Here is a 72,089-nt window from a genome sequence, read left to right as displayed (position 1 = left end):
CCTTTCACACAGTGTTTATGAAACAAGTTTGTTTAGTCTCCACCTCGCACTTTCAGTGCATTTTTATTATTATTCTCCTTTAACCTCACAACAATATCAGGGGTATAAAAATAGAAACTAGAGTTAGCGCAGTGTCACTGTTTCTACTCGCTCCGTACCGGAAATACGATTTGTTTTGCACATGCATAAAAATGCATTAGCCGCTAACCAAGAAGTTGCTAATGCTGGCGCTATGGATTCTTTAGCATGTTCATGTCCAACTTCAACAATTTCACAACAACAAGAAGAAAATCCTGACAATTCTGCATATTGAGAGAGTGAAAGAAGGATGGAAGGAATGAAGACGTTAGTTAAATTTTTTATCCTGTATTACTAACATACAGAGGTGGGAAGTAACGGAGTACAAATACTGTACTTAAGTAGATTTTTTTAGTATCAGTATTTTACTCCACTATTTATTTTTTTAGACAACTTTTTACTTTTACTCATTACATTTTTACACAAATATCTGTACTTTTTACTTCTTACATTTTCAAAACAGACTCGTTACTTTAGTTTTAATCCACTGATTTGGTGAAATATTTTTTTTTTATTTTCACTGTGCGCTGATTTCAGCCGAACAACCGATTTCCTGTTACTGCGCGTCTTTTTCAATCCGCTGCTGTATAAAGTCCTGACCCTCACTCACCACAGATGTAGACTAGTTTATGGAGATAAGATTCAGCAGGCAGAAGGCAGTAAGAAGTTTGGGGATAATGTGGATGAGACAGAGGGAGTCAGTGATGAGAACATGACTGAGAACAGACACATTCATGATCATCATCTTTTCTCTGCTTGTGTTCTATATGTGGATCTTCAACCTGGACACATTCATTAGGTAACAACATTTTTAATTCGTTTCATATATATATATATATATATATATATATATATATATATATATATATATATATATATATATATATATATATATATATATACACATACATATATATACACATACATATATATACACATACATATATATACACATACATATATATACACACACACACACACACACACACACACACACACACACACATGTGTATATGTATGTACAGTGGTGCTCCGCTTATCGACTTTAATCCGTTCCTTAAAACCGGTCGAAATGCGAAAAGGTCGAAGAGCGAATGTAATTATCCCATAAGAAATAATGGAAAACCCATTAATCCGTTCCCGACCTCCACCGATACCCATTTATTAACAGCTTTTCCCCTGTTTTTAGCAGCATTAATACTAAATAATACAGGTACATAAATAATACTCGATATAATTGTTATGCAGCGTTATGCAGGCAAAGCCGGAGCACAGTTCACTTTGGTTTACCGAGAACACGGAGAATTTAACAAAAACAAACACACACGCACACACACGCGCACACATACACACACACGCGCACACGCACGCACGCGCGGCAGTCCATAGAATCCCGACAAAAGAGAGTGATATCCGTGGTACGCCCTGGAGGGTCGCGGTCCACAGGCGAACGCACGGGAGGAAAAAGGTAATCCGGGGTGCCGTGGAGAGCGCGTGGAGTCCGGAAAGGAAGAAACGCATAGGAATCTGTGTGACAGGGAACCCACAGACAAACATGCCCCAAACACCTTCACATACCAACAATAACCTACAAGGAGTGTGGCTGAATGAGGGGTTTATATAGGAGCTGGGGATGAGTGAATATTGAGCCCCAGGTGTGCATTGTTAAAGCCGGGGGTCTTCAGGGAAAGCGGAGGTTTTGACAGCGGCCGAAGGGGCGTGGCAGGTGGATTTCTGACAATAATACAGTAAAAAGTATAAATTAAAAACATTACAAAAGTAACAAAAAAAAAAATGCTCCACGTGGATCGGGGTAAAAAAAGGTCGATAAGCGGGGGACCACTGTATATGTATATTTGGCTGAAAATAAAAAAAAATTTTAACGGCACGAAATTTTATTAACGCTATCAATTCAGCGCGCATTTCTGTTTCACCATTTTTATAAAAAATTTAAATACATGAATAAATAACTAAATAAAAAAGAAGCGAAATTTAAACCTTTGGTAAAAAATACATTTATCCACGACGTCCTTTCTTTACTTAGATCTAAAATAAATAAATAAACTCCAGATAAAAATATTTTAAATCAGTAAACTTTTGTTTTATTTCTGCGCCAAGTCTCAAATCAAACACCAAAATCGCCATGTTTTACACAATTTACCCTCTAGGTGGCGTTTTGTGGGTTTTTCCCTCATAACGGCGACACAAACTTAAATTACTGTCTTTATTGATCGTACAGATAAAAACAATACATCATTCAAATCTGTAAAATGTCTATAATTTTCTATATATAAGCTTCCTGACTTGACTTGAAGAGGTGCAGTCTCTCCGGTGTCACCTCATTAACTGTCCGTGTGGAAACATAGCAAAGGCTGTTAATGATGTCCACACGTCTCTGCACTGATACAGCCTTTATATTTAATCACTGTACATATGCTTACATACATATCACATGCTGTAAATATGATACATGTTTAACACCTCCAAGCTGCCAGTTTTGGGCACCTGAGCAAGCCCTTAACTCACTACTGCTCATTTAGTAAATGAGATCATTAAGAATCGCTGAGGATAAACACTTCCAACAGGAAGTCTTTGTCTCTCTATTTTCTCTAACCCTAACCCTATTTGTCTCTGTATCTCTTTTAGTAAATGTCTCTGTCTTACTGTATATGTCTCGCTCTTGCTGTTTCTCTATTTGTTTCTCAATCTTTCTAAAGCTGTGTCTGTGTCTCTTTGTCTTTGTCTCTGTCTCTGTCTTTCCCGCTTATTTACATCTAACAAAGTTTTGAGTTTTGAAGTAATGCCATTAGCAATCTATGATGAAAGACTTTCCTGGTTTGATTCTTACCTCTAGTTTCATATTGAACATTAAAAGAAGTTTTTAAAAACAGAACAATGAAAGGTCATTAAAATTGGTTGCTGGTAAATCATGGTATATCAGTGGTGCAGGTGTTGGAGATGTGGTTCTTGTACCTGAGTCACTTCTCATAGACTTCCGGTTACTGAGAGAATGTACAGGAAGGAGAAGTTTTGACCCTCTACCATCATGATCTAAGAGAAAACAGTGGTCTCTTAACTATAGAAAAGCCAAGAGTCCAATAAGCAAAGGCTTGTTTACCTCTTCTGTGGTAGTGTAGTGGTTATTGATGCGGTCTCTGCTATCTGACTCACCTGGTTCAATTCTTACCGCTTAGTTTTCCTTTAAATTGTTTAAAAACTTTTAACAAAGAACCAAAAAAGGTCCTAAAAATCCAGTTCTTGCAGGAGATCCTGTGGCTCAATTGGTGGAGCTTTGCCTCTGGGTTGAGAGGTTGCTGGTTCAAACCCCGGCCAGGGCTCAAAGTTAAGATCGTGGAAGGTTCTGGTGGCCGTAGTAAGGAAGATGTCAGAAATGGCTGCGTGGAAGGTTTCGGAGGGTGTATCCTAAAGCAGGGGGGCAATATCCGGGCATCTGCGCCCCCAGTGTCTGAGAAGCTGAAAACAGGAGGTTATAAAGCAAAAACGTCTAAAAAAGTATCGACTTAGTTTTGCATATATAGGAAAAACAAAAACCTATCACCCGCACTTTTTCTGAGGCTGTGAAGCAGCACAACCTTTGTTTACAGTCAACCACTCCATTGCTCACCACACACTACTTTCCACACAGCTTGGGGTAAAGCCAGATTTGAACCAGCAACCTCTGAGCTCAGAGGCAAGGCTTTTATCACAAAGCCATCAAGTCCCACAGCACAACTTTTTTTTGGGGGGGGGGGGGGGGGGGGGGTTATCCCTCGTTTTATGCTTCAAAGCAAGAAATTCAGACCAGAAAGAAACACAGAAAGCAGGATTCGAACCCTGAACCCAACCAAAATCGAAATACCAGTCTTAACCGACTGAACCATCGGGATGGACCTGCTATGACGATTGTTTAGAGCAGGTCTATCTTTTCTTTCAAACCATCAACACAAGAATATAATGCTAAAGACAGACGTAGGAAGCAAACCCATATCGTGACTAGCAGGGACAAAGCAGGATTCGAACCCTGATTCACACCATTAGCGAGGCACCAGCATTAACCCACTGAACCATCAGGAAGGACAAGCTAGAAAGCTTGTTTAGAGCAAGTCTATCTTTCTCTTTGACCCATCAAACCAAGAATATGAAGATGTAGGTATCAGGAATTTAACCAACCTCATGACTAGCAGACAGAAAGCCAGGTTTGAACCCTGACCACCAACATTAGCAAAGTACCAGCCTTAACCCACTAAGCCATCAGGGAAAAACAGGACGGGAAGCTTGATTAGAGCAGGTCTATCTTTCTTTTCGAACCATCAACACAAGAATTTAACGCTAAAGAAAGATGTAGGAAGCAAATACAGATGTAAGTAGCACAAGTTGAAGCAGGATTCGAACCATGATCCCCACCACCAGCGAGATACCAACATTAACCCATTGAACCATTGGTGAGGACAGGATGGGAAGCTTGTTTAGAGCAGGTCTATCTTTCTTTTCAACCCATTAAAAACAAGAATATATCGCTAAAGAAAGATGTAGGAAGTGAATCCTGATCGTGACTGGCAGGCAGAAAGCAGGATTCGAACCCTGAACCCCACCAAAAGCAAGACACCTGATTCAACCCACTGAACCATCAGGGAAGACAGGCCAGGAAGTTTGTTTAGAGCAGGTCTATCTACCTTTAAACCATCAACACAAGAATATAAAGCTAAAAAAAGATTTAGGAAGCAGGAACATAACCTACATCGCAACTAGCAGACAGAAAGCAGGATCCAAACCCTGATCCTCAATATCAAGTCAAGTCAAGTCAAGAGGCTTTTATTGTCATTTCTACTATACACAGTGGTACACAGTACACAGTAAAAACGAGACAACGTTCCTCCGGAACCCTGGTGCTACACTAAACAACAACATAAAGTGCATCAAGTGCAACCGAGTGCAAACAGTGCAGACAAAAAACAATACAGACAGACAGTGCAGACAGAAACAGTAAAGGTGCAAAAAACAGCATGTAAACAGTGTAGTACGGTAGAGTATAAATAATAATAGTGGAATGGGCTGAGATGAGTAATGAGTGTGTGTCGAGTGTTAAGTCTAGGACTTCAGCGAGGCACCAGCCTTTAACCCACTGAACCATGGAAGAGATCAGACTGGGAAGCATGTTTAGATGAGACACAAGCCTTAAACCACTGAGCAACCACTGCTGAAAAGCATGTGTTCTTTTTTGGAGGGTTCATACTTTGTTTCATGCCAGTGCAGTAAGAAAGAAGGCATGTAGGACTGGCTTTGAAACCTTATCATACTATATAGGACTATATTAAGGACCATGTTCAGGCACAAGCCTTAACCCACTGAGCTACCACAGAAGTGCTTTTTTTTTTTTTTGGTGAAGTTATCTTTCATTAAAGAGCAGGAAATCAAGAAATTAATCTAACACAGAATTTAAATGTTTTCAGAGTGGACAAGGTCCAGAAGTTTTATTTCCCAACACAGCAACCACCAGCTCGAGCAGGAATCAAAGTCTCAAACTTATCCTCGTGGGGACCCTGACATTAACAGACAGACAGTCCGTCCGTCCGTCCGTCCGTCCGTCCATCCATCCATCTATCTATCTATCTATCTATCTATCTATCTATCTATCTATCTATCTATCTATCTATCTATCTATCTATCTATCTATCTATCTATCTATGATGTGAGGTCCAGTTAACAGCTAAAACAGGTAGAAGTAATAACTACTTTTTACTTAAGTACATGTCTGAGCCAAAACTGTGCATCAAAAATGGCATAATTTTGTGCCATTTGAACTGGTTGCTTGATGTAATCAACATAATAAAAAATGTATTGCATCCATTTGATTGATTCTATTTTGTTTTTATTATTTATCCAAGCAGAGTTTTATTAAAAAATTGTTTGAAAAATGTAAACTCAGTTTTCGCAAATGATAATAATAATAAACTGCGTTAAAAAAAAAAAACGACAAGAAATTTTATGTTTAGCATTTATTCCTCTGTAACTGTATCACAATGTAACTGAACCGTGACTTAGAAACCGAAGTACGTACCAAACCGTGAATTTTGTGTTCCCCTAATATATATATATATATATATATATATATATATATATATATATATATATATATATATATATATATATATATATATATATATATAATGTGTCTGAATAAATAAATGCAAGAGTCAAATAAGCTGGAACGGTAAGTGGACGGTATTTATTAAAGAAATATATGAGTGTATTTGCAAAACCTTGCCTCAATTACCAGAGGAAGAAAAAGCAAAAAAAACACAACAGGTCCCCTTTGGTATACTTGTGAGATCCGACGAGGCTCTTTATGACCTTAGAAAGTGTTAGTATCTTTACTTCTCCGAGACTCTGTGGGTAAACACGGGGACTCTGAGGGCAGAGTTACGTAATTACAGCTGCCGTCATCAGTGAGTAATGGCTACAGGCAACAAGGCACTCTTTGTGCGTCACATTAGCTCTGGCTCTGAAGCCAGGGCAAAACAATCGCCCCCTAACGAGCGCTTCGGCGGCAAGTGGCGAGCCTGATCGGTGATTGGTGGAAGATTTGTGGCTGAGTGGTGTGTGTGTGTGTGTGTGTGTGTGTGTGTGTGTGCAGATAATTGTGATATTGCTCTCATCCTGAGAGACCATGCAGGTGGCTCTTTGTTTGCTGCACACAATTGCTTTGTTCCTGGAAGTTATGACAGAAACCAAAATTCGCATTCATCTTTTAATAAAATGGAACTCAAACACACCGAAGTATCGCGTTCTTCGCTACGTGTGTATTTGCACTGTGTATTTGTTCAATCCTGTGTTAAAACATGGCTTTTGTGCATACACCATGGCAGGCTGGAAATCCCACGGTGTCTCCAGAGCAGCGAGTTTGCGACTTGGAGCACACGGGTCGTCACTTACCCATTAGCACAGCTGCACATTTCCTGTCCCCCATCGTCTACTTGCTAAAAAGACACCACTGTGAATTTTTTTTATTCTTTTACAGCATTTCAGCTCCTTTTTAAGTCTTAAGGCTCAGGGATATTTTCTTTGCCATTTTCACCATTTGTTCATTAGGGATAAATGATCTATTTAATAGTGTGAAGCTGCCATGGGACAATGTCGATTGTAAAAAGATAATAAAAAGTCAGGGTTCGGATCGATTTCAGCAAAACATAAAATTGCTTGTTTTTTTTTAGTAACACAGTTTGTTATGAATTTTTTTTTTTAACTATTTGAAATAAAATGCCTGCTTGGTTAAATAAAATCTAAAATAATATTTTATAAAAAATAAAATATATACGAATGAAATATAATAAAATAATGCAAGACACTTTTTAAAATTATATTTATTAAATTGAGTAATCATACACATGCATACATGCATTAAATAAAATGTAATAAATGGGAAATATTTATTTTAAATTAATTAAATAGTTTGCATCTTTTAGAACCCATTTGGGTAATACAGATGTGTATATAAGTGTGTTTTACATTTAATATAGAATTTTCTAAAAATATGATGTTCTACTTATTTCAGTATACTTTAACAAATGTCTTTATTCTTTCCATCATTCATTCATTAATCCCCTGGATATGCGGAATTGTCAGGATTTTCTCCTTTTAAGAGAAATTCTTGATGCTGTACATAAAACGCTAAAGAATCCAGAATAGCACTAACATTGGAAGCAGGAAGTGAGAGCGATTTTACACATGTGCAAAACAAAATCTGAGATTCACAACATGCTACATATCGTATTTTGGGTACGGTGTGTGTAGCCACAGTGACACTGCGCTAACTCTAGTTCCATACGTTTCTGAGGGTGTGTGTACCATTACACCTCTAAGCGTTATACAAATAAAACTATTGAAATGTGTGTTATTTAATCTTTTTAATAAAGACGGAATTTTTTTTAATGTTTATATGTTCCATCAATACAACACCAATCTGATGTTAATCAGATCCTGGATATTCTTGAGAGCTTTAGAATAATTACATTCCAATCAAGGGACCTGGTAAATATACTAATAATTATTATAACTGAATAATAAATCTAAGAACTCAGATAGCGGGTTGTCGTTTCCAGCGCGGTAACTGAATTAAAAAAGCAAGCGCCCTCTGGCTATGCTTCACAGAGTCCACTTTGGGAACCACCGCCTTAGAAGACTTTCATTTTATGACACAAAAAACTTGCCCATGCAAGCTGATTCGTGAATGGAATGTAAAGGCAGTGACACTTTTTATGAGCTCCACAGAACACAATTAAATAAACTGACTTTCCGATCATTAACCCAGCACCTTAACCACTGAGCTACCATAAACCCTTATCCTAAGATACTTAATTTAGTGACAGTTACACACCTGAGGGTTGGTGGTGCTGCGATTTAAACTCACAACCTTCTGAGCCAGGGCCTTAACCAATGAAATACTGTTGGCTCTTTCTCAAACTGTCACTACAATTTTCATTTAATAAAAACTGGAGCTGAAGTACTCAAGAGTCAGATCCCTGACCTCCTCAACCCCAGTGAACACCATTTTGGATGAACTTGGACACCAAAGAAACTCTTCTCCCCACCCCATAATCAATATTCAATCTTCTTAATGCCCTTGTACCTATTCCCACAATCGAGTGTAAAAGCTTCATGGAAAAGTGGACGTTATTACAAAAGCAAGGAGGGGAATAAATCTTGAATGGGACATCATTTTTATGATGGTACACAAACATTTGAATAAATCATGCATTATCAGGACATGCCTGGAGGAGATTTAGGTAATAATATTTTTCAATTTGCAAACTGTGCCCAGCATTAAAGTTCCATGGAAAGTTTGTCCTTCTCATCTCATTATTTCATACTGCTGTTACCTGAACCAGTCCCCTGGGATCTGTCTCTACTGTAGCTCCCCAGGCAGAAGAACCAAACAAACAAGAACATTGAAAACCTGGAGCAGGTGTGTCAGATTTATTGATGCAGATCAAGAAGGAATCTTCACTATAATGTGAAACTACAATGCAAACGCAGTTAGAATGTTTTGAGGACTCAATTGAGCATTAAAGGATTAAGGATCTTGTTCAAGGACCCAACAGTGGCCATTTTGGCAGTGCTTGGATTCGATCTCACATTGTTCCAATCATCAGCCCACCATTTTTTTCACCACTTCTTCACTCATTAAACATTCTTCTGAACTTATTACAACCCATAATCTCCCTTACAGCCATTAGACAGTATGAGAGCGAGCAATTATTTTGGCTGGTTAATTGGTTTTTATTTGCATAAACACATCACACGTTCTTTTTTTTCCCGCCACGACATCTGGCTGCCGTCCTGCCTCAGTAGCTCCAGGTTCCAACAAGTGTCAGACCTTTAGTCCTGCTCTGCCTGCATTGTTGACATGTCTGGAAATACCTTAATTTGTTCTGGATGAGCTCACGATCACCAAACTTTTTTTTTTGAAGCTGCTGTAATTTTTTTTTAATTGCAGTCTATCAATGTGCAACATTAAAGACGAATCCATTAGGGCTCTCAGAATGGCAGATTTTTTGTTTCCCCTTTTAAACGCCATTCAAAAGACGAATCCCTGCTTTATATTCTTTATAATATAGAAAGCATTCCTAATCAGAAGCATGAAAGCTATCGTTGAGGAGCACAGCACCACTGCTGAGCGCAAAACTCGCAAGATATTTTTTCCTAAAAGGCATATATTCATAGAGGGAGACTGAATATCCCTGAACCCTGTCTAAGCCAATAAAGAACACAAAAGAGAGCTGGTGTGTGTAGATAAGCCACTAATGAGATAAGCCACCGGCGTTGACATTTAAAATGTGTAATAATAAAATTGCTGAAAGTGATAAAATAAAAAATAAACATACGCCCCAGTGTAGTGACTGGAAGATTCGGGAGTTTAAAAACGACGATTGCTTGTTTGCCGTACTTGCGAGCGCAAAATGGATGAAATGTAAATGTGGTGTGGGAACACATTTCCTGACCTCCTGCTTCATTTGCATTCTTCGCATTTGTAGAAGCAATGCGCTTGTACCGGGCATATTTTGATCACTCGAAGCTTTAGTGCCTGCCAGGTCAGTCACAGCGATGAAAATTCCAGCTCTGAGAGGACTGATTACAACGCTGGGCTGCCGCAATAATAAACACAATGGAAAGGCACTGCGTGGGGTGGCAGAAGACTGAAAGCCTTATTCTAACTTGATTAACTCAGGAGGGGGGACGAATTATAAACCGACGAGTGCTGCATACGAGTGCTGAAATATGCAAGGGGGGGGGGTTGACCATGGGAGTCAAGTTTGGAGGGCTTGAGTACCAAACAATCGCCCTCTACTATCAGTTATCTAAACAGCAGTGATGGCTAGTGGTGCAGTTACCATACACTCAGTGAATTTTAGAGAAAGAAATCCTCTCTCTCACTCACTTTCTACAGGTTGTCACGGTTATAACTATAGAAAGTAATATCAGTTGAGCCAATTTATTTACTTTTTTCCTTTAAGTTTTTTTTTTGCTGGATCCCGAATCCAGGATTCCTTTCTGGAGGAGTTTTCTCTTTTCCCAGGATCGCTGGGGTTTCTTTTGGTTTCTCCGGGTCCTCCCACCTCCCAAAAACATGTTGCTAAACTATTTAAAAAGAACAGATCTACTGAAAACTGACCTGACTTCGAGGACGTACAGCAACCTAACGATTAAAACTGATCTTGTGAGCAAAATCTAGCCAAGAACAACTCTATCAAACGATCAAGGGTACCTCAGTACATAGCAAGTGATAGCGAGCAAACGTTAACCTAACAAAAGAAAACTTACCTAGTTAATAAAACATCTGATCTAGAAGATAATTGCTATCCTATCAATGCATTAAGGGTACCTCAGTAGGTTATATAAATGACCTAGCAAGAGATAACAATATAACAAGCAAATGCTAAACTAACAAAAGAAAACTAGCCTAGCGAGTGAAAGCTCATATGCTGAACAGTAACTAGCAAAGGAATGCGAAGCAAACCTAAATAGTGCAAATCACTCACAAGAAATCTATAAACAAATGAATGCATATAATATTACAGAAGCAGACTTGCATATGCTTATGTGTTGATGTGTTTTAATGTTAGCATGTTTGCTAGCCAGTGAAAGCTCATTTGCGGAGCAATAATCTGTAAGCTGATCTAGCAAAGGAAAGCTAAGCAAACCTCAATAGTACAAATCACTCTCATAAAGGTATATATAAATAGAATCATTACAGAAGTAGACTAGCATATGCTTATGTGTGCTCATGTGTTTTAGCATGACTGTTAGCCTAATAAAACCTATTTTGATAATTTATAGCAGTAGTATCCCAGAGCTATTTTAGGCGGTGTAGTATCCATCGCTATCACTCAAGAGCTATTGAACCATCCCCCAGCATCACATTTCATGGAACTGGCCATCATAGATGTAAAAAAAAAAAAAAACATAATTCCTAATGTTAAATGGATCACAGTCAGTTATGAAATGCATTAGTTTAAGCTCCAAGCAATCGTAAAAGTGGAAGGGAGGAAGGATTTAATAGAAAATAGCCGATTTCAGTGTTTATCCGTCTGTGTGTTAGCGTGCCCAGGCAGCACAGCAAGCGCATGCAGGGTGCAGAGAGCAGACATAAAAGAGCAGAGGAAGACTTGAGCACGATGATAATCACAGCAGCCGAGAAGCGTGCACTCTGCATGACAATATCGTGAGATATCATATTCACACACACACACACACACACACACACACACACACACACACACACACACACACACACACACACACACACACACACACACACACACTATATGGACAAATATGATAGCTTCTCTTTGAGCATCCCATTACACATTTGGTCCCCATCTGCTCATAATAAGCTCCACTCTTTTGGGAAGATGTTCCACTAGATGTTTGGAGGATTGACACTTGTTCTCATTTAGCCAGTTAGTAAACTTAGAAGGTGAGAAGGTGAGGAGGCCTGGGTTGAAGTCAGCGTTCACATTCATTCCTGTAGGGTTGAAGGTCAGAGCTCTATAACAGAAGCTCTTCCAATCCAACCCATTTGAAGCAATGATCTTCATTTCACATTAAGTACCTGTTTGCTCTTATAATAAATTCCACTAGATTTTTGTGCTAATTCTGCCATTTTGGTCACGTAGTGAGGTAGGTGAGGAGCTGGCTTTGTGTCATGCTGGAAAATGTTTGGGTCTCCTGGTTACAATGAAGGGAAAATTAGAAATTAATTTATTAGAGGGACAGCGCATGTAGGACGTTTTGGAGACAAGGTGAGGGAGGTGAGATTGAGATGGTTTGAATGTTCAGAGGAGGGACATGGGGTATAGTAGAAGGAGAATGCTGAGGATGGAGCCACCAGGAAGGAGGAAAAGAGGAAGCCCAAGGAGGAGGTTTATGGATGTGGTGAGGAAAGACATGCAGGTAGTTGGTGTGAAAGAGGCAGATGTGGAGGACAGGGGGGTATGGAGACAGATGATCTGCTGTGGCGCCCCCTAATGGGAGAAGCCGAAAGAAGAAAGTTTAAATGAAGGCTCACACACCCAAAGATGATGTATACAAGTGTATGACTCCGACAGTTTGGGGAAGAAATAACTGCACTGGGAGTCCCAGTCGGGTGTCCCAATACTTTTGAAAGTCCAGTGTGGTTAAGTCTATTATATTATTTTGCATTGATTAATGTACAGTTTATACTACACACAGTGAGGAGTTTAAATACCAAATACAGCCCATTTTATTATTTTGCATTGATGCATTTACAGGTCATAACCAGAAGATATGCATTTCAGTAAATCCTGTAAGACTGACGAGATCTTTCGACCATGCTGTACCTCGCTTTCCCACCGATTCCGCCAAACCCAATAAGGATTAATTTGACCTTGGGAATGAAGCGTCAAGTACTCACGACTCAGAATTCAGTTGAGGCAGTCACTGGCGGGCAGGCAGCATGGAAACTTTACAAATGAATCATTCATCTCATCCAGGGAAAGTTGGAGTGACGTGCGAAGTCTTCGTTTCTGTCACCTGTAGCGAGCACAATGGGCCGTGGAGGCAGTGATTTTTTTTTTGTTTGGTATAATTGGAACCAATATGATTGGTTGCTTGGTATTCGACAGGGTTGCTCTTGCGTACGAGACGAGCTCTGGCTCTCTGGAGGGAAACTGGCCTGCAGGAGGTCCAAAATACTTCACACTGAATTCTGACATGACTGCATGAATAATGGGACGAGAGAATAAAACGAGGGAGAGACCTGTCGGTTTTCAGTGAATGAGGAAAATAGGCAGAGGGGATGCATAAATGACTGATTTGATGAAACAAATCACACATAAATATAAAAATTTTCCAATATTTGAATTTGAAATTGGGCTCATAAACTGTGACTAAACTTTGGATTCATCTTATTATAAGGACTAGAACACAATGGAGTGTGTTGTTAAAAAACTAAATAATCAACGACAACCGATTGTGTGTAGCCACCTCCCCCCCCCCCCAATATTGTCCCATCAAGGAGCAATTTATTTTTCTTCTACAGCAAATTGTACGTTTTCTCAGTCTGGACGTTGTAGAACAACGTCATAACCTTCACGTATCAATTATTAGCTCTTGAAACATCTGTTCAATCGCTAAAAAAACAATATTCCAATAACGACTTGAGAATAAACGGAGATGGAACTACATTGTCAGGCGCTGAAAAGCGCTGTGGTGTGAGCGCTGGAAATGCTTTCCATTTTTTATAATTCATTCCTCCTCACTAAGAACTTTATTCTGGTCAGGTTTGTGGTTGATCTGTTGCCTATTCTAGGAACACTGCATATAAAACAGTAGAGCAGCCCATCACAGGGCATCCATCTCTCTCTCTATCTCTCTCTCTCTCTCTCTCTCTCTCACTCTCTCTCTCTCTCTCTCTCTCTCTCTCTCTCTCTCTCGCTCACACACACATACCTAGGGGAAATTTAGAATAGCCAATCCACCTACTGGCATGTTTTTGAGAGGTGAGATGAAAGACGGAGAAAAACCCATGCTGACACGATGATAACTTGAAAATCCACACGAACAGTAAGCAAGGCTCAGGATGGTGTACACACCCAAAAGCAATGTTTCACACCACCTTATCTTTTTTATCTTGTTTGTTCTCCATTCTCCCGTTCCCATCACATAATACATCATATTGATGCTTCTCTGAAGAGGATCTCTCAATTATGAGCCGAGTGCAAATTTCCCATCACCTGAACCACTGTAGGGGATCCAAACCTGTTCCAGCATGACGCGAGGTGGAAGATCTCCTGCTATAGAACTCTATTGAACACCCGAATCAAGACACCAGGCTCCATCATTGTTTTTTTTTTCTGTTTTACGGTTTTCGTACAAACGTTTCGCAAAGTTCACAAACTTGAAGGCTACCTCTTCCAGCGTGACAATGCCTTCATACACAATGCTAGCTCCATGAAGATATACTTTACATGGGTTGGAGTGGAAGATCTCGAATGATCTGGAGCAGTGATCTGAGAGAATGTGAACATTCTGACTGCACCCCAGGCCCACTCAACTTCTCCCCTACATCAGTATCTGAGTTACAAAAATCTGTACAAGCACACTCTAAAAATCCAGTGGAACATCTTCCTAGACGAGTGAAGGTAAGCGCTAATGGGGAGTAAAAGTGGAATGAAATGCTCAAAAAGCACAAATCATGCACAAATTATGTTCAGGTGTCCACGAAATGTTGTATATTTTATATATCATGCATTGAAATGCACTTTTTTGAGTTGTTGAATGAGTTTTGACCTGCATTAACACCTGCTCATGGTTTGAAGGATAAGTTGACCCTGCACTCAATATTCCTAATTGTAATTTGCATAAATAATAAGGAAAACTGGTCCAACCAAGGTTTTGGATGAAGATGCAGCGTCCTCCATGTGAAAAAAAAAAGCCAGTTGATTATCGTCATAGTTACAACTGATTTTCAGACCAGAATGGTGCTGGAGTTGCACAAAATCAGTTTCCAATGACGAACGTTATCACGTGTATGTGAGACGTGATACTGAAGCTCCGTGGCTAACATCTGAATAGTGCATAAGTCTGGAGTTTTGTCTGAAGATCATATATGTGTCTCTCCACTCAATTCCAATACAACCCCAAATGGAGTTATATACAAAACCAGACGTCACTTCGGCATAATTCCTTCAAAATCACATTTATTTGTGGAAATCCAGAAATCTGTGTATATTTGACTTTATTTAGATAAAATATTCGCTTGATATGCACGCTGTGCTTCCAGCTCCCAATGCAGCATTCCGTACATTGTTCTGCAGAACGTCATCTAAACCCAGATGAACAGATGAAAGCAAGAAAATCCTCTTGTTTTTCAGCATCATAGGGCCTTTTATATTTACGGCTTCTGAAAGCCAGGGGATCTACTCAAAGCTGTGTAAGTTGTTTGAAATCCTGCCGGTCAGCCTGTGTGGGGGGTCGGGGGGAGGGAATGACCTTCATCCAGCACAGGTGAAGGTCACTGTGTGTGTGTGTGGGGGTGGGGGGTGGGGGTGGCTTTGGTTAGACATGAGTGAACACCTGCTGTTTGCTTCAGCTGAAAACCAGCGTGTATTCCGAGCGAAAACTAAAACAAACGCTTTGATTTGGGTTTTTTTTGTTTTTTTTCGCTCAGCGGTATAAAGAATATTTTGTATCAGCGACGCGTGATGCCATTGTGCACCTCAGAATAACGGCATTGTTGTCATGCCTTCTGGGAGACACAGCATTTCCATTCATATGTGGATTTTTTCATGAAAATGTCAACAGGTTTGGGTCGGAACAGTTCACGAAAGATTCGCACGTGGCAAAAGTATTGGGACGGCGCAGGAGGTCGGTAGGTGCGTAACGACGTTAGGTTTCCGTTCGAAAGAAGGTGTTTTACTGAGCGATAATGCGATAAGGCTTGTGTTAAAGTGCGGGCCTAAAATTTATGATGTTCTCTGATGATTGCGTCTAATCTCTGATGTACCCTTTGTTTAATTCGGGATGTTTACATGAACCGATGAATGTGAATTATTCGCTAAAATGAACCTCGATAATGTCACATCATGGTTTTATTGGTGGAACCTGAGGCCCACTGTCCTCTCATTATGTACCGCTGTAGTCACGAAACATTATGCATTCTGTACAGCGCTTATCTGTGAGTCAGACAATCATAAAGTGAAATGGTCTGAATAATCTCACTCCTGGTGAAAATCAATTCGGAGCCGGCGGAAAGCGGTTAACTTATACAGGGCCGAACATCTATTGTCTTTGTCGTTGTCGTCGTCCTGTTTCACGCTCGGACACAGACGCTATCGATTCATGACCCTTGTCTCGAATGAGTCATGGCATAAAAACAACTAAAACAATGAAACAGTCTAGAGTCTAGTCTAGAAGACTGTTAAAAGCTCTTTGTGCTTTGATTATAAGTGCAACTCAACAGCTCACTGAAGGTCTAATTATGTCACTGATGATTAGATCTTTGGCCTATGACTTAAAAGCAGGTCTGCTAATATTAAAGTGGCTGTGAATTCACTCGAGAGCTGTCATTAGTATTGTGGGGTGACGTGTTAAAACGACGAGTCGACGTGTCAAAAAGCTCGAAACCAGTCTGACGATGGCGTCTGAATGGTTAAATAAGGTGCAGGGTTACTGTGCAGGGTTTTGCAGCGTCATTTTGATTGGTACGAGACCATGTGTGATTTATTTTATTTCTGTTTTAATCCTTGTATACACCGCAATTAACAAATTAATTTAATGATCACAATTTCTAATTAATTAATTAATAGGTTTAGGCAGGCTGGATTTTATTTTCTATTTTTATGTTTGGAAAGCACCAAATAAAAATAAATAAATAAATAAAATAAAATAATAATAATAATAATAATAATAATATTAATAATAATTATTATTATTATATTTTTTTTATTTGATGTCCTATTTGAATGCTTGGAAAGTACTAGATAAATTATTATTAAATAATAATAATAATAATTATTATTATTATTATTATTATTATTATTATTATTATTATTATTATTATTATTATTATTATTATTATTATTATTATATTTTTGTAATTTTATTTCCTATTTCTTGCTTGGAAAGCACAAAAAAATCATTATTATTTCTTTATTATATATTATATAATATAATCTTCGTTATATTAAAACATAATGTAAAACAATTTACATTATGTTTTAATATAACAAAGATGATTGTAAAGGTGAATATCATTAATAATATTTTTATCTAAAGACGTTATTCTAGACTGTATGAATGAACTCTCCATACAAACCTGTGTAAATTGTTTCATTAATGTATTTCTTCATATATTGTAGACTTTACTTGTTATTGTTATATTATATTGTTTTTTTTATTATGCAGTTTGACTTTAGAGCTTATTAGAGAAACAAGGTAAGAAACTAACACTATAAACAGATGCACATTCTGGTACACACACAGGGGAAGTCAGACAGGTGGAGAAACGAGACACACAGGCTCAGAGGAATAATATGCAGTTAGCTGCCCCTGGTCGCTTATTAGCAAAGATTTAGAAGCCAACGTTAATGAGTAAATTACACTTTCTTGACGTTCGAACTGTTTAAACCATCTATGGATCATGAATCAAGACACCAGGCATCATCATGGTTTTTTTTTTCGGCTCATGGTTTTCATACAAAAGTTTCGGATCACGTGACTTTTCCAGCCATATGCTGTTCTTCTCCAAACATTTAGCACAAAAATGGAGAGGAACAATTGTGAAATGAAATTTGGCTTTCGCTAGAAATAGGAGACCCACAAAACCAGCTCCTTTAAGATACTAATTATTGCTCCACAAATCTCCATGTATCTAATGGAACATCTTTTCAGAGGAGAAGAGTGGAGCTTATTATGAAGAGCAAACGGAGACTAAACGTGGAAGCTCAAAAAAAAAAAAAAAGAAAATACCAATCTAATGCTCAGCTGTCCACAAACTTTTGGCAGTATAAAAAATGTCTATGACTATCTTTTTACCGGAATTTGTTCGTAGCTGAAAATTGCATCCAGGTCTTTCTTTTTAATATTTGATTCTCATCCTCGTCTCTGCAACATGCCTTTTCCAGGGACAACTTTTTTTTTGTTTGAAATCTCAGACCAGATTTTGCGTCAATTGTGATTTTTGCCAGATTTCAGCACCGTGACATTTACCAGGTTTTTTACAGACAACCTTAATTGAGCTCCAGGATATTTTTCTGCTCTATTTATAAAAGTGAACCATAGCAGTGAATATAAACTGTGTACTCACCACTAAGGACATCTGGAACAGCTGTACATTGAAATGCAAACAATGGCAGCCATCATGTTTTTTGTTTTTCGCACCATCCTGTGTGTGTAGAGTGTGTGTAGAGTAAGTGTGTGTGTGTGTGTGTGTGTGTGTGTGTGTGTGTGTGGGGAAAGTGTGAACATCCTGGCAGGTAAGTGGTCTCTGAAACACTCAAACCAGCAGGTATAACGTTTCCTGAGATCACAATTTTAATGTTTGTTCTTGGACAAATAGCAAAAAATCCCGACTCTGTATTCTATCTGCATTGTTCTGATTGGCTGAATTGATGGTTGCATTGAAGGAGCTGTTCCTATTAAAGTGGCGAGAGTGTATATGTATATACCTCCAAGCTGATGGTGATGCTCAGCTGACCTACATCTCTACATCTCATCACCTGTTTTTTTTTTTTTTTGTATGGGTTCTCCTCCTGGTTCTTGATGATCCCTTCCGCCCTACAAAAACACACACTATATGGCGTGAAATTTCCAGACATAGATGATTTCTCACCAAACTTTTACCACAAAGTTGGAAACACCACTGTATTGGATGTCTTTGAAAGTGGCTACGAGACCCAAACTTGTTCCAGCATGACGATGCCATGAAGATCTGCTTTACATGGGTTGGATTGGAAGATCTCCTGCTTTAGTGCTCTGATTGCACCCAAAGCCTCCTCACCTCATCGTGGAATGAGATGTTCAAGATGATCAAGCAATAAGATGATCAAGTTATTACTTTAAACCGGAATGTATTACTTCCTACTTGTAGATTCCTACTGCAGATAATAAAAGAGGAACTTGGCCTAGCAACCAGGAACTGGGGTTTTTTTTTTTAATGACTCACGAGTTTTGTATTGTCATTCATTGCATTATTTTATGTCTTAGTAATAGTTGTGATAAACCTCAGAAATATTGTTCCCAGGCTCGACTTCAGGTCCAACACAACCCTACTGAAGATAAAACAACCACCAAAAAGGGTTTGATGAATAATAATGATAGAAATGAAATAAACACCCCTTGCAGTTCCTCGAACGTCCACATGGCGGTGACACAACCCTCCGAATCACAGGTTTAATCCGAGCAACTATTCAACCCATTACTCCAGTAACATCTAGTGATTTGAAGATACAGAAGAATCCATGACTTTTACGTAATTACGCTTGTCCACAATGTCCCAACCTTCATTCCAAAGTTCCTCCAACCCAGCACATGCATCCATCATATATATATTGGGATGAATGTGAGCGCTGACTGCACCCCAGAACCTCCTTAACTTCTTACCTCCATCAGTATGTGAGTTTACTAACTGGAGCACAAATCTCCAAAAATCTAGATAATCTTGAAAGAGGAGAAGAGTGGAGGTTATTATGGGAACTAAATTTGAAACGGATGTTCATAAAAAGGAACATACTAATCTTCTGGTCAGGTGTCTACAACCTTTTGTCCATATAGTGTATTTCCACTAGATCTTCTTCTAAATGGATTTATGGAAGATGCTTGATGGAACTCTCCAGCCTTGTAAAGACACACTATTGTTTTCTCACCTTTCTTCCTTCTGAGCTGTTCTGCTTTCTCTACTCATCATCACCTAAGCCACTGCGGGTTCACCTTTTGCTTGACCTTACACTATTTCGCCAAAAGTTTGCGGACACCTGGTGTTTTTTGAACATCGAATTCCACATTTAGTCCCAATTTGCTCTTCTAATTCCTTCCACTCTTCTGTGAAGATTTCGGGTTTTGGAGTGTGCTTGTAGACATTTGTGTCCACAAGGGTGTAAAGTCAGGTACTGATGTAGGTAAGAAGGTGAGGAGGAGGTGCTGTCAGCTTTTTGCATTCATCACGAAGGTGTTCTTTAGGGTTGAGTTTAGAGCTCTATAGCAGGCCATTCGAGACCTTTCTTCAGATTTTCATGGTGCTCGGTTTGTGCACAGGGACATTGCCATACTGGAACAGGTTCAAGTGAAAGCAGTTTTGGAGAAGAACCACATAAAGGTGTGAAGACCCAATACTTTTGTTTATATAGTCTCCTTTTCTATTGCTATTTAAAAGTTTGATCTCCAGCTTGATCATGGTAACCTCCTACTCTTGTTAAACTTGCATGGTGTTATCCGGGATGGGATTCTCGGTTCAAAAACCCACCAGGAGGCAATTAATTACATTATATGGAGAAAATAGAACACCTAAACATGAGACTTGAACATCTAATTCCACATCCAGTCTCCATTTGCTCTTCAATCAACCAATTTTCTGTCTAGATGTTCCACTAGATGTTTAATAGGGTTTAGAGCTCTACAGACGTGCAATAAAGATCATCCACTTCAACCCGTGTAAAGCATATCTTCGTGGTTTTGCGGCTTTGTGTACAGGAGCATCGTCATGTTCAAACAGGTTTGGGTCTCCTAGTTCACGTGAAGGGAACATTTCATTTTATACAGTTGTGTTGGTGTTAACAGCTGCAAGAAGAAGCCTTTACTTTGGACCAATCGTGTGTATTTCACCATCTGAACCTTTGGAAGGTGTGAGAAAATCTCATGAACCCAGAGGAAACCCACACACACAAACATCAGGGAGAGAATGTGGAACTTCAGTAATCTGAGCTTAGGATCCTGAAGCTGTGATGTGGTTACACTACTCTCAGCACCAGCATGAAGCCCTCAGGCTACAATTACACAGGACCGCTGTGCTGAGACGTCTCTTCCTGGATCGTTCTGTCAGCGTTTTTTTTTGGTTAAAGAGACGATAATATTCTTTTGTGGGATTTATGTATATATGTACACGCTTTAGGCAGTAAGGAAGTGAACATATCTGCACTTTACTGAAGTGTTTCCATTCGGTGAGACTTTAATTTTAACTTCATCAAGTCAAATTTCTTGCTTTGTACTACTTTTTTGTGAAATCGGTCGTTCCTTTTTATTTAGGAGGATAAAAACATTAAGTTCAGCATCAGTTCAACATCAAGCAGAACATTTACAGAGGAATAAATGATGAAGAAACTCCAGACTCAAAACTCACCACGACACACGTGACCTCGTTTACACGAAGCGGTTGAAAAGAAGGTTTTGGGCTGATGATCATCGTAATAGAAATCGATCAGACTCGTTAATATTCTATTAATAGATCAGAGTCACATTTGAGTTTCACCTAAATTGAGTTAAGAATCTTGATAATAGGAACATTATAGTTATAATAAAAGGTAGGAGTTTGTAAACGTAAGCACAATTGCAGGATTTTGTACTTTTATTAATGTTTAAAAGGAGCATTTTCACTTTTACTGGAGTCGAATTCAACTCAAATACATGGGTTGTGTATTTCATCCACCAGGTTTAGGTAAAAAGAAATGGAAAATATGACATGCACATTCTCAACAAAGCCAGGAATATTTGAGTTAGATTTACGTTTGCCCTGAAAGTTATCACCTAAATCAAAATAATATCCCAGTCGTTGAGGTGTTAAAGTCGAGGTGTTTTAGCGTCCAACAAACGCCTGCCAACAAGTCCTGATTTACTGCACACACTCACATTTGTCTTACTATCCTTGTAAGGACTTTCCATTAACGTGCCTTCAACCTACACCTACGTTTACCCCGATGTTAACATCAGAAACCAAATAAAAGCTATTTGATGCACAATTTTACACAAAAAAATTTCTACTTTGTGAGGACATTTGGTCCTCAACAAGCTATGAAAGCATGACCTACACACAAGGAGCGTACGCATCATCTAAAGCAGGTCATGACACGTTTCGAGAGTTGTGTGGCGTGAGACGCTGCCTGGCAGCCTCCCAGTAACCATAACGCTACGCTTTAATCTTGATAGCTAATCCCGACCTAATCAGCTGCTTACGCAAGACGATCTGAAGCCGCAATAGATTTTTTGCAGATACCTGACTCCCTGCATCATAAACCAAGCCAAGCGTTCGCTTTCAGTCCCCAAGCGCTTCGAACAGGACAGACTTTTACCTGCCCTTCCTTTGACACCTGATCCAGGTGAGGCCCTGCAGGCGAGCGAGCAAAAAACATTCAGTGTTTCAGTCACAGGATGTCGAAGGATCATTTTCACTCTGATCACAGGATGAAGTTGCATCCTGAATTCTTTCATTCAGTAGCAGCGAGATCTGGAACTGAACTCAACTCACGGTGGATGTCAGAAATCAGTCTAAATATCCTACTAAATAAAATGTGGTGATTTTATTTCATTAATTTCATTTCACTGATGTTTGTGCATCACTTTCAGCATCACAGCGCAGATTTAAAATGTACATTTTTATAGTCTTTTAGAGTTTATACTCATGTAGGAGTGAGGCAGAGGCCACAGTGGTGAGAAAAGATCCCTCACAAGACAATGAGATTAATAGGAACTTCAAATTAAGGAAAAAAAAGAGGCTAATTTAGTAATAAGAAGAAGAAAAGGAAGAGGAAATGGGGATCAAGAAAAAGAAAAAAAAAAGAAGAAACTGAAGATGTTGAAATTAAAATGAATAAGAGGAACAAAATGAAGAAGAAGATAAAGATGAATGGAAATGAAGAAGATAAAATGCGACAAAAAAGAAAGAAAAATAGGAAGAAGAGGAAAGAAATGTAAAAAAGGAAAAACAAGAGGGTAAAGAAATTGAAGAAGAAGAAGAAGAAGAAGAAGAATAGGAAAGAAATTAAGAAAAGAAAAAAAAGATATAGAAGAGTAAGAAGAAGAAGGAGGAGAAGAAGAAGAAGACGTAATAGAGGAGGAAGAATAGTACAGAAATGAAGAAAAGGGAAAAAAAATCAATATAAAGAAGAAGAGGAAGAAAAAGAAGATAAAAGGAATGAAAATGAAGAAGAAGATGAAAATGAGAAAAAAAATAATAAAGAAGAATAGGAAGAATAGGAAGTAAATGAAGAGGAAGAGAAAGAAGAAGAAAACAAAGAAGGGGATGAAAAGGAAGAAGATCAAATGCAAAAGGAGACTAGGAAAATGAAGAAGATAAACAAGAAGAGGAGAGAGAGGAGGAAGAAGAAGAAAATGACGAAGAAGAAATGGAAGAGGCGAAAGAAAATTAAAGAAAAGAAGAAGAAGAAGAAAATAAAGAAGAGGATGAATAAAGGAAGAATTAGAAGGAAGGACTGGAAGGAAGAAGAGGACTATTGAAATGGGTTTAATCCAAACCCTCGACAACACGGGAAACAAATAAAGTGTTCATATACACATACAGTCGTCATGACAATTCATTCCCAGAGCTCCACCCACATCACAGACACCATTGCACATTGTACTATTGGGTCGCCATGCCAACGCACAAACCGATACTAGTCACTGGTGTCACTAGTAACAAACTATAACTAGAATTTGATGATCATCAGCACTGTTTTAAATACTAAATAAAGATGTTTTAATGAATGAATTACTCATTAATGAAGGAATTTCATTACAGTCTGAATTGTTATTTTCCGTTGCCAGGAAGTCAAAATATTGCAAGAACAACTTACTCAATGATGCCAATTTTTTTTCCATTTGGCTGACACTTTTATCCACAATGCATTAATACGTACTTGTGTCTTGATCTTGAGCCAGAAGCCAACAGGGGAACATGGTTCTTTATTAGAACCTAAAAAATGGCTACTTACTTTCTCCTAGACTTAATTGGGTGACTTGTTTTGATCATCATTGTCATGTTTGTTTAGAAATAATCTCCAAGAAACTCTGAGATCTTCCAGGAACAAATGTATTTATAATTAAGTCACACGCAGGTTCACGCCCGATCATGTGATTTATGATAGTAAATGGTTGCGCCAGAGGTAATTTCAGGTGTTCGGAGTGATAGAAAGGGTGAATAGTCACAAACACATAGTCAATTATTTCCCTCTCATTTAATATGTATTTCATATAAAATCTTGATGTGGTATAAAATTAAAGAATTTACTGATTTCCAGATATGTGTGTGTGTGTGTGTGTGTGTGTGTGTGTGTGTGTGTGTGTGTGTGTGTGTGTGTGTGTGTGTGTGAGGAAAGCTTATTGTCAGAAAAGCCAAATATGAAAAAAGGATTTCTTTATTCATTCTCTTCACACACACATCTATATATATAAAATGTACATATTTACACTTTTTTTTGTCTTTCACAAACAGTATTTCGTGGTTTAACCCCGAGGCCGTGTCACGAAATACAGAATTCACAGTGTGATATGAACTTTGTGCACCCGTGTCGCCGCGTCGTTTTTTTTACAACCTCGCGTTGTTCTGAGCCCGGGCGCTTGGCCTCGGAGCTAACTTACAGTACAACTTCCCGCAACACACAGAGGGGGGAGGAAACATTAGAGCCTCCAAAAATAGGTTCTACCCTTTTAGCAGAGCTATTGTGGGTCTCTTAGTCACCTTGGATTACGATAAAAAAAACAAAAACAAAAACAACAACTAAAAAAAAACCCCACATGTAGTCATAATCCGCTTCCCTGTCAAGACTCCACACGACTTTGTCTGTTGTGCTGAAGTCATTCAAGTAATGTTGCATTTGCGAACAATATGGATACGTCCTTCAGTGTCCTTCAAAAGTCTTGAAAAGACTGTGCAGAATAAATGTGCTTACTGGCTGCAGTTTAACATTATATCAAATAACGTAAAGCTTGGGTCAATTAAATATGATTTTTTTTAAATCCTGTATGGGTGACCTCATCTCAAAGGTCAGAGACTGGCCTTATTATTTTGTATTTCACGCCTTTGGAGAGTTGTGATGTCACAATTTTGACGTGGATCCTCAAATCTGTGCTCTTTATTTTGCGCCGCTGTTCTTAGCTACTCTTCAGGCTTATGTTTCCTCCCCACTTTGCTCATTTACTTTGAATGGAAGTCCTCAGGACTCGGAGGAGGTGATCAGCGCCTTGTATTTTCCGCTCACTTCAACATGATAAAGCACCAAAATACCGGACGAGGGCATGCGCTTCGAAAGGGTCCGTAAATGAAGGTTTAGTATCAAAGCCTTCCTAAGGGCATGTCGAAATTTTGGTCCGAATCCGAACTTTTGGTCTGAATCCGAACTTATAACTTACTAAAAACCCGTAAGAGCGCATCTTTATCTCGAAGCCAAAGCGCTGGCGAGATCTTATCAGCTGCTCGTGCCTTTTCTAAATTAAACAACCAGAGTTCAATTTTAACCGTCGGAAAAAAAAAAGAGCTGCTCCGATTAAAGAAACCTTCAAATGTTGTTCCTAATCAGAGCCTTTCAGAGAGCAAGAGAGCAGGAGCTTTTGTCAGCAGAGGAGATGCTCGTTCAGCTCCACGTGCACCTGAGGCACCCTCTGCTCAGCCGAGGCCACATCGTGTTCGTCAACGTCGTGTTCGTTGGCGCCGTGGAACCATGGGTGGAGGAGAACGTCGGCGGCGCTCAGCCTCTCACTGGGCTCCCTGCGCAGCAGGCTTCGCATGAGGCAGCGTGCCCGGGCTGAGAGGCCCTCGGGCAGGCTGTAGGCACCACGCCGTATCATGGAGAACAGTGTAGCTGGGTCTGAGTCATGGAACGGGTAGCGGCCTGCCAGCATTGTGTAAAGCATGACGCCTAGGCTCCAGGCGTCCGCTCGCTTTCCTGAGTAACTGCCTCCACCGCTCAGGATTTCAGGGCTGACGTAAGCAGGGCAGCCGTGCGTGTCCGAAACCGAATCGTCCTCACCAGGCAGGATCTTACAGTCCTCCAGGCCTCCCAGCTTTAAATGAGACCTGTAATAAAACCAATGCAGGTTATTATTAGTGTAGTACTTTTAATATCCCATTCTAACATCCTACCATGGCAAGTGACTGGAAAAAGAATCCACAGAGTTTAAAAGTGCAGTCAACATGACTCAGGAGTTTCTCCTGAGGACCCACTAGAGAGCACTTAGTCAATCCTGCACCAGGAGTTTGTAGCCATCAGCAACAAGTTACATTTCCCAAAATATATTCAAACTAAATAAAACATTAAACTTCCTGCCTATTAGCATCCATTTAGAACACATAATACGTCCATTCCGAATAACAAATTCCCAGTCGCTCTTTTCACCAAAGCATAGGTTCACTGTTTGACCTCTATTTGACTTTGTCCACACTACCTCATCATACAAACCCGTTATCCCGTAAACCCGTTATCCCATATAGTTAAATTTTCAGCACTTTGGTAACGGACAGCAGATCTATTATTAGACCTGTGGTGGCTCTGTAGCTAAAGCTTTAGTTATATATAAGTATATATATGGAATCTATATCCACAAATGTATACATGTGCTTCTTCACCAAACTGTTCCCAGGCACACAATTGTGCAGGATTGTGCATGGGTTGGACGTTGTGGAAGATCTCCAGCTTTAGAGCTTTAAACCCTGTTGAACAGCTTTAGAACGGATTTTTTAAAGGTCCATGACTTTTCTAACTGGTAAAAGAATCTCCACAAATGTCCACAAGCACGCCACAAAATCTAATCTAAATCTAAAAAAAAAATCTAATGAACATCTTCCTAGAAGAGTGATTACAAGCATATTTTAGATTTTGTGTAACTGTGTTTAAATCAAGGCACCCTGGAACACACCGTTCTCTCAGCAGCCCGAGAAGCAGAACAAGTGCAGGGCAAATCATTGTGCAATTATAGCTTTCTGTTAAACAAAGATGTGCACAACAGCATGGGGAGTGAACATCTCGCTCTGTCTCACACACACACACACACACACACACACACACGCACACACGCACACACACACACACACACACACACAGGGTCTCATCAATGCTTAACGATGCTCGGCCCTATTTCCAGTAGCAGAGGCTGGGTTTGATGATTTGTGTCTGCGTTGTAAACGTGTGTATTCGCTCTCCCGCCTGGTGAAAGCCGAGCTGCAGAGCAGTGAATTATGTTTCATCACCGACTGTCAGACGTGCAGTCTGAGGGGTTTGCAGATGACACAAGAGCATAGCGCCAGAGAGGTGGAGAGAGTGACTCATAGCTCTCTCTTTCTGTGTATGTGTGTGTGTGTGTGTGTGTGTGTGTGTGTGTGTGTGTGTGTGTGAGGCAGAGAACTGACTGTACAGAACTAACGCTGCTGTGTCCTCGGTGCATGCTGCAGCTGGGGCTGTGCTCTCAGCATACATCTGCCTGGGTTTAATTACCTGAGGATATCTGCTGCCAGATCAGTGACGCAGGAACAGCTGGTGTCTTTCTAAGATGCATTCCAAGATGTTGTGTATGCATGCATGCATGCGTGTGTGTGTGTGTGTGTGTGTGTGTGTGTGTGTGTGTGTGTGTGAGGGGTCATTTCTGTCATCGCCAATTTCAACCTTTCCTGCCTGCTCTTATCACATCTATTTGCTGAGCTACTTGAGGTATGCCAATGTGCATCGCTGACTGCATGTGAACTTTATCAGGAGATTAGAAAAAAAAGTAGAACCAGGTTCCCCGGGTGAAGTAAAGATCCCTCAACAAATGGAACGCAGATTCCCAGTCTCCTGCTCTTCCTTCTCCTCATCTCCTCTTTGGAACAAAGTAATGACCTATGAATCACGTATCTAAACCTGGTGACGATGGCAGGCGTGACCATTTCTGATTTCTCGGACCAATTTGAAAGGGCTGTGCCTCAAAAAAGTATGTAGGGAATCTGAATTAGTTTTAATGTACATGTTTAAACAAATGAGCATTTCAATGGAATTTCCAGGAACAACACTTATTGTTCTGTTTCGTTCTGTTTTTTTTTTTTATTGGATTAGTGTGTGCTGTATAACGTCAGGTGTTTTTTCTTATTCCTCCTTTTGTTCTGCATTCCGTTCGCACTCGTCTGGTGATTTGTTTCAAATTTGTTTGAGGTTCCTGCAATTAATCGTTTCAGGCAAATCGGATGAATTTGACATATCGGACCATTTTTGGTGTTTTGTGTGCTGACTTCGGGAAGACTCATGTTCCCCGGCGTGAGTCACCGCTCCGATTTGTTTGCGCGCTTCCTGTTCTGTAGAAATGTGAGTAAAGCGATCTGCCCGAGAGACTCGGAAGAAGCACCTGAGGCGTGTGACAGTGGGAAGTGAGAGCTGAGTGAAAACAGAACTGACACTATTCTGAATAACAGATCCCACCTGGCCCACCTTGCAGCTTTTCCTCACACACACACACACACACACACACACACACACACACACACACACACACACACACACACACACACACACACACACACACAGAGTCTCTCGAACACCGCTCACCGATTCTCATCCGCAAACATGAACTTGCGAAGCTTCAGGTCTCCCAGCACTATGCCGTTCTGGTGGCAGTGCGCCACTGCAGAGGCGATCTGATAAAAAAGCTTGGAGGCCTGCTTTTCACTCAGACGCTTGCAGCTCTTCACGAACGTGTGCATGTCGCCGTAATCCTTTTCCTGGAACACGTACGCTTTGCGTTCCCCGAGGATAATGTCTTTGATCCGGCCGATATTCCTGTGTCTGGGAAGCACGCTGTAGGCTCGGATCTTCTCTTGGTACTGGCCCAGGTCGAACACCTGCAGGATACAGAACAAAGTTTTTTTGTGCTTACTGATTGAAGCGTCTCTGAATTTGGTTAAAAAAAGGAAAAGGATGGTTTATATTTGTCACATGTACATTACAGCAGAGTAAAATCGTTACTTTGCATATCCCAGCAAGCCCTAAAGCTCAGAGCATTAAGGGCCTTGCTCAGGGGCCCAACAGTGACAGCTTGGTAATAGTGGGGCTTCAACCCAAAACCTTCTGATCAGTAACCCAGAGTCTTAACCCCTGAGTTCCCCCAATGCTTACGCATTTTGCTCGTAATAAAACTGGGGTCTGACCAGATATGGATGGAGCAGATACGGATAAGAGCCATGCTCAAGGGCTCAACAGCGGCATCTTTTCAGTACTGGGGCTCGAACCCATGACCTTATGATCAGAAACCAATAAATTACAACTTCCCCCCAATGCTTTGGCATTTTGCTCATAAGTAAGCTGGGGTCAGAGCGGTGGTACGGTGCCCTGGAGCAGATAAGGATAAGTGCCATGCTCAAGGGCCCAACAGCGACATCTTTTCAGTACTGGAGCTTGAACCCATGACCTTATGATCAATAACCCACTAATGTTGTGTTGTGCTGTCTTTCCATCACCAACATTATCATTATCATTTGGAAAAGGGGTAGCTCAGTGGTTAAGATGATGGTCGTGAGTTCAAATCCCAGCAAGTTGCAAGTGTCTGGCCCTCGAGTAAGGTCCTTAACCCTCAAGTGCTCGGATGTATAAATGAGATAATTGTAAGTCGCATGGGATAAGAGTGTCTGCTCAATGCCATAAATCTACATGTACACTACTGACAATTCCGATCCTAATTTAACACACACACACACACACACACACACACACACAAATATCTAGGACGACTGATGCCTCTAGGAATATCGTCTAGATGCTCGGATTCAGTGAAAAAAAAAGAAACACTGTCACTGAATAGCCTACAGATCACACATTCATTCAGTCTGACCATCTGACTCACTGACTCAATGCCCTAAAGAACCCAGACACTGTTATTCAGATTAATACTTATTCATCCGCATGGAGAGCTGCAGCCACTTTTCCTTTTTTTTTTCTCTCCATTTCATCCCGGACTGATACTGATACTATAGAAGGCTGCTGTATGCAAATCTGCACAAAGACCTAAATGCTGAAATATTTCTCAGTGTACTCTGACCGTCTTGCTCAATACCAGACGCTCCGGATGAATGTTTCTGCGCTTAGCTTTGATGACTCACATGATTCCCAGGACATGACAAACAAAAACCACAGCAATTCCTCTGAATATTTACTCGTTCAATTCATCCTCTTTTGCTGTTTTTTTTTTTGTTTTTGTTTTGTAGGATGCATATGCAAATTGAATGGAAATGACAATTAAAATGTTGCATCTGGATGATGCATATGCAAATTGAAGTGGAAAATTAGAATGATGCATGGTTTGCATATCAGGGTTGGGGTCTTTTGTTTTAATTAGGCTACTAATTAATAGACTGCATATAATTAATTGAATTAATTAGCCTCATTGAGTTGTCCTGCTGCAACAGATGATTAAGGAGTAAAAGCAGGAGACCGGCGGGTCGAGATCGGGTCGTACCTTGCAGACGAGCTCCTCGCCGGTGTCCATATCCCACGCGTTGTGTGCGGCGGACGTGTCCACGGAGGGCAGGAGCAGGAACTGGCCGATGCGGGACGGCCCCGCGGCCGCGTCCGCACACGCCGGAGCCGCGCTCCCGCTGCGCGCGGGCACCGGCGAGGTGGCGAGAGAGAACGCCGTGTCTCCTCCGGCGCACTCGTTCAGCCTCGGGCTTTTGGCCGCGGTCTCGTCGCTGTCCACGCGCTTGTGCCTGCGCCTCGGAGCGCGAGGGCAAGCCACCGGGCTGCTACGGCGCACCAGCATTGCGAGGACAAACACCAACCAAAGAACCCAAACCAAGCAAAAAAAAAAAAAGCGCACGAGTTTCCACCAACAATCCGTGTTGAATAAATCTATTCCATGTGTAATCTCACGCGCAAAATCATCCCCGGTCGTTCCACCCCGAATTTGTAGAAATATTTGTATTATTATAATTATTACAATCAATTTAATTTTCAATTCAGTCGTCCATATTTCTCCAGGCTCGGTTGTCACCAGTCCGGGATCTTGGTGTTCCGTGGGGAGCTCGCGTACAGTGCGCACCGGCCAGCTCGTCTGCGCGCAACTGGCACTGGTTGGTAAAAGAAAAGGAAGAAGAAGAAGACGAGGAAGGAAAAAAAAAAGTCCCGCTGCTCTTTCTTCCGAGCTTGAGCTTTTGACGCGCCGGGAACGCGCATTGGAACGCGCCGGGAACGCGCCTGGAACTCCGCCCGCCCCACGCGCGCGCCCCCGACGCCTACCGAGCAATCAGCGCGCGCCACACGCACCGCGTTTTTGGTCTCTCGTCTCTCCGAAGTGTCAGTAGTGCACATTTACTTTAACACCACCTCACACACACACACACACACACACACACACACACACACACACACACACACACACACACACACACACACACACACACACCTCACAGCATCGACCCCAGAACCTGTATCTCCTACATACGTACCCCAAAGCCCTGGTCAACATATGGACTGTTTTCTCGGATTGTGCAACCTGGGGAACTTCTGAAAAAAGAAATTGCTTTCGTGCATATTTTTTATTGCTCTTCATTTAAACGTGAGCCGCTGCCATGCAATGATTACCAAGCTTTATTCCGAAATAAATTGTGTGTGTGTGTGTGTGTGTGTGTGTGTGTGTGTGTGTGTGTGTGTGTGTAGATCTAACACTGCACTCATGTTTGTTATGCATTCTCCAAATCCTTTCTCCACACATGAACGTTCTCCTGATTCACCCATGTTTACACATGAAACCCTGCAGAAGACAAATCAGAATCGGAATCAGAAATGCTGGACGAATCTCCCTAAAAGGGAACGCCTGGGATGAAGCGTGTGTGAAAAAATAGAGGAGAAATATGGTTTACTTTAGAAGATCCAGACGCTTAAAAAAAGACTGAAGATGTTTTCGGTGAGCATGACATCACGTTTCTCTGAAGGTTCCGAGCTGAGCGAATATAAGCTTCAAAATCAGCCTGAAGAACATGAAGCACATAAACTGATTTCCTTAATGAGGCTTTACACAGTACAATCCTTTAGGTCCTAATAGACACCAAAACATTTAGAAAGGTTCCCACCAGGGCTACACAACTGCATGTCATTTTGATGGTCGAAACCTGAGCAAAGGAAAAGTTCCCATGCACACTTTTCCAATAAATACTCTGGAATGTGTCAGGACGGAAAAAGATTTTGGAGTTTCAGCCTCAGCTTCTGAGCAATGACTTCTAACGTCCAGGATTGCTCCACAATAGGTCTGAAAACCCTTCTCGCAGGTCCCCAGGATTCACCAGGACCACCACGCCGCATCGTGAGTTCTGCAACGCGCTAAGAAAATGGAAAAAAGATGCTTCTAAAATTGGATCGTACAACAACTGACAGCGCCAGGCTTCCACGAACACTTAGCAGCGCTACGAAACAGCTGGTATGGAAATGAGGCGACAAGTCGAGGCAGGGTGGGAATATTGCCGTGGAAGACGAGTGTATTTTTAGCAAATATGCTTTCTCTTTCATATGGATGAGTCAGAATTTGATCTGTGGGTTAGTCATGCCGTAACGCAGCCACAGGTTTTCCTTTTCCCCCACTTCCTCCTTCTGTGTAAATTTCATGGGCAGTGTCAACTTCCTCTTTGTTTGTTGTGACAAAGAGATTTTGGAAAAAAACCCCAAAACAAACAAAAAAAACAAAAACGTGTATGTGCGTGTGTATGTGTGTCTCAGCAAACCTTGCTATTTGAGATAATTTCCATTTGTCCAAGGCTCTATTCCCACTGTAATTAGTTGAGTCACTCGATGCCTCCAGTAATGAGGGCACACTGATCACGCTTTCCACCGAACACCCAAGGCCTCGCGACCATTGGAGCAGGTGTAAGTTATTCTCCGCAGGCACTCGCATGCTGAATGCCAGCTATGACTAATGGCGTAAAAAGCACACTAGCAGATCCGGCCTTGGCGACAATGATGCATCATAATGATAGTGTTGCATTTGATCACGGCCTTCGCTTTTTTTTTTTTCTTTTTCAACTCCCCGAGACAATGAAGAAATGGGGAAGTAATTCAAATAGCGAACATTCCACAGTGTATCATGTGGAACGATAAACATTGCTTTATATCTATGGGAATGTCATGCAGAAGCTCTAAACCTGTCAGGAAGTGTTTATTCTTTTTTTTTTGAGCCAGAACACTTATAGGAGTAAGTCAGTATGGAATAAAACACTTTGGGGTTCTATTTATATTTGGACTTGTCTCAGATTTGGGCATTGGTATTGCTAAATATGGTCTTGGTCTGTCTGTGTAAAAATAATATTTGTGTTGGCTTTCCTTTGCACAAAGTCGAGACGAGTCCTTTTTCTTGAAAACAGATCTCAGTGCAAAAAATGTGTAGAGTTTTAATAATAAAGTGATCAATATAACCTCCTGATCCTGACACTGGAGACTCCTTCAATGAATATCTTCTTTTGGCTGCTCCCATTAGGGGGCGCCACAGTGGATCCTCAGTTTCCATACCCCCTGTCCTGTACATCTGCCTCTTTTACACCAACTGCCTGCATGTCTTCCCTCACCACATCCATAAACCTCCTCCTTGATCTTCCTCTTTTCCTCCTTTCTGGTGGCTCCATCCTCAGCATTTTCCTACTGATATACCCCATGTCCCTCCTCTGCACATGTCCAAAACATCTCAATCTCACCTCCCTTACCTTGTCTCCAAAACGTCCTACATGCGCTGTCCCTCTAATGAACTCATTTCTAATCCTGAACATCGTCATCACTCCCAACGAACATCTCAACATCTTCAGCTCTGCTACCTCCAGCTCCACCTCCTGTCTTTTACTCCTGTCTCTATACCATACAACATGACTACTTCAATTAATATTCTCTCTCTATATAAAAATCTTACAAAACCGTCGTCATATCAACCGAGACATCGCATCTGTGTGTTGGATTGCGTGTCGTATTCCATCATGCATTCACAAGTCTCCATGAATGAGTTGTTACTATAGAAACAATACCGTATCAGAACGAGGACACGGATATAAATTTGCGATTTGGAATATGGAAGGCGCTACAGTCAGAGGTACAGGAACGGAAAGATTTATTACCTTCGAGTCAAACAGGGCTGGAAATACAGCTCAGTTTTCATAAGAATAGACGAACACAAAGATAAAGCAGGTCTTGAAGGAACATAAGTTTGGTTTATACGACCGACAGGGGTCATCTCTACCACTTGATTATGATTACGGTCTATAGAGATTCCCCCCCTACCTCTATTCCCGTTTCTCTTACAGTTAACGCAGACATGCCACAGTGGATCTTTCCTGCAAGATGCCCGATGCCGTCACCAAGAACGGAGTCAGGACTGAGAGCTTGTACTGTCGGAGAAGGACACGGTCGCAGATGTGGCGTCTTCATGAGTCAATAAACCCGCAGTTATTCAGGAAGCTTGGGCTTCGTTACTCACCGACTCCACAATGTGACATCGGTAGAGGAGTGTGGAATGTAGAGCTACTCTCAGAAAGTCAACCTTTGCTTTAGTGAGGTCAAAGAGTGAGCAAAGACCATGGAGATGCCAAGCATCCGAACGAAACGCTATGAAAAGTACATTAATACTGGTATTAACAATCACTAGGCAGACAGAGAGAAATATAATTACGATGGATCAGTGAACAGACAGACAGACAGACAGACAGACAGATAGATAGATAGACAGTGAGACAGATAGTTAGTTAGATAGACAGACAGACAGACAGACAGACAGACAGACAGACAGACAGATAGATAGATAGTGAGACAGATGGTTAGTTAGATAAACAGATTGACTGACTGACTGACTGACTGACAGACAGATTGACCAACAGACAGATAGATAGATAGATAGATAGATAGATAGATAGATAGATAGATAGATAGATAGATAGATAGATAGATAGATAGACTGACATGCAGACAGACAGACAGACAGTGAGACAGATAGATAGATAGATAGATAGATAGATAGATAGATAGATAGATAGATAGATAGATAGATAGATAGATAGATAGATAGATTCATAAACTGATTTTATACACTTTGTCATGCAGATCGTTGGATAAATGGACTGATGGATGGATTACTTTTGGGCAGAAAGATAGATCTGTCACCTCTACTTTTTTTTTTTTCCCCCTCTGTTTATGTATGATGAATTGTGATGAATCAAGTGAACACATGCCATCGTGGGCTCTATGTGTCAGAGGGCAGTTAGTGCTGTAAGTTCAGCTATTCTAATGAAATATATGATCTGACTTTGGAGAAACTCCTTCTAGCCTTCACCTTCCCTGCTTGGTAGATGTCATGTGATGGGTGAGAGATAACTATCATTTGGAGGGAATTTTCAAATGACAAAACATTTTTTGCTCCTCTGAAACAAAAGTAAATAGTTGAACTGAAACATGTGACGTTCACTTGATGGTATTTGTCGCACGTAAACATTGACGCATTGAAGGCACAATGGCTGAGAGGTGAGCTCTGAGCGGAAGCTGTAGCGCCCGTGTGTAGGCAGACGTAATTAACATAGCGGGAAACATACATTATTAATAGTAATGGGTTCGAATAATGGGCTGCTGTGTGATCTGTCATGCCCACCGCCCAAAACCTTTGGCATGTTGACTTAATCCGCTGTTGAGCAATCAACAAGAGCGCTCCGCTGACCGCCGCAATTAAAGAACGCAGACTATCACTGACCTTGTGATTTATTTTTTATCCTTTTCATATATCTCTTTAAGGTCATGTTGTGCATAAATACAGAAGCACTGAGGCAGCATTTAGGCTTTTATTTTGCTGACACTCAAAACAAACCTGTTATGTAAATACCCCAGTGGGATTGCAACATGCCCGAATAGCCAGCCGTTTTTCCCACAGTGGGAAGAAAATGTGAAACCGAGAATGTTGAACTAGGATCCAGACATTCTTTTATGACGGCATCGTGCACGCTAGCGGTCAGATTTAGTGCTTAGATATGAAATGCACGAAACAAACACTGAATTCATTGACGTGTTCATCCGCTCATCCTCAGTCTAAGATTCATCAATTATTGGAAACACGATTGAGTCAAGTTCCTAGAAAATATGAGTGATGTAGCTGAGGAGATCATGAATTCCCACACCATGCCTATAAGGCTCTGTTTTTCCTCCATGTGTTTCCTGTTGGGTCAATATTTTAGATAAAAAATAAAAATTCAGTATAAACCAGAAGCTTTTTGGGGTTCCTACACATTTCTCATTTCAAAATTCCATACATTTTCCAACTCAAATATGGAAAATGGATTTTTACGACCGTATTTAACATCTAAAACAATGGTTTGAAATCCCAACTATCACATGCATTATGTCTCTGATGCACGTCAGACTCAGATAAAATGGCAGACGGTTGTAGCTACTGTAGCTCATACTGCAATTCTAAAACAGTGCGATTTAATCCTTTATTCATGTAATTTTTAAACCGTAAATCTTCAATCCTACAGCAACAGAAAGATCGTTCCTGTGCAATTAACCAAGAAACTACGAAACACAACTGAAGTTCTTTAACACAAAACGCTTTTTTAGATGCCGTTTTTAAATGTATCGGGATTCGTGTGGACGCAGCCTTCGTTTAATAATTTTTTTTACAAATCCTTAATTTTATATTTTCAAAATACTCAGTGTTCTTTTTCCTCCTGATACTAATCCAGACCTGGAAATCACTCCAAACAAATTCCATACTTTTCCAAAATGGAACCTCGAAATACAGAAACTGGATATTTTTTGTATTAAACAGATGTGGATAGTAGCTATACTACACCCCAAACCCCCCCCCCCCCCCCCCAAGTGGAATATGCAGAACAGATCTGATGTCTGGTGACGTACAGTCCAGCTGGCAGCTGCGCAGGTTCCTCTCTCCTAGTCTTTGGGAAGAGCGGTGGCAGAGAAAAGCACCTTGCATGAATTCAAATGCACACTATTTATTATACACATGTTCGGTTTCCTTGCGCACCGCAGGACTGTAACTAAAACAGACAAGCAGCTTGTGTGCTTGTGTTTGATGGGTCGCTCTGGAATCATCCTGATCGAGGAGACGTTCCTTAAGCCTCGTCTTCTCACTCTTCTCACCTCACACACACACACAAGAAGTGCTTAACAAAAGCCAGATGACTTCGCTGGAATAAAGACAAGGAAGGAAAATTATCCTGTCGGCTTTTCAGGAGTAAATATTTTCTCCTGGTTTGGAAGGTAACTTAAAACAGCCGGAGCTGAAAGAGGAGACAGAGTTCTCCTGCTGTTTTTCTCACTTTTTTTTAGTGAAAAGGAACGTTGGGCTTCTGCGATACTCAGGATGAAAGAATTAAGGATGAAGAAAGGACCACCGGGATTGTCTTGGAAACTGCCTCACCTTTGGAACATTGTTAGCTGGTATAAAGTCCGCTTTTATAGGATTTAGCTTGAGCCTGTCGCATTGAGTCCTGATTTTTTGAGACATCATAATGCTGTAGTCATGAAACCAAAGATTCCTGCAGGATTCCTGTATCATTTATTATCATCAGTGTGACGATTCATCATCAATCCTTGTTTTACAAAATATCAGTTTCCTGTTTCTTCTTCTGCTCACACAAAAAAGTTTCAGGACGCCTGCAGTAAACCATTTCAAGACTGATTCCCTCCAGATGTTCCTTTACATCCTGATTCACCCAAACAAACCCTCAGATTACGGACAGGAGGACACAGAGCAGACCTGCATGCTCTTCATCAGGCTCCTTGACACTCTTCTCATCTTCTTGAGTGCTGGTGCTACAACATGTCCTTTTACATATTTCTCCTGCACAAACAAGAACTTAAAAGCGACCCCTTCCTTCCGTAAGTCTGGAAGCTCATCTACTGTATGTGCGTCTAACATCTGCTGGCTTTCACATCAGAAACCTCCACAATTGTATCCACAGAGTACCGTAATACAATTACTAATTACTATTACAAACTTCATTACCTGAGCGATGAAGCTGAGGTCGAGGAACTTTCTGCATCCCGTACTGATAGTTTAGGCCACGCCCACTTCAGTCTTAAATCCGTATCCGTATCAAGAGACAAATACAGATACGTAGATCTCTTTACACATAAAGACCATTGGAACCTCACAATCCTGATTTTCTGTTTGTAGACACCTGAGCATTAGTTTGACCTCTTTGAACATCTCATTCCAGATTTGGTCCTCATAATAACCTCTAATCCTCTGAGAAGCTGACTGTATGTTGGAGATGTTATTGTGGAGATTTGTGGAGATTCATTCAGCTAGGTCGGAAAATCAGGTACTGATGTATGTGAGGAGTGTGTGCCTTCAACGTTTTGGTAACAGTTTGTAGAAGAACCACATATGAATGGAAAAATCGGGTGTCCTGATACTTTTGCCAGGATCCAGCTAGCGGATCCAGCCAACTCATCTTTGGATCCAACACTTGGGTTGGTTGCTATGTAATTTCACTTGGAACCCTGTTTAATCGCTGCCGTTCACACACACACACACACACACACACACACACACACACACACACACACACACACACACACACACACACACACACACACACACACAGAGCAACATCAAAACGATTACTCACTGCCATGAAAACAAAAAGATAATTAGACACCTTTAAGTCTTAAGGCGTAAAAACTGAAAGCTTTGTCGATGGCTCGATTGAAGGTGTGCTTGTGATGTCATTAAACCCAGTGAATAACAGTGTGCACACACACACACTTCAAGCCTTGAAAAAATGTTCAGACCTTTTATATATTTGCAGCTCCGTTTGATGGGACGTCCCCGAGGACGTTAATTAAGATGGCCGATGACAGTGTTAGTGAGTTGCATGGAACAGCGCATGGTGCTGAAGTTTCTTGTGAAAAAGGCGTAAAACAAGCAGATATCTACAGAAGACTTCAAGCACAGTACTGTGATGAGACGCTCAGCCGCAGGAAGACGGAAGACGTTTCGATGGTGCAAACGTTTCACAGATGGCCGTCAGTGACGATCCCGGTCGCGGTGGTTCCCTTGTGAAGAAGTGAAGCAGGATGTCCTGGGGGGTGGGGGGGGGGGGGTTCAGGCGTACTGACAAAATCTTACTTTATCTTTCCAGTCACAAGTTAAACACTTGGATAAGTGTAGAAATGTTGCAATGGATAAAAAAAAAAAAGGAATTTTCCACCTCTTGAAATTATTTCTTTTATTTCTCATTATTTTTTTAATGAAAAAAAAAAGAACAAAAAAATAGGTTTGAATTAAACGCGACTCGAAATAATTTCATAATAATGGCACAAAATGATAATAGTGATAATGATTAAAAGGTCAAAATATAGATAATGAGTAAAAGGTCAAAAACAGGTTTAAATGGTGGTTAGGATGTTCTGATCAAACGCTCACCAATCTGTACACCTTTTGTAATAAAGTCTGTACGAAATCTGCGAATCTAGCAATATATCTATATATCATCTTGCATAAGTGTTGACCCCCTCGAACTTGTCCACATGTTAAAGTGCACTATAAGGTTCAGCATTTCTACATTTCCTATTCACGGAAACATCCGCCATGTGCCAGGTATATTATCAACGCTGCTCCGTCCTAATCTGGTCTGTTTACTGGTTCAGCCAATCAGGTGACTGCTGCTCAGCATGGACACTCGGTGAACACGGGATTCCCAGTACTTTCACAATCGGACGCTCGTCCTTATCAGAGTCACATCCCCTAGGGTTCTGATAACACTGAATGTGGCACCCGTCCATGTGTGTGTGTGTTTGCCCTCAGACATATTGACAAGTATGTAGTGTCGATTGCTTTAGCACTAAGGCGTAATGTTTGTTCGGAGTAATGGCTGTCCTGTGCGAAGGGGTCGCTTTTACTTTTGCTTCCCTTGACAGCAGTTTCCTTTGTCCTTCTGGTCTCAGGTCGGTGTTTCAGCATGAGGGGGGGTTGTGCCAGCTGAGGATACTCTATAGATTTATACACAAGGATCTAAAGTGTGAACTACTAGAAACTGGTTTGTGAATTTAAGTCACATGACCTTTGTACATCTGGAGATTTATTCAACCAAGTAGTAGCAGGACACTTAAGATCTTCCAGTCCAACCCATGTAAAGCATATCTTGTGCACAGGAACACTGTCATGCTGGAACAGGTTCGGGTCTCGGTGTGCCGCCGAGTTTGGAGAAGAAGCACCTATGGCTGGGAACGTCGTCTCCAGTTTTTTTCTCCCCACGTAGCGCATGAACAGGATAACCGTGTATGTTTGCACGCTGCATAAGGCGTTTCTCAATGCTGAGTCGTGTCAAATTCATTTCTTAACAATGATAGAATGAAAACAGTTCTTGGTAACAGACTGTTTGACCTTCTACGTTCCAAGCTGCCATGTACCGTAATACCTCAAATAGAAAAACAAACAAATTACAAAAGCAAAACCAAAAAATGTTTCCGTCTACATGTATATATACATGTATATATTTATATATACATGGAGACGGAAAAATATTTTTGTTACGTTTTTTTTATTTATATATATATATATATATATATATATATATATATATATATATATATATATATATATATATATATATATATATATATATATAAACGTGCAAACTCAGCTAGTGACCTTTTACTCTAATTTTACGGTAGTCTGTAGAAAGAAACCTGACCATAAACAGAGTGAAATATTGTGAAGTCAGCTCTACGTCGCGTTGCACAACCAGGCTTTCAAATGAAAGTAAATTGTGCAAGTGAAAGAGATTAAATCCTGTGACATCAGTGGAAAAAAAGGAAAAAAAAACCAAACAAACAGAGAAGCGGCGTTGGTTGTATATGCATCTACATGCTCCCTCACCCCCTTCTCAGAATGCTGCTATTTGCTCTGGGCAAATGAGCCAATTGCACAACTGTTCAAACAGCTTCTCATAACAACCTGCACTAAACAGAGGCACGAAAAAAAAAAAAGCAGGACTGATTTACACACTTCCGTTAAAAAAAAAAATTCCTTTTAACTGCATGTTTTGCCAGAGCACCAAATCTTTCCGTGCATCAGTACTGCAAAGTCTACGCAAATTCGATCAGGGAATTTTAGGTTTCATTGCAAATGTTTCCATTCGAATAGTGATATTGCATCACCCAAATCCTTGACTTGTATTTTTTTCTTAGCGGTATGCGGTACTTAAAGTGACACTCCTCTCTCTTCATCCGTCTCTCGTTCTCAGTCTCCCGTCTACGAGAATGTCTGGAACTCCCACGCGACCTCTATATACAAAGTTCCTGAAAGTATAAATAGGAGGCTTGTGCATTCCAAATGAGGATCTGGGGCTGAATTATTTTCCCCCTAAGCAGACGGTTGTTATTTCTCATAGGTGTTGTGTGTGTGGGGGGGATCAGCGTCTCGGGCCTCGAAAATCTTCAACGCTTTTGGAGCACAAAAGACCCTTTATCAGACTTCCTGTGTTGACCGAGGCTGAGCGTCTATAGACGGGAATCCCAGAATGCGTAAACATAAATAGAGGCCTTTGGCAAAAGAGCAGGGGTGGTGGTGGGGGATGTAGAACAAAGGAGGGGCAACATTGCGTTGTGCAATCAATGGGCTTGGCTAATTACCACAGGATTAAATAAAGGCTCCATGGCAACCTTTTTTTAACATTTTCCAAAACAAGACTCCCTTTCGATCCGTGACACGGGCGCTTCTCCTCGGCTGCCAACACGATTAGGCCGCTCTATTTATTCCTGAAGGCCCGTGTTTGGAGCTCTGAACTCGATGACGCTTCACATGGTCCCAGGAGAAAACAAAACACAAAAAAAGCCCTTGACACCGCTAATTTCAGGCGCGTAATGAACGCGCCGGGCACCGAACTTTTCATGAGCGTCCTGTCCGTCAAAAGATTAATGGAGTGGAAATGTTTGCTCTGGGTTTGAAAGCACGGAAAGTGAGCGTGGCTGCATGTGTGGTCGTTTGAAGTTGTTCTTTGGAGGAATCCTTTGGGATTTTCCCAATTAGAGACCTGTTATTAGCTCCGAGTGAAAGCAACGGGCCGTCAGAAGAAAGCCGGTGGATCCGTTTCCCATCACAGTGGCGTTTAGCTCTGTTGTTGGGTTTAATCGGGGCAGGTCCCTAAGGAAATGTCTGTGAGAACCTCTGTGTGTGTTAACACACTCAAACACACACACACACTAGAAGAATGAGTCGTCTCAAAGAGGGATTCGTTCATTTCATGAGCATAGCAAAATCTCCGTAGGTTGCGTACAGGAAACAGAATTAAATCGTTTACCTCTCGACTCTCGATTCTTTTATCACGTGACTCCCATAGACGCTACGCAGTGCATTACACAGGAAACAGAATTCAGTCCTCTGTTCCGAGTCGTTCGTCCTGTTGTCAAATGACTCCTATAGACTCTATCAAGGTGATTAAATGACTCAAAAAAAAAGATTCATTCATTTTGATGAACGAGATTCAAAGAACCAAGTTACTAAAATGACCCGATCTTCCCCTCACTAAAACACAATACTCAATATATTATCGTTTCCATAGCATAGTTTTTTGCACGGTAAATGTAGGATCGTATTCGTTTTCTGTAGGGACGGTTATTGAAGGAGTCTCCGGTGTCAGTGCTTTGTAAAGGGGAAAGTCTTCAGGATGGAGCACGTACAAAGCTGTAAAAACCCTCGGAATGCAGAAATGACTGCGACAGCTTTTTTTTTTTTTTTTTTTTTACCATAAATGGGTCACCTTGTTTTTTACTGAGATGTAAAAGCAGAAACAGAAGAGAGACAAAGACGGAGTCTGTTAGCGAACAAACAAACTTTCCACTCGAAATAAACCCTGGCGGTGTTTCTCCCAAAAAAATACCAACAACAAAAAAATCACTCCGTGCACCACAAGTCGAAAGCTTCCGTTCCTTTGTCACTTTTGAAACCTTGTTAATTCTCGCAAATAAATTTCACTGTAAGAAATATTTTGCGTTCGAATGCATCATACGTGTGATCATTTCTCCAGAGGTTCAGTGAGAATAAGACAAGCATGAGGAATCTGTGGCTAAGACAAACGTTGACACCGATGTCCCAAGGAAGCTCCTGAATGTGTTTCAGTCTCACACACACTTGTGAGCTCCTGCTACGGAGGACACGAGGCCACACATTCAGGCGCCTGGTTTGTTAATGACCTCGAGGGCCTCTCTGTCAGATCGCGTCAGATAAGACGCTTACGCAACGCTCTTCGCTGTAGACGGAGTGCGACGGAGGACGATTTCGAAATCGTTAGGCGGAAAAAAAAAAATCATAAAAACCAGCGTTCGCGTGACAACAGGAGCACGAGAACAACCCCAGCTGACGTGGTCACGTTTTTTCATTTGACGAACTTGCAGAAGTCTTGTCTGGGACGTTTGAGGAGAAAAAAAAAAAAAAGATAAAAACTCCATTCAGGAATATGATGCAATTTGCAGTTATTGTGACGCAATAATAATATTAATGATAATTATAACAACTTGATCTCCTTTTTCTCTTTATACCTATTAGCGCTCGCGGTGACTCACGCGGACACACCCTGCTCATGCATCCACTGTTCTTTGAAACCACAAAAACTGTTTCCCATTAAGGCTTGTGTAAAGATGAGTCAGAGGGCGAGGAAGGAATCCCAGCTTTGGACTTTATTGACCTGACTGAAAGCCTGAAAGTGAATGGACCAGACTCATTCACGCAGGTGCATCTCTCACAAAAGACCTTTAAAGAGCTAAAAAAAAAAAAAAAAAAAAAAAGATTTTTTTTTTTTTTTTTAAAGACGTCTGTGTCGCTTTAAATATCTTAAAAAAAAACCCAAACAAAAAACCCCCAAAAAAACAAACGCCATGCATTGTTTCGGTAACTCCTATTATAAGAGATGAAGATTATTGCATGTGATGATCTCATTCATTCGTAAAGCAGGTGGAACCTGATGGTATGAAGGTCATGGCATTGCCACGGTGGTTATTTTTTAATAATTTTTGGAAAACATTATTACATTTATAATTTTTGTATTTATTGACACTAAATACAATCTGGCTCAAACTCAAGCAACCTGCACAATTATATAGGATGATGCTGCAGATGTTTTCTTCTTGAACTAGGAGAAGAAACCCCAGCACGGGTTCTGTGGAATATCTTGTGTTCTTGAGCTCTAAAACATCAGCTGAAGACATTATAAACGCTGAGTAAACCACAGGCCTCCTCACCTACATCACTACCTGCACTTTTCAAACTGGTTCCTCTCCATAATCTGGTAGAACTATCAGAATTAAAAAGTTGAACTTGTTTTTTTTTTGTTTTTTTTTAAGAGCAAATAGAAACTCAATCTCAAATGGGATGTTCAAAAAGAGGCACAAGCAACAAGGAACAGATACAGCGTGATGTGGATGTGGTAGTGGCGTTGAATGTAAACACAGATGATTCAAAAGGTTTTTTTGGTTCTTCCTGGAATTTTTTATTCCATGCAAATTTTTTATTATTTTATTGAATCTCTGGCCGTCTTTAGCGGTTCGTCTCGACCACTGACCACCTGTCTCAGACGTACATACTGCATCCGCTAAAGGCCTGATCGGCTGGGCGAGATGTTATGAGTCACTCAATCAATCTGCATCTCGCTCAGTCTCTCTCTCTCACACACACACCATCAATGACTCACGATATCAAAGCCTGGCCTCACTTTGTCTCCATTTCCTTTCTCTGAAATGAGGATTCGGGCATATATTTGAACATGTGACTTGGGAAGAGCGTGCAGCAGCTCTGTGTGCTGAACGTTGAGATGGTAATTGCACGTGATGTCTGCAGTGGCGTGTGTGTGTGTGTGTGTGTGTGTGTGAGTGAGTGTCAGAGGGAAGGGCAAGAGCTGATCCTTGTTTCACTCCACCTGACTCATGCATGACTGATGCAAAAAACATAAAGGATGGTGACACAGAGCTCAGGGTGGGTCCAGGTTCTACTGTGTACACTGATACTATATATATATATATATATATATATATATATATATATATATATATATATATATATATATATATATATATATATATATATATATATATATATATATTAGTACACAAAGCATGTATTTGAGTTAACGTACAGATCCACTCTGGTAAAATATGTCTCCAGTAAAATTGTCCCTTTAAATGTTAAATAAAATTACAAAGTTTTTTACCTTCAAATGTACTTAAGTTTTCAAACTACTATAATTTAATATAACTATAATGTTCCTTCAATCATTTTTATCACAAGACTCATTACTTAATCAACTTAGTTCATGTGAAAAGACTCGAATGTGACTCTCAGCACACTGATCTATTAATAGAATGATATTAATGACTCACTGATTCATTTCTATTACAATGATCATGAGCCCAAAACTTAAAAAAAAAAAACGTGTAAACGAGGTCACGTGTGTTGTGGCGAGTTCGAGTCTGGAGTTTCTTCATCGTTTGTTCCTCTCTAAATGTTCTGCTTGCTGTTGAACTGATGCTGAACTGTACGTTGGTGATCAGTAGATGCACCGAGCGCCGATCAGAACACGTGTAAAACAGAGCGTGTGCTCGACCCTGATTGGTGACTCGGTCACCGCAGGATCTCGGACCGAAATCCTACACAGTCTTCTGTCTCGAGGAAAGTGTTTCTGGAACCCTCATGTCTCCAGCACACTCGCCTCAGACCTCAGGTATCCACCGTCCCTCCAACTTCCACTCACGGGATGTTTTTTGTTTTTCACGCCATTCTCTATAAATACGTTTTATACGGGAAAGTCATCAAAGCGTGGAAAGAGTAAATCTAATAGGACTTCAGGATCGTCCTTTTATTCCGCTCTGCGCAAGAAGCGACACCGTTACGCCATCGTTTAAAAATATCTGGAGTATATTCAAGTCACGTGAATGAATCATATCTGCTTTTTTAACACTGAGCAAAGAATGAAACACTGTTGGCACTAGAAAAAGAAAAAAAAAACACTGCACATGCTTTATATAAAACTTAAAAAAAAATAGGCAATAATATCAGAGTTAATAACGACTTCTGGTCGATTAATACACAAGACGTTGAGAGATAAAAAAAAAAAAAAAAAAAAAGTACCATGGCACAAGCAGACGAATTATTTCTCGTCATCTGTAACGTCTTCCAAATCGTCATCATCATCATCGTCCTCGTCGTCATCCTCCTCCTCCTCCTCATCCTCTTCTTCATCGTCTTCAACCCCTTTCCGCTGTCCTTTTGTCGCCTGGGTCTGTTTTAGAAATCACCGATTTAGCGTTGCTGTGTAACTGTAGCAAGACCGACATTTTTGAACAATGTTGCTAAATGGCGAAGTGTGGGAGAAATGCGGCAATCGGAACATGGAGCGGATTTCCGTGGAACGCCGTGGGACAATTTTTTTGCCGATTAATCGCCATTAATAGTTGATTGCTGGAACTATCAGCCGTCCGCAAAAATACTAATAGTTTTTCCGGCTTTTGGTCCGCCGACGTTACGAGAGCGGCCTCTAGAGGCGATTCACTGACGCCACGTGCTGAAACTGCGTGCTGCACGGAGAGCGCTGCATTTATTAAATATAAATTATTAATAATATAATTAGATTTATCTGGTCTTGTCTTCACTCCAATATCCTATAAACTCTTTCATAACCTGAACAACCAGCAAGCATGAACATTTGAGTTCATCAGGTAATAACTGATCATCATATGATAATCAAAAAACAGATACTACTTCAATACCTGTGTGCAGTCATGAAACTATAAAGGTATATCACTGTAACTATGCCGAATAGGGAAACAGGAAGCTTTCTAGCAAAAAACAACAAACATCGAGTGATTTATGAGAAGCAATCCGGTAATAAAGTGGGCGTGATCAACAACAAAGCAATAGAATTCGACGGAGACGTTTACGACGCTCACCTGCAAGGTCCCCGATTTACTCATGGACACGCTGGTGTGATTTAAGGATGTTTTGGAGTTAGCACGGACGATCTCTATGCGAGACTGATAGTCAGAGGGATGCAGGGTGCTCCGGAAAACCTGACAAAAAAAATGTGGATTATTTTTCTGTGAAAAGCTACGAAACTCATCTCATAATGATATAGAAGTAGAAGGAGAATTGATCAGCTTTAGTACAGAACAGTCATTAAGATATTCGAGAAACTTCTGAGATTTTTGTAAATACAAGAACAGTCTTATAAATTCACATACACTGGTGCGGAAAACAAAAAACATCCTGCAGGCAGGAGTCTATACTGCTTTGTTGATGAGAATAGGAGGAGAATGAACACGACACTCTGCTGAGCAGATAAACATCTAAACATGCACAAGTAAAGCCACAAGAACCATCACCTCTCCATCACCAGGGGCTCCATCACCCCTCTGTTGTAGGTGAGATCATGGGACAGAGGAGATGTTGATCTCTTGATCTAAATGATCTGGATGGGTTATGGGTTATTTAAAGCAGGCAGTGAGTTCAGGTACTGAGGTAGTTGAGGAGCTGAGGAGGCCTGGGGTGCAGTCAGCTGCATAGCGGGAGATCTTCCACTCCAACCCATGTAAAGAATCCTAGTCAGGTGAAGATTTAATGCTACCAAATCTATTCTGTGTGCCTTCAGATTTGTGAAAGAATCACCCCAGGCAGGTGTTTTCCGACTTTAGCCTATAAAGCATACGTACAGAACGGTGAATTGAAAAGCGTGTGACCTCAAACGCACTGATTGTATCTTAGAAAAAAAATGCGTTCCAATAAAGAGATAACCGCAGCTGGATGAGAAGTCGGGTAAAGATAGCGCTAAACAATACACGCCTCGCGTGATCTTCAAGATTGAGCAATCGCTGATTCGGGTTTTCTGCGGCCGTTGCGACACCGGCGACTGGTTTTTGACTCATGTTACAAAAATCCTCATACCGGAGCCATTATTCTTCAGTTCAGTTTCAGTGCCAAAAACAGCAGGACGAACTCGATCCCTGGCACAGCGATATCGTCGAACCGCCATTCGTCACCTACCCGTACGATTGGTATGTGGTTTTTCAACATCGCGTTCCACATTTAGTCTCCGGTTTGCTCTTATGATATTCTCCGCTCTTCCGATGAAGATGTTTCACTAGATATGTGTGCGTGTTTAGGAATTTAGTAAAGTCAGGCGAATCGATTCATCCCGAAGGTGCTTCATAGGGTTTATAGCAAACCATTAGAGATCTTCCGATCCGTTCCCGCATATAGCAGGAGATCTTTTGTCCATGCACAGTAAATCTTTATGAAGCACAAAGCTTTGTGCATGTCTTATGCTGGAACACGGTCACGTGAAGGGACAATTTCGTGTCCGAACACAAGTGTGTGCCTCTGAATTTTTTTTTTGAGTGAAAGGAGAACGTATGGCGTAAACATCTCGTGATACAGAGCGAGATATATACGTGTACAGGGCAATCACAGTAGGTTATACCCCGCATGTGCACGTGTGTCGAGTCTTTGCCCTTCTGCTCTGATAAACGACGGTTAAAAAAAAACAGCCATAAGGAAGTTTAGTGTCATTAAGCCTCTGGACTTCTTGTTATAAACAACAGGGCAAAAAGGTTTATCATAGTGTGGAGGTTGTTACATTTAATTACTGAGTTGTTTTACCTCTAAATCGGCTTCTTCATCCACGTTCTGGATGTGCTGATAGGCGGTGGTGTAGACCTCCAGCGCTTTGGCGTGAAATGCCATCTCGACCGTCACAAACTCCCCGAAGATTTTCTTGTGGAAAAAAAAAAAGATTAAATATAATGCAGCTGTGCTCTTATTATATCTGCGATTTACACAATTTGTTGATTTCTGAAGTGAAAATACATAAAGACCATCTTTTTTGAAATCTTTATATATTTGGTGAAAAAAAATGTCAATCGATCGATAATAATAATAATTTCATTCTCTCTCCCTCTGGAGATCCTGAGGTACCAGTGATCCGTTTGCCTGTACCGCGGATCTGCCTGGATGGAGATCTTTTGGATTGGAAGCCGCTCCGTGCAGCTGGTGATGGTTTCGCATCAACGGCCTGGGGATCCATGAGATTACCAGCAACACAGGAGCTTTGAGGGCGGATTTGGACTGGAAATGAATAACGGCATTGGACATTTGGTGATGAGGATGCCTTTTCGCAATCCATCTTCCCCCATGTCGACGTTCTTTCCACCAGAAGCTACTCCTTAGATCTCCAAAAACACCTGAGGAGATGTTTACTTTAATAGATTGTGTTTTATTGTATTTTATATGTTTTTTTCTTCTGTTTTTATAAAAATTAAAAAACTATTTCCAAAGACTTGGCTGATCAGAAGAGCCCACGGTTGCCAGGTTTTTAAGAAAAGGGTCGCTTTTTCTTTATTCCGCTGATATAATTATTATTTAACTAGTTTTCACTTCAAAATCCAACAAACATCATGCACTACGATGTCACGTTGGCTTTGCCTACATATGTACTATACGGACAGAAGTTTGTGGACGCCTAATCCTTTTGGACTTCCCATTTCACATGGAGTTCACATTTTCTTTTATAATAATCTCAACAAAAGGTGCTGTAGGTGATGCGAGAAGACCTGGCGTGGCTCTATAGCAGGCCAATCGAGATTGGAAACTGCAAACTCATGTAAACCATGTCTGCTGGATTTGTGCATGGGGAATTGTCATGGTCTGCCAGATTTGGATCTTCTAGCTCAAGTGAAGGGAAAGTTTCATGCCTCGACCTCATGTTAAGACACATAAGGCAGGAAAGGTCATCAAAATACTTTTGTCCATATAGTGGAATTTTTAGATCCCTAATTCAGTAAAGCTTCTAAAAATAAATACATTTATAAATTAAACGATCTTGTGTATTTCTGCATAGTGCATTTGATCAAATCTACAACACGTCCAGATCTCGCTAGACGTTCAGATCCTGCTGTAACAACTCGGGAAGTGATGCAACGCTTTTCACCCGACAGACAGAAAATTGTGCAATCGTGGTAACCTTGATATCTCGGATCTTCTGCCTTTCAAACAGGTCTATTGTCTCCTCGAGCTGGCGAGTCGTGCGCGTGGCGTCCATCGTGGCTCGCTGCAGCTCGCTCTCAGCCTGTCACGACACAACCGACAGTCACGATGCAGGAATAAACCGTTCACACGTGCGGTCTGTTCGCGGAAATCGGTTCCGGAACAGAGCACGCTGTGATTCGCGATAAATCTGTGATGCTCTATGTTCGTTTTTTAAATGTGAAAACCCACCTGTGACTGTGAAAGAAAAAAAACGCTGTTAAGGAGAATAGAAGAATAAAACATTCACTAGTGTCTAAAAACCATCCACACTTTTTCGATCGTTTCCCAAAAAACGCTTATCTACGCCTCTTTTCACGCGCTTTTCGAAAAGCTACGTTCCCGTTGTGACGGACGGCGAAAGGCTGAGAAAAATAAACTAAAACGCATCGGTGTGGACGAAGGTTGCAAAGGGGTGGAAACTTTCCGGAAACTTTCCACGGGGACCTCATCTGGGGAATTTGGGAACTATTCCAAAATGGAAACGTACCATGAATTTATGCAAATTTATTCGAAATTTGGGGGAAATTTAGACAAACTGTGCAGGATTCAAGAAATGATGTGTTTTATGTGATTGAGGGATGCGCAGTGCATGTAGGGGGTGTGGCCTCAGTGGCCCTGCAGTAAGAATGCAGTGTGCAGGAGAAAAATTCAAGTGAAAAGGCCTTTAATCTGGTTGTTTTTACCAAAACTATCCTGCAAAATTGTTTTTTTTTCCAACTACGTTTATGTTTCCTGTTATAGGCTAACCTGTGCGTTTGTGTTAATTCCCATGGAAAGTTTCCGTTTTTGAAAATTCCTGGAATGTTGCAATCCTAGTGCGGGTTAAAAATAAATGAATGAAGGAAACGAAGGCCTGCGGTATGCAGCGCTCGGGTCGACGACGTGCCGCTTCCCTCTCGAGGCTACGCGAGTTTCGCGGCAGCGAGAGAGAAGTAAAATGTCGAAATGTTGAAACTGGGGGGTTTCGATGGACGAGCCGTTTATGTAAAACGAAAGTGTTTGGGGCTGCACCGCTTCTTCAGCTCCTGCGCGAAAGATTATCTCGAATGCGAGTAGTCTCATATGACATCAGGCAGCAGACTATAGGGTTAAGGGCCTTACTCAGGGGCCCAGAAGTGGCAGCTGGGATTTGAAATCATGACCATCGGATCCAAAGTCCGATGCCTAAACTACCACCTCCCCAGTTCAGATTTATCCTAATACAATTCCCATGTATCTTGAGAATATTCAAATTTATTACAATGACATTCAATACAAATTTGAATGCATTCATTAATATTCAAATCATTTACATTTAACCGATTTCTTCCCTGGAGAGGATCGAATGTTTTTCCACGCCCGCTTTACACCGTAGACTCTACACGCTGCCTGTTTACTCCTAATGAACCTCCTCACCCTTTGATGAGCGACACAAGTCTGAACCTGCAGCGTTTGTTCATGTGCACTGAGCGGGTTTAAAGAAGAAAGAAGCAGGAAGGAAGGATACAATGATCTGTCTGTCAGAGGGGTTTCTCTGTCTCGTTCTCTCCAGCTGTTGCATCTGCTTCGCCTCTCGGTTCCTGGCACTCTGGGTAAGTTTCAGGTCCTCCTGCGAGTTCGAGGAAAACGTCAGGAACGAGTGGCAAGCCGAGGTGCCGAGTTGCAGGCCTCGGATAGATACGACAAACCTGTGCAGTGCCACTGAGAGACATTTTTTCAATCGCATTTGGTTTTTAGCTCAATCGAAGCTGTGGAGATACTCACAAGCACACTGAGCTCCATCACATACACACAGATTAAAGAGAGACACTACTGGTGCACTTGGTTGAACTTTTTGCAGGCAAAGAAAAATGCAGAAAATGGGAATAAAATCTTTTTAAAACAAAGAAAAGTGCTGAAAAGATAATATGCACTCTTCTTTTTAAAAAAAATTTTCTACGCTAGCCGCTTATCGAGCGATTGATTCACAAAATGTACTAATAGTTCATGAGTAGGGGGCGGAGCTACCGGGGTGGCAATGATCTTTCTTAAGGAGGCAGTTGCCACCCCGGTAGCTCCGCCCCCTACTGATAACCAGCCATCTGAACTTCATATCTCAGGTCTGTTAGCATATGATACATAGGTGATTACGGTCTTCCAGACTGGGTTTGATGCCGAACCTGCAAAAACTTGCCAGGTGAAAAAAATGACATCAGATCACAAAACAAATTCAGCATCACCCAGGTGACTTAAAGCAGTGGATATTAATATTGGAGATGTAATATTGTCACGCGTTGATCATGAGTAGTGGGCGGATCCACTGGGGTGGCAACTGCCACCTTAAGAACAAGCATTGCCACCCCATCTGCCACCCCAGCACTGGTATCCGAACGTAATAAATATAAAAGCCGGATGTCGATTCCTCCTGGGCCCTTATGCAACACTCAGAACCCTCGACAACTCGACCCAAAACCCTTTTCAGACATTGTTGAGGTTGAAGCTCGATAACCACTGGGTCATTGTCAGCTTCCTCCATGAAGAACCTCCAGGGTGGGGCACCAGTCGTTGACAAGAAGACGTATGAAGAGAAGGATGACCAGTTACAAGAGGACGATTGATGGTATGTTGAGGGGAAAACCGCTCACTAAGCGCAATACTCTGAAGGATCAATGCTTGTGGAGAAGCCGAGCAGTGAGGAACAATAGAAGGAACCGTTTTCTGAAGTAAAACGTTGTGCGTCATACCTGTGCTGCTTCAGCTTCATTAATCTTTCTTTATCAAAACACAGATGGCAGAATGAGGGAGCAGAAAAGTCGTCTCTGGTTTGTCTAAATAATGGAAAAAAACCACTCGGACAGATCTCTCGTTCCAGAAGATATTCACAACGCCGTGCTGTGGGCCTCGGGAGAACGAAGATTAATCACCGGGGAATATCAGAACATCCAGGGTAGAGGTCTTCATGATGCATGTTTGAAGATGAGACTCTCACGTCGTATACACACACACACACACACACACACACACACACACACACACACACACACACACAATATTGTCAAAGGTTTGTGGACACCTGGCCATAAGGTACATATGTGATTTTAAAAAAGTGGAGGTTATTATAACAGCAAATGGAGACTAGCTGTGGAATGAGATGTTTAAAAAGCACAAAGTTATGGTCAGGTGTCCACAAATTGTATATGGTTCATTACTTTCTATTAAAATCATTTCTTAATATTTCAATCCCAACCATCAGCTTCATTTCTTCACTGTATCACATGTGACCGTTAATTTCACCAAATTCCACCTGCTTCAATAAACAGATGAACGTGTTTCATCACAGGAATAATGTAATGCTGCCCTCATGTGATCACTCTGAGTAAGAGACGAGGCGTCTGGTGTCTAGACGAAACCAGAAACGTACCCTTTTCAGCTTCACAATCGAACCGTACGCTTTCAGAGGCTCCACCACTCGGGCATCGAGTCTTTCAACCTGAATAAAGAATAAATCAATCAATAAAATTATTCGACAGTGGAATCATTTTCTTTATCAATATGCAAATGAATGCATAATAATTTGCATCCTCATAATAAACAAAAAAATATATATATATTTTTTTATTTTTATTACATAATCAATCAATCAATCAATCAATCAATCAATCAATCAATCAATCAGGTGAAATGTTTATTTATGCATACAGCTGGAAAAAATCTCCTCTCTCTCTCTCTCTCTCTATCTCTATCCACTCACCCATCCATCCCACCATCCCTGTGTCTATGGATTGACAAATGCATGCACATATCTATCCATCTGGCCAAATGTTTATTCATTCATCCATCTCTCCATCCACCCATATGGTAAGATGCATAGCAATGCTCTTCATTTATCCTGCATAATATTCATCCAACTCTGCTGCATGTATGGATGAAGGAATGCATCTATCTATCCATCCATCCATCCATCCATCCATCCATCCATCCATCCATTATTTCTTCAAAACAAAAAAAATATAATTACACCAAATTTCATAAGACAGCAGAAACAATTGTAGGCGTATCTTAAAAACTCCTCGAATCAGAAATTCCAGATTCTCAGAAGGATCTTCTGCAATCACAGCTTTCGGGTTTTAACACATTTTCAAACCGTGATGTCAGACATCTTGTTTCTTCACCTCGTTTCACTGCATTTGATCAATTTGTAGATCCGATACATGACACAGAGTTGGAAACAATTCAGGACTTCTATCAAGAGTTAATACAGATCTCATGAACCCACCTGGGCTTGTCTGTAGTCCTGAATCTTGGAGAGCTGATCAGCAAAATGCTTCAGTCCGTTTTTCAGATTGGGCGTCTCTACGTCTGCGTAGACACCGATCTCCCGGACCAGCAGGTCAGCCTTGTCTCTGAGCCGGGCCGTTTTACGTACATACCCTGCGAGAAGCTGGCACATCTCCCCAAAATGTTTCTCCACATGGCTGATGCTGTCATGGATCTGCTTGGTCTGGGTGTCTCTATATGGATACAAATATTTGAGCCACATGGTTTGTTTACTGTATTTACATATTTACTATATGGGCAAAAGTATGTGGACTCCTGGGGATAGGATTATGTTCTTTTTGAGGATCTCACTCCACATTTAGTCTCCATTTGCTCTTATAATAAGCTCCACTCCTCTGAGAAGATGTTCCACTGGGTTTTTGGAGTGTGCTGGTGGAGAATTCAAAGGGAATGAAAAGGAGGGTGTCCGAATACTTTTGGCCACACAGCGTTCATAAACATATTGACACGTTATTTTGGTACACTTAGCCAGCTAGCTAACTTACAGGCTAACTAGCTAGCCTAGCAGTCTTTAGCCATTTAGCTAATCCAGCTCTGTTTACCTCGCTCGTGCGTCCGGTGTGCGACTCATCATGACGCCGAAATGACAAGACTCCAAACTACAAGTACTTTCAACACAAATACTTGGTTTTCTTCTTACTATATAACGCAGATTTCCTCTTCTTTCTTTTTTTCTTTCTCGAACTAGCTAACATTAGCTAAGCGCATATTCGAAAAAGGCGTGCGCTGTTTCCATGGAGCCGCGCTGGCACTTCCGGGTATAACCGGATGTTTATATTATATTTATATATTTATTTTTCCCCCCAAATTGAGTTTTTCCATTTAAAATCGATTTATTATTTAAAATTAAAAAAAAAAATATATATATCTCATTAAACCGATTTTTAAATTTAAAATAGCTTATTTTTTATTAAAAATGAACTCTTTTATTTTAAATTGTTTAGAAAAAAATAACTAACATAGTTATTTAAAACGTATTTAAAACGAACTCTTTTCCCAAATTGACTTTTTAATTTTAAAATCGTCTCTTTTATTATTATTTACTTAAAACATACTTTATTTTTAATTGACTTTTTATTTAAAATTTATTTAAAAACATTTTTTTTTACTTAAAATAGAAACATTTTCATTTAACTTGGACTGTTTTTGTATTAAAAAAAATTTACTTTTTTTGTTTTAATTGACTTTTTTATTTAACAAATATAGATTTCTTATATTATATAGATCTACAAGGACTAAAAGGGGACCAGAATACATAATTTAACCTGAAAAAACATCCCATTTATTATTGCCATCTCGATTTCAGACATTTCACTGAGCAATTTGTGGTCTAATTTATATTAGCCTGCTAATGTCCCCTGTCTGATCAGCTGCCAAAGCTGAGACCGAGCTGCTCAGGCTGGTGGACACCATGGTGTGCCATCTGGCAAGTTATTTTCTAGTTTGCTTTATCATTTTTTTTAAACTGACCAATAAATATTTGAGATTTCTGATTCTTGGCCTTCATGCCACAGTAGTATTTAAACACACATATCTTTCTGACGATGTTAACCACAACTGCATACACACCACAAATGTGTACACAATATATACATGTGCTGAGTCTGTTTTGTGGCTCGGTTATAAGTTTTTTTTTTATCATTTTGTTCATCTTTCCTGCCACTTTTCCAGTCTTTCATGTAACGTTGCCAGAACACGTTGACATTAATGGGAATTCACTGTGACGCTCTGTTTCAAATGCATGAATGTCACCAGCTGCTCTGTCTGTCTCTGTGGAGGATGTCCAAAAACCTTAATTATCCTGCTTAATCATCCATGGAATTGAAACAGGGGAGATTCCTCTGCAGCAGATTGTGTCAAAAAACACAGCTTTCTGGAATCCCATCGATGGCAGGAATTTGCACAGACGATAAATACAGATTTATTTTCATAGCCGTTAAATAATAATAATAATAATAATAATAATAATAATAATAATAATAATAATAATATTATTATTATTAATAATAATATTGTATAATTCTATGACTATAGTGTACCACAGTGTGTATAATTTCCTCTTGCATATATATATATATATATATATATATATATATATATATATATATATATATATATATATATATATATATATATATTTATATATATTTATATATATATAAATGTTGGTGTGCTGTGGAATGAAACACCACTGGGTGGCAATCTGCCTCTTTCTTTGAGATCTATATCTTTGGATTTTCACTGAAGTAAATAAATAGTGAAAATCGCACATTATTGTGTGGTTGGTTTTGTATATAAATCAGAAATAAGAGATTTTATCTAGAAAAATGGCAGAAAGTCCTATAATAAAACATATGTAAAAATAATTATCAAATGTGCACTTCAAAAGGATAAAAATGTATTTTTTAAAGTCCTATACTTTCCATACATTTGCATATTGTATAATTCTATGACTATAGTGTACCACAGTGTGTATAATTTCCTCTTGCAGTTTTCCTTCTTGCTGCTGCATTGTTTGTCTGGTGCATAAATTTATCCTGCGTCTTCCTGCAGTCTGAATTTCTTAAAGAACAGATGGTGTTATTACAAAAACACCAATTAGCAGGAAGCGGCGGCTCTTCGGAGCTCTGTGCTGCTGGTCCACATGCGCCTTTGCTGTCAGATTTCGTCTCTCGCAGAACAGATCGGGAGTGACATATGTCAGCAGGTCCGGTGAGAGCTACCGAGGCCTGGGAGCATCTCCCCCCTCGCCTGCAGGTGAAAAACCTCATCAGTGTCGTAGCCCAGGAGGACCTCCGGACCATCTCCTGCTCGGAAGTGGCAGCTCAGCGATTTGGGTTCTGTCCTCAGGACTAAAAGGTTGTGAGTTTAAATCCCAAACCTGTCAACCACTGAAGGGGCCTTCAGCAAGGTTCTGGACCCTCACAGTTTTCAGCTATTGTATTGTTCCTCCTGCGTTTAGGCTAAAATACGTCTAACGAGAAAACAATTATTATCTTCATCTTCTTTTCTTCTTTATAATAATACTTTTATTTGAATCATTATACTGGGCTGTATTGAGCATCACTATTTACACTATAAGGACATGCATAAAGACCCTTTTTGAACATCCCGTTCCACAATTATTCTCCATTCCAAGTTTGTGGCTTGGAGAAGAAGCACATATGACTGGAAAAGTCGGGGTGTCTACTTTTGTCCGTAGAGTGTATACTTTCTCTCACAAACATCAATACAGTAATAAATGAATAGATCTTTTCAGACAATAGATGTGTGTGTGTGTGTGTGTGTGTGTGCAATCTGAAGTCATCTACAGTCTACAGTGTGTGTGTGTGTGTGTGTGTGTGTGTGTGTGTGTGTGTGTGTGTGTGTGTGTGTGTGTGTGTGATGCTGGATGAGGTCCAGAACAGTCTTTCAGGGGAAGCAATAGATGTTGTGGGGTTAATGTGCATTAAAGATGTACTCAGATGGATCTGTGTGTGTGTGTCTGGGTGTGTATGTGTGGGTAATAGCAGTCTGGCAACGTTTCCCACTCGGAGATGCATTAAAAGGGTAACTACACCGACACGACACGGGAAACAGGCGGAGTGCAGTTACCGCGTTTAATAATAAATAATTAATTAACGATGAATAATTGAAGGAATCTGAAGGAAGGTCATGAGGTGGATGATACAAATAAACATCACGGTTTTAATCGGTTCATTCTTCATCGTCCATTGCAAATAGCTGAAGGCCTCGGTTTAATTTATATGGATTTATCATGGAACAGATCGGAGATTTTGGCTTCATAATCAACCACAACACACTTCACTATATGGATAAAAGTTTTGGGACACCCAACTTTTCCACCCATCGGTGCTTCTTCTCCAATCCACAATGTTGGGATGAAAATTTCACGTCACAGCATGACAGCACGCTCAGATCCATGAAGATCGCTAATGAAGAGATTATAGAACAATGTCCTATTTATTAATAAAAAGACAAAAAATATACTGTCAATTAATAAAAAAAAGTACAAGTTGATTAATAATGTTTGTTAATAAAAAACAGAATAACATTTTTTATTTGTTAATAAAAAATAAATAATTACAAAAATACTGATTGTAATTGAAAATAATAAAAAAATACTGTAGATTAATAAACAATCAAAAATATAATTTCTTAATAAATAATCATTTAATATGTACTTTTTTAAGTGATTCATACTGTTACGGTGGCGTTGTGGATTTGGTTGAAATGGCCAATTTTTGAAATTTTTTATTTCAGTACACAAATATAAAAACCCCTTAATATTAATAATAAAAATAAATTAATTAATTAATACAAAATAAAAAATAAATACATTTGAGATGGCTGAGCTGATGGACCATCCACTGCTGCATGTTAGGGAGGGGGCGTGCATCTGTGTGTGTGTGTGTGTGTGTGTGTGTGTGTGTGTGTGTGTGTGTGTGTGTGTGTGTGTAAGTAGCAATGCGGGTGTAAAATTGCTAAAGGAACGAGTTTTATTTATTTACTTTCTTAAATTGAAGCTGTAATTTCTCCAACGTTTCACCATCACTTTGCAAGAGCTGTCCTTATGTCATCAATATGCAAAGAAGCCAAAAAAAAAATAAAAAAACGACCCCTCCAGGATCCCTGAAGTGCATTCATTAGAAACTGTTAGCATAATTGATTCCCAGGCCTGCCGTCAAAAAAAAAAAAAAGGCTTATTTTATGAGTTGCTCAAATAATATGAGAATGCACCGGGAGGTCACTAATAAAACAGAATAAATCACTGAGTAGCTCCATTGGCCTGATGCATGGCGTTTTTTCCCCTGAGAGACACACACACACACACACACACACACACACACACACACACACACACACACACACACACACACACACACACACACATCAATATTCTGACGTGTGTCGTAATGCAACCGGAAAAAATTGCAACCTCGGATCTTTACATAGCAAGTTCACTTTTTTTCCTCACTTCCTGTATTTCCATATTAGGTTTCATTTCTTTGTTTTGTTTTGCTGGTCTTTTTTTCTTAATTATTAATGTGATAATTATATAAATATCAGACCAAAGTAATCAGATTACAGCATTAAAGACAACAGTATAATGAAGTACATATACATTTCCCACCATTTGGACAATTGTTTCATGATTTCCCACAGAAACAGTGACATAATATGGGTGAAGATTTTATACCTGGGTACACGATTCTGTGCTTTCTGAGCATCCAGATTCCACTTTTAGTCCCCATTTGCTCGTAATCTTCTGAGAAGATGTTCCACTAGGGCCAGGTAGTAAAATCAGGAACTGATGAAGGGGACATGAGGAGGCCTGGGGTACTTTTGGGATTTCAATTCATTTCAGTGGGGTTAAAGCTCTATAGCGGGGCACTGAAGATCTTCCACTCCATGCCATATCTTCATATCAACATGGAGATAACTATACGGGCATTTTCAAGCTGGGATCGGTTTGGATCTTCAAATTCAAACAACTGTGAGATGAACCACAAAACCCTGGGCAAGGTAGGTGTCCTAATACTTTTGCCCATATAGTGGACAAAAAAGCAGTTGAATATAAAGGGGTTTGCTCCCGGCCTCAGAAGGGGGGATGCTGGGATTTAAACTCATGACCTTTTGATTTCAGACACAGCTACAGTCCCATTGGCTTTCGTATATTTCATAATTACGCAATATTGTCGAATTTTTTTGCATTTATTCCCCAAAAAAAGATACAGCAGACGATATAAAGTGCACGTAGTCCACGTCTCTTTCCATCCCGTCTACCCCCATCGACCCCCTTAGACGTCTCCCTAACCCTGAGGTTGTCGTGCGAAATAATTAATCAAGGCTGCTGTAGAGCCTAAAAGCACTTTGAAAAAAAAAAAAATAAAATCTATATCCATCTACTCCACGCTCATTAAATAGCCATTATATTTAAGAACACATGTTTAACTTGTTCACGAGCTCTTTCTAAATGCGAGGCTCTCAGAGAACCTCGTAAAAAAAAAAACAACAAAAAAAAAACTAATCCAGATGTTAGAGCAGGGTGCGGTCGATTTTCTTACTAAAAGCGTACTGGGATTAGATTTGATCTGCGTCTTAAATAAAGCGTGTGTGTGTGTGTGACGTGACGTGTGTATCCTCGTCACTCGTTATAATCGATCCTGCAGTATAGAAATACAAATCGAGCTAAAAGCAGGTGTGTGTGGTTTTTTTTTTCGGGGGGGGGGCTCTGAGAGCAAGTGCAAGAAGGTGTATAAGTGTGTGGAGGAAGAGTGGATAATAAGAAGGGGGCAGATGGGGGGGAGGGGGGGTGCGGTTGTCCTACTGAAGCCCATCCTTTATTTTCTAATTAATCCTCCAGTTTCTTCGCAGGCCGGAGAGGGAAATTCATGATGTATTGCTGCTTCGCAGAATAAAAACGGATCCATCAACCTCCACCAGCCATAACCCAGATGGCCAGAAAATTTGCTTTGCGTAGAGCCGTGGATTCAGGCATGAATATTAAAAGAAGACAGATGTAAACGCATATTAATGCCCCCCCCCCCCCCCCCACACACACACACACACACACACACCTTTTTTTTGCTTTTAGCTCTGCCTGGAAATTAGAATGCAGCCACTTAGGAGAAGCCATTCACCTCTAACAAGACGACAACTTATTGGTTTTGTGTGTGTCCATGAGTGTGTGTGTCACCTTCGCAGCATCTCACAGGTTCTACACTCACAAGGACGAACGTAAAAATCACCCGGCATCGCCCGAAAAGCAGATGTGGAGAACATCATTTTTGTATTTAGTATTTGAATCACGCCGAGGCGATTTCACGTTTCCGAACCCTGCATGCCTGCAGTTAATTAACCGACTCAACACGTGTGAAATTGCTGCGAGGCCCCCAGGTTCCTCAAGTGATCGACTCCGGAAACAAAAGGGTGCAATATTACATGGAATGAACTAATCCATGTTCATGAAGAACAAAAAAACATACACGTACACCCCAGTTTGTTTGTAGACACTGACACTGTTGTATGCTGCTCCACAAGGTGGCGCTTCAGTTCTTATTCGGGGGGGGGGGGGCAGGTTTGGAGTTTCTGGTGCAGTTTGGATCGCTCTCGTGAGCGCCATATGTTTCAATTTGGTTTTTACGGCATGGGATTATCCTAGCGATTAGGATTCATTCATTTTGATTTTTCAGTTGTATTTTTTTAATAGTCCTGTGACAAATATGGGCATCAAACAAATACAGTTTGGTAGCGATGTGAAGATCGAATCGTTTGAGTGACTTGGTTCTTTGAATCTCAAACAAATCTTTTTTTGAGTCATTTATTTCATTTCGTTGGAGTCAAAAGGACAAACGACTCGGACCAAAAGACTAATGAGATGAACCGCTCCAAACTGTTTTCCTGCGTTTGCAATGCACTGCATTATGTATATAGGAGTCATTAAACAACCGAATGACTCGGACTAGAAGAGTCGAGACTTGAACGACTGTTTCCTGTACAGATTTTGCTGCGATTTTGCTTCTTCTTTGAGAAGCCTCGTTCTTTTGAGTCACATTAAAGAGTCGTTCAAAATGAACGAATCATTCATAAATGACTAATCACTATTTGACTGTAATCATCAACTCTATTGTGTGTGTGTGTCTTGTGTCTAAACATTCAGTCGTAATCCTGGTCCATACCGTACGAGTCTTTGGCCAGGTTTCAACTAGGAGACCCAAACCTGTTCCAGCTCCATGAAGATATGCTTTAATGTGTTGGGGTGAAAGATCTCCTTCTATAGAGCTCTGAACCTCAACCCTATTGGAAAAAATGTCAACACTGACTGCACTCCAGCCCTCCTCAGCTCCTCACCTTCAAATCTCCACAAAATCTAGTGGAACATCAGAAGAATGGAGCTTATATTAATTATTTAAGAGCAAATGGAGACTAAATGTGGAATGAGATGCTCAAAAACATTTGTTTAGTGCATCGTAGTGTTATAAGGTCGAGATCAGAGCTCTATCAGACCTTCCACAACTTCCAACCCATGGAAAGCATATCTTCATGGAGCTTGATTTGTGCACAGGAGCATTGGCATTGCTCGATCAGGGATTGGGTTCAAGTGAAGAATTTATTTGTGAATAGTAATATCCTAAAAGAATAAAATCCCAGGTCACTTTGGATTAAAAAGTATCTGACACTCACTGAAATTGAGGAATGTTTGTGTCGGGCATTTTTTCATAACCATTATGCCACCACATTATTAAAATGTCCCTGTAATTCCCTCCCCCTGTAAAACGGAATGTGTGCTTCAGAGCTGCCGAACTGGAACACATCACCTCTCTGAGCTGGTGTATCCATGATGAAGTGAAGGCCTTTCATAAAGATGGGTGCTAAATCAAGCCCCCATAAAAGTCCTCGGGCTCAGCCGCGATGGGCGAAGCTGCCGATCAGACTAAATTATCATGTTAATTTAATTGCCACCTCCAAATGAACTAGAAGGCCCAATAAAGGTCAATTAACCAACTAGCCTTCCATTTCTTTAGCGGTTTTATGACCATATCTACATTAGGACTCTCATGCAATTAATGGGGTTCCAGAAATAATCCTTTGGAGTGGATGGAGGCGGGGGTTGGGGGGGGGGGTATTTGGGAGTCTGTGAGTTAATCATATGCAGAACAGTAACGAATGTATTACGAGTGGAACAGAGGCATCTGTACTGGGGATGTGCGATTCATATACATCATATTAATAATTACGGTGTGATGCAATTCAGTGTGGTACACAGTTCGCTTTTATTTCTTTGTTTCAGACAAACAGCAAATCACCAGTTTACACTAATTTTCCTGTTCCGTCTACAGGAAGATGCAGCTCTGCCTCTGCCATGTTAATCTGTATATTATGTGACTCGCAGGACTCGCCTCGGTCGGTGAACTCGGTTGTGAAGCGTCGTATTTATGTAGTGGCAGCAGTGCTGAGAGAACGCGCTCGAGAAATTGAGGAGAAATCAATCTACATATCAAATATTGGTCACAATTGATTGATCACTTTCGTTGTTTTTTTATTTAACAGATGCGTTAAACAGATATGTTAAAAAAAATCTCATCGCGATACAAAAATGGCAACTTGTATCTGATGCACGCTTCAAGATTCTGGGATTCCAGTTTCAGACAAATGCAAAGCAGCCTCAAAGCATCATCAAACCTCCACCATGTTTAACAGTGGCTATCGTCTTCTCCTCTTCGTAAAACTTCAGTTACATATACAGATGATGTACCTTGCCTACAAACTCCTGCTGTCCCCCTCAGTCCAAAGGGCATTGATGGAAGTGGTAGCTCAGTGTTAAGGGCCCCTGAGCAAGGCCCTAAACCCTCAAAATGCTTACTACATGGTCAGTATCAATACAACGTGTACATTTTATCTTGTGTCTTTTACTCAGTAATGTATATTTCACGCCCATAATTCATTCGTTGTTATATACATATGTATGTTTGTATAATAATATATTTAAATTAGATTTATTTATGTAAATTGCTTTTTGCACTTCTGGTTAGATGCTAACTTCCTTTCACTAGCCTTGTACCTGTACTCTGTACAATGACAATAGAGTTGAATCTAATCTAATCTAATCTAATGTGCAGAATTATGTTCTGAGAGTTTTATTTATTGTATTACATTGTATTTGATTGGAGATTAGATTAGAAGTGTACTCAAGGGATTATCAGAGTCTGGTTGAAGTGCTATAGGTCTATTTTCTTCTCTCTTTCTTGTGACCCTACTATATTTTTTTTCAGCCCATTTTTAGCAGGTATGGCTGTTCCTGAATGTGCCCCTTGAGGAGACTAGATATCTATTGATTTCGCGATGTCGCCGCTGCTGCTCCATTCGCGTATCGATGGCGGCGAGATTCTGGCGCATTCATGAATAATACATCGGTAGCCGTCAGCGAAATCGAGATAAATTCATTGAAAGATTTAATTAGCGCTGACCCTTTCGATCTGTATCCTGCAATCTGGTTGTTATTGGAGATATCACCCTTTATAATCCGTACCTTGTTAAAAAATTTACATTTGCAACTACAATTATCTCAAAGTAGTATCAGTGTCATGCTGCGGATTTGGATCCACTCCTCTGGGAAGATGTTCCATCAGATTTCCGAGTGTGTTAATGGAGATTTGTGGAGATTCATTCAGACAGGTAGTAAAATCACATACTGATGTAGGTGAGAAGGTGAGGAGGTCTGGGGTGCAAAAGGCTTTCACATTCATCCCTTCAATAGGGTTCGTAGCTCTATAGCAGCTCAGATCTTTCACTCCAACTTATGTACATTAGATCTTCATGGATGCAAATAAGAACCACATGTGCCTGAAAAAATCAGGTGCCCCAATATGTCTGTACTTATATTGTTCATTGTAATGGTCTTGCTGTAACTCCAGGTTTTTAGCTTTGTTATACAGTATGTAAGTTTTTTCTTATGCATCACTTACTAGCAGACAAATAGCTGTGGCGGTGAGATTGCATCCTTGCGCACACTAAAATCCGTCACAGCTGGACAACGTCTGGATAAATTACATGACTGAATGGGTCACTGACCCACATTTTCTCACGACTTCTTTTTTTTTTCCCAGAAAGAAAAAATGGAGGAATAGGACAGAACAGATGTTCCAGGAGCAGATGTTCCAAAGCCAGAATGATGAAAAGTTGAATTGCAAGCTGACAGCACAAATACACACACACCAAAAAAAAAAAAAAAAAAGAGAAGATCTATCTTTTCCCAGGCCCTTTGCTGTACTTTTATGCTTCTGTAGGTATCATTGACACAAACACCCACACATTCACATTCACAAAAGAGTCTTTGGTCTTTAATACTCCAGATTGCAGACATTAATGACTGAATGGCCTGCCATGCCACTGGCCAAATACTGGGCATGCACAGTAGCGCTAGCCAGTGACCAGACTGGCACAGGCATCAGCAAAGATGGCTTGCTCATAAAGGCAATCTGTCTCAGGCTCCCATAATGACCATCTGTCATTCCCGAGAATCAATAGAAATGACAAACGAGGAGCAGAAGCCCTGCTGACAGGTGGAGTGTGTATCCCTGAACCACGTTTTCCATGGCCAGTCAGTGTGTATTGCAAAATAGCATGTAAAGTTATTTAGGAGGATTATAATGCAATCTGGTCGAATGCTTATACACTGGGTGTATTTCACTTTTAACAATAGACATGATCACAAAGCAGCAAATCAATTAGTACATATACAATATGTTCATCCCTAATTCATCAAACCAGAGGTGATGATGGTGAGGGAAAACCTCCCTGAGACTTGGACGTGAGGAAGAAACTTTCACTCAAACCAGACTCGAATGGGAATTCATCTTCATCCCCATCCTCAGCACTTTCACATCCATAGGTGGTTCTTCTCCACCAACTTAGAGGCACACAGTTGCATGAAATGGTGCCTTCACTTGCTCTACTATAAAAAAGCCAGACCTCTCCAAGTGTGACGATTCTCTGTGTGCAAAGCCAGATCCATGAAGATCTGCTTTACTCGGGATGGAGTGACTGCACCCCTCAGCTCAGATAAGGTGAGTAGGTCTCCTCACGTTCTCACCAACATTAATACCTGACTTTACTAACTGGCTGAATGAGTCTCCACAAATCTCCACAAATTAAGTGAAAAATCTTCCCAGAAGAGTGGAAGATATTATGAGAGCAAATATGAACTAAATGAGAGATGAGATCAGAAAGCACATGGATAGATGGATGGATGGATGGATAGATAGATGTCTGTTGTGAAAAGTGCTATAGAAATAAATTTGAATTGACTTGACTTGATATACAGTGAGGAAAATAAGTATTTGAACACTTACTGTTGGTAATACACTAAGACGTCATGGTTTGAAATCATGCATGGCACGGAAGGTTCCCCTGCTTAAACCAGCACATGTCCAGGCACGTCTTAAGTTTGCCAATGACCATTTGGATGATCCAGAGGAGTCATGGGAGAAAGTTATGTGGTCAGATGAGACCAAAATAGAACTTTTGGGTCATAATTCCACTAAACGTGTTTGGAGGAAGAAAAATGATGAGTACCATCCAAAGAACACAATCCCTACTGTAAAGCATGGGGGTGGTAGCATCATGTTTTGGGGGTGTTTTTTTTGCACATGGGACAGGGCGACTGCACTGTATTAAGGAGAGGATGACCGGGGCCATGTATTGCGAGATTTTGGGGAACAACCTCCTTCCCTCAGTTAGAGCATTGAAGATGGGTCGAGGCTGGGTCTTCCAACATGACAATGACCCGAAGCACACAGCCAGGATAACCAAGGAGTGGCTCTATAAGAAGCATATCAGGGTTCTGGCGTGGCCTAGCCAGTCTCCAGACCTAAACCCAATAGAGAATCTTTGGAGGGAGCTCAAACTCCATGTTATATATATATAATATATATATATATATATATATATATATATAGAGAGAGAGAGAGAGAGAGAGAGAGAGAGAGAGAGAGAGAGAGAGAGAGAGACGGACGGACGGACGGACGGACGGACGGACAGACAGACAGACAGATAGATAGATAGATAGATAGATAGATAGATGATAAATAGATGGATGGATGGATGGATGGATGGATTGATGGATGGATGGATGGATGGATCCAGGGTCATAATCCTGCCAATGGTACACTTTTACAAGCATTCCATTCGGAGGAAAAACTGAAGATTTCTGAAAGCACGAATGAAACAGCTTCAGAATGAAGCTTCAAATATCTTTGAATGAAGAATTCATGAAAGCGTTCTTTGTAAGGATTTTCAATAATGTTCACTGACTGGCTGTAGCCGATAGACATCCACTGTAAGTCATCTATTAACACACACACTCGCAAAATGTGCTGAAATTCATCTCCGTAGCAATCACACGTACGCTCCAGATGCCTGCAGACAGAGATTACATATGAACAAATGTCATAATGATTTCTTTCATTATTCGATTCAAAAACAGCTGTAATATTTACTCGTTTAGCCAAACAAAAAGTGATGATGTAATGTTTTTCTTAAATTATTTCCCCCTAAAGTGTTAGTTCTATCTATCTATCTATCTATCTATCTATCTATCTATCTATCTATCTATCTATCTATCTATCTATCTATCTATCTATCTATCTATCTATCTATCTATCTATCTATCCCTCTCTCTCTCTCTCTTTCTCTCTCTCTCTCCGTCCGTCCGTCCGTCCGTCCGTCTGTCTGTCTCTCTCTCTCTCTCTCTCTTTCTCTCTCTCCGTCCGTCCGTCCGTCCGTCCGTCCGTCCGTCCGTCCGTCCGTTCGAATTCTGTGTGTACTCACAACGCTGACTCGCAATCATGAGAGGATTTTCCAAGTGCAACCTGGAAGACTGAGATTAGGGAACTGAGCGTGCTCAGGGATCCAGTCTGTCTGTCTGTCTGTCTGTCTGTCTGTCTGTCTGTCTGTCTGTCTGTCTGTCTGTCTATCTATCTATCTATCTATCTATCTATCTATCTATCTATCTATCTATCTATCTATCTATCTATCTATCTATCCCTCTCTCTCTCTCTCTTTCTCTCTCTCTCTCCGTCCGTCCGTCCGTCCGTCCGTCCGTCCGTCCGTCCGTCCGTCCGTCTGTCTGTCTCTCTCTCTCTCTCTCTTTTTCTCTCTCTCCGTCCGTCCGTCCGTCCGTCCGTTCGAATTCTGTGTGTACTCACAACGCTGACTCGCAATCATGAGAGGATTTTCCAAGTGCAACCTGGAAGACTGAGATTAGGGAACTGAGCGTGCTCAGGGATCCAGTCTGTCTGTCTGTCTGTCTGTCTGTCTGTCTGTCTGTCTGTCTGTCTGTCTGTCTGTCTGTCTGTCTATCTATCTATCTATCTATCTATCTATCTATCTATCTATCTATCTATCTATCTATCTATCCCTCTCTCTCTCTCTCTCTCTCTCTCTCTCTCTCTCTCTCTCTATCTATCTATCTATCTATCTATCTATCTATCTATCTATCTATCTATCTATCTATCTATCTATCTATCTATCTATCTATCTATCTATCTCTGTCCGTCCACCCTTCCATTCATCCATCCATCTCTCTCTCTCTCTCTCTCTCTCTCTCTCTCTCTCTCTCTCTCTCTATCTATCTATCTATCTATCTATCTATCTATCTATCTATCTATCTATCTATCTGTCCGTCCGTCCGTCCGTCCGTCCGTCCGTCCGTCCGTCCGTCCGTCCGTCCGTCTGTCCGTTCGAATTCTGTGTGTACTCACAACGCTGACTCGCAATCATGAGAGGATTTTCCAAGTGCAACCTGGAAGACTGTGAGATTTGGGAACTGAGCGTGCTCAAGGATCCGGAACACCGCTGACGTGCACGGCTGAGAAACGAGGCGTGTCCGATCCCCTGTTTATCAACCACGACATCGAAAAGATAGCGCGCAAGGAATGACATCGATCACGTCACGCGTATCACGATCCTTAATTCGTCTGATACATTTATTTTTTTCATTTCAAATGCAAGCATTTTTCTTATTCAGATTTTTTTTATTTAATAATGAAAAAAAAAAATTTGGATTTTTTTGTTTACAGAGCAACATTTAATTACTTTAAGTTATACACCTGAGCAATGGATGGTTTATTAAGGGCCTTGCTCAAGGGCCCAGCAGTGAGATTTGAACCCATGACCTTTTGATCAGAAAGCCAACATCTTCCTTTTTTTAACATACGATAAATTTCTTTTCATTTGATTTTTTCCATAATGTGATTTTAAAATCCTTTTTTTAAAGTTAAATATTACTCACGAGCCTCAACACTGAAGGGTGCCAATACATACGCTGTAAAATCAGTAAAGGTTTACCCAAAGCCTTATTTTAGGTCAGATCTGAAGAATATGTGACTATTGTTCTGTAAAGGACTGCATACACACACACACACACACACACACACACACACACACACACACACACACACACACACACACACACACATGTACGTTTACACAAACACACCTGTGCGTAGCGCACACGCCCACGCTCTGTGCAACAGACATCCGGACGAATGCCCCCGCACCTCTGTGAGAAAACACACACACACACACACACACACGGTGGGATTGTGATTGCTTGAAAACAGCACCTGCTCCTCCATTTGAAAACTATTTAGGGAGGCATCAAACTCTATCAGAGCAGGTCTGATTGCGGCCAGCTCTTCACAATCCTCCAATCACTCAGGGAGTCAATTAGCCCCCAGACTGCAGGCCCTCCTCAGCTGTGCGCTTGCAGCGCGAGAGGGAATCCATTCAGCACCGCCGAGCAACACCTGAGTCCCCCCCTAGCCTTCCTCCCCCCTTCTCCTCCTCCTCATCCTTATCCTGCCTAAACAGCTAATGGTAGAGCTTCAAGGGCAAACAGTACTTGAAGGCATTCAATTCACCCCCATTGTCCTCCTTTACACCAGTCCACCAGGAAAAAGCGTCATGAAAAGCCATTTAGTCAAAAAATACACACCAGCTGAGTGGAGGAGAAGCTTGAGTACTCCTTGTGATATTGTTAATACGTCCATGGGTTTGCTGTATCGGTACACTCGTGCACGGGATTGTGCACGCGTGTGTGTGTGTGTATGTGTGTGTTGTCTGAATTGGAAAGAGAGCGAGACCTTCTACAATTTGCCGTTTCTTTGGGTGAGCCCGGGCGTGCAATCAGTTATTTATTCAGGCCTCTTTTGAAATAATCGAGTTGACACATCTGTCAGACGGCAGCAGGAGGAATGCTAAAAGGTCACGGCGAAAGATACCACCTGCTCCAGACGAACCTTTCCTGCCTCCAAATAGCACAGTCATTACGCCCCAACAGATGGGGTCCTGAAGCTTTTTTTTTTTTTTTTTTTCCAGGTGTAGGGAGGAAAAAAAAAAGGGACTAGAAAGAGGTCAGCTCGAGTTGTCCTACTCACCCACAGGCCGATTCGCAGGCTGCAATCGAAGGATAAAAGCGACGTGCGTGGAGCGAGGCTAATTAGCGTATTAGCGTATTAGCGTTTATGCCTCATAAACAGTCAGGTCCAGGATTGAATCCAAGAATCAGAGCGTTTTGGTTGAAGAAATAATTGGATAAAGTGCTGGGAAATAGGGAGCCGTGTAGCTGGTGACATATGAAAGTATGAAAGACATTTAGCAAATGCCTTAGGCTGTGCCTTAGGACATGGATTTAAAGATCACATGAAGATCATTAGGAGAAAGAAAGAAACGCATCTTTGATATGATTTGGCGAGTTAAAACGTGATTATCTTATTTATATATTTTTTTAAAAAGCTTTACGTTTGTGGACACCTGACCATACGTTCTTTTTTGAACATCTTATTTCACATTTTGTCCCCATTTCCTCTTATAATATCCTCCAGTCCTCTGGGAAGATGTTCCAATAGAGTTGTGGAGATTTCTCAGGACCTGATGTAGGTGAGGAGGCTTGGAGTGCAATCATCATTCACATCTATCAAATGGTGTTCAAATGGTTTTTGAGTTCTCTAGCAGGAGATATTCCACTCCAACCCAAGTATCTTCACTTTTGTGCACAGGAACATCATCATTCTGGAACAGACTTGGGGTCCAAGTGAAGGCAAAACTCCATGCGCCATATCCGAAGACATGGAGTTGGTGGGGTCTGGAGGAGTTGGAGTTAAATCGATAATGATTTCAGACGTTGAGATAATTTATGAGGTTGCTCAGGGTTCCACAACTCCAACTGACTGTAGAAATTCAAAGACATATAAAAAAATCGCTGTAGAAATGAAATTTATTCGAATCCTATAAAATCGAGTTCAAGGGAGAAAAACATACGGCTTGGAAAAGGCGGGTGTCCCGATACTTTTGGTCGTACGCTTTCCTTCGGCGTGTAAAAGCAGATGTAAAAACAAATGAATGAATAAATAAAATGTCAAAAACAATTTATCGGTCAATACAACACACCGGTCGTAATCGTCCTTAATGGAAGGAAGGCAAAACGATGATGAATTATTCATAATGCTTTATGCATATTTTAAAATATCAGAGCAATGCGTGCTTTTGACTTCTAATATATCATACCCTTAGAGAATAAAGGAAGCTCTTATCTCCACTTGGGCTTATCCGGGACTTCATTTGTCACACATATGCGATCCATTAACATAAATAGCGCTGGTATTAGTGCTCATGTGCTATTAGAGCTTGAGGCTTTGTGTTTTTCGGCTGCAGCCTGTCTGTCGTTGGAGACATGCACACACACACACACACACACACACACACACACACACACACACACTCACACACACTCACACACACACACACACTCACACACACTCACACACACAATTAAGTGTACAAGTTCAACACCTTTCCATCCTCGTGGTCTCAGTTTTTACCCAAAAATGATAAGAAATGAATGAATGAATTAAGAGTAGGTTTAGATGTAATATAAAGAGTTGCTATGGAAACAGCGTGTAAAACAACACGCATAGGGATCATACAAGTGCCAAATTAGAAACCGAGGTCATGTGACAGGGACACTAACTTGCCTTTCCTTCTCATAGTTCAAATGCTAGTCATTAGAAAAAGCGTCTCCTACACGTTCATGTTATTACGACTCGAATGTGGGCTGCATCTTAATCAGCTGTCTCGCGCTGGTTAGGCTTGATGGTGAAATATGTCTACTTTGAGATGGAATAGAACAAAGAATAAAATAAAGG

General features: G+C 40.7%; 2 protein-coding genes and 3 long non-coding RNA genes across 5 annotated transcripts; 2 read left to right on the top strand and 3 right to left on the bottom strand.

Annotated features, from left to right (window-relative positions):
• The first annotated feature begins 23,508 nt into the window (after window positions 1-23,508).
• Window positions 23,509-24,703, top strand: LOC310727196. Its single transcript, XR_014533963.1, has 2 exons — window positions 23,509-24,339; window positions 24,397-24,703. It is a non-coding gene; the product is annotated as an uncharacterized lncRNA (long non-coding RNA).
• On the bottom strand, window positions 24,425-31,428 carry trib1 (tribbles pseudokinase 1). The gene is made up of 3 exons (XM_083543364.1): window positions 30,496-31,428; window positions 28,593-28,885; window positions 24,425-26,098 (listed from the first exon to the last, which is right to left on the bottom strand). Exons 1-3 carry the CDS (start codon window positions 30,796-30,798, stop codon window positions 25,636-25,638), a joined length of 1,059 nt encoding a protein of 352 aa, XP_083399490.1. The 5' UTR covers window positions 30,799-31,428; the 3' UTR covers window positions 24,425-25,635.
• A 14,473-nt stretch (window positions 31,429-45,901) lies between these two features.
• cibar1 (CBY1 interacting BAR domain containing 1) lies at window positions 45,902-55,133 on the bottom strand. Its single transcript, XM_083544488.1, has 10 exons — window positions 54,924-55,133; window positions 54,320-54,554; window positions 53,465-53,533; window positions 51,529-51,673; window positions 51,385-51,395; window positions 50,275-50,280; window positions 50,021-50,125; window positions 48,661-48,774; window positions 46,956-47,075; window positions 45,902-46,288 (listed from the first exon to the last, which is right to left on the bottom strand). Exons 1-10 carry the CDS (start codon window positions 54,953-54,955, stop codon window positions 46,157-46,159), a joined length of 969 nt encoding a protein of 322 aa, XP_083400614.1. The 5' UTR covers window positions 54,956-55,133; the 3' UTR covers window positions 45,902-46,156.
• On the bottom strand, window positions 52,884-53,377 carry LOC310727192. Its single transcript, XR_014533958.1, has 2 exons — window positions 53,066-53,377; window positions 52,884-53,027 (listed from the first exon to the last, which is right to left on the bottom strand). It is a non-coding gene; the product is annotated as an uncharacterized lncRNA (long non-coding RNA).
• Window positions 55,134-59,568: 4,435 nt separating the features above from the next.
• LOC310727198 lies at window positions 59,569-71,065 on the top strand. Its single transcript, XR_014533965.1, has 3 exons — window positions 59,569-59,907; window positions 64,992-65,171; window positions 70,944-71,065. It is a non-coding gene; the product is annotated as an uncharacterized lncRNA (long non-coding RNA).
• Window positions 71,066-72,089: the final 1,024 nt, after the last annotated feature.

The sequence above is a fragment of the Silurus aristotelis genome (assembly GCF_946808225.1).
Source record: "Silurus aristotelis genome assembly, chromosome: 6".
Lineage (NCBI taxonomy): Eukaryota > Metazoa > Chordata > Actinopteri > Siluriformes > Siluridae > Silurus > Silurus aristotelis.
This window is presented reverse-complemented; position numbering and strand designations above follow the sequence as displayed.

Coding starts and splice junctions, on each gene's coding strand:
- trib1 (XM_083543364.1), bottom strand. CDS start 30,798: ATGCTGGTGCGCCGTAGCAGCCCGGTGGCTTGCCCTCGCGCTCCGAGG. Junction 28,886..30,495: donor GCGAGGAGCTCGTCTGCAAG/GTACGACCCGAT, acceptor TGTATCCTGCAG/GTGTTCGACCTGGGCCAGTA. Junction 26,099..28,592: donor ATGTTTGCGGATGAGAATCG/GTGAGCGGTGTT, acceptor GTTTTATTACAG/GTCTCATTTAAAGCTGGGAG.
- cibar1 (XM_083544488.1), bottom strand. CDS start 54,955: ATGATGAGTCGCACACCGGACGCACGAGCGAG. Junction 53,534..54,319: donor AGGACTACAGACAAGCCCAG/GTGGGTTCATGA, acceptor TTCTTTATTCAG/GTTGAAAGACTCGATGCCCG. Junction 51,674..53,464: donor CGATTGTGAAGCTGAAAAGG/GTACGTTTCTGG, acceptor TCGAACTCGCAG/GAGGACCTGAAACTTACCCA.